This window comes from Trachurus trachurus, assembly GCF_905171665.1.
Source record: "Trachurus trachurus genome assembly, chromosome: 20".
Lineage (NCBI taxonomy): Eukaryota > Metazoa > Chordata > Actinopteri > Carangiformes > Carangidae > Trachurus > Trachurus trachurus.
Window position 1 is genome coordinate 347,648 of NC_139911.1, and position 71,943 is coordinate 419,590.

Sequence of the window (71,943 nt, forward strand, 5' to 3'; positions counted from 1 at the left end):
CCCCACAAATAAAATGATTTTTTTTTAAGCATTGTTAATATAGGAATGTTGGCCTTCTGAAATCTATATCTACTTGGTTGGGGTTGAACTACTGGAAATTGACTTTTCCCTTATAATGTAATTATTTGTTAATGGTGAGCCCCCCCCCCCTCCCCCCCGGGCCTCTTTTGAATATCTCCCTAATTCTGAGGTCTCAAGGTTGGCAAGTATGGTGTTAGTGGATGTTAGCAGGTTTCAGCAGGTGTTAGCGGGTGTTAGCGGATGTTAGTGGCTGTTAGCGGATGTTAGCAGGTGTTGGCAGCCGTGTTAGTGGCTGTTAGCGGATGTTAGCAGGTGTTAGCGGGTGTTAGCGGGTGTTAGTGGCTGTTAACATGTGTTAGAGGCTATTCGTAAGCAGCTGCAAGCAGGTGTTAGCAGCTGTCAGGTGTTAGCGGATGTTAGCAGGTGTTAGCAGCTGTGTATGTGTGTGTGAGCAGCAGTTTATCTCCAGTCAGTGTGTGTGTTGCTACAGCAGCAGTGACTGAGGCCAGAGGCCGTGGAGACACAGATCCACTCTGAGCTGCTGCTTCATCATCATCAGTTACAGCTGTTGGCTGTAGACTCAGGTGTGTATCAGTCAGGTGTGTATCAGTCAGGGGCCTCATTTATCATTGTGGATACACGCTTTTTTACACGCTCTTTCCCCCATTTTGTGCGTACGCACTTTTCTCCGCCTAATTTGGGATCTATCAAACCAAAACTTGTCGGGAGTAAGTGCAAAAATTTACGACCAGTCCGACCATGGCGTACCAGCATTTACACGCTTTTTGAAGAACAGGAGGAATTGGCGACACCGCTGCAGAGTCAGAGAACTGCAGTGTGAGAGGGAGAGAGGAGCGCGGACACTGTTTGAAGTAGCAAGTGGTGGTGATGATGACCCCCCACCCCCCCCCACCACCACCACCACCACCACCACCTCACACGTGTTGGCGTCGGCACTTTACATGAAAAGCACAGCGACTCAGATTTTCCCCTGTGCATTTACACTAGTTTGCTCCTAAATACTGGCTTTATAAAACGAATTTCGTTTTCTTTTGATATCATATTGATATTTTTCCCCTGCATGTAGGCTACACCTCTTCCACAACCAGTCTGTCCAGTCTGGAAAATAATTTCTGAGACGTGCCTGTGTTACGTAGCCAGACTGGACACACACAAGCAAGCAGCAAGCAGCAAGCCCAATAATGAGAGCAAATCAAAGCAAATGAGAAAACATGATCGATATTTTTTGTGTGAATAATATTTATTGTATTTAACAAAAATTGGTGCTGCCCAACATCATTTTAGGAAAAGTCACAGACTGGTAGACTTCAATGTTTTTTTTATTTTTATATATATATATATAGCTATGCACAAATGGAAATCAAAGTCGTCCAGTGAACGGCAGTTGGGGGTTAGTGGAAAGGGGTGCAAAGTAGTACTGACTGGCAGTGGAAACCCTGCTTTAAATTATTATGACATAATCTAAAATAAGGGGCAGAATAAATGTGATTCTTCTTCTTTCTGTTCTGTTTCATTTAGATTTGGGAGTTTTTTGTTTTTATTGTAGCCTTTCAATGCAAGATGATGTTTCTGACTGATATTGCCGTGTTACCGTGTATCTCGCTTTCAGAGAAATTCCGCTTCTTTCTCCGCTCTCCGTCCGTCTGTTGTCTTCACCGTCTTCCACTGACGTCATTCCACACGTTTCCAGAGCGCACATGGCTACTTAATATGCACGTACTGATTTGCATTGACCATATATGGCTGTGTGGGGCCGTTTAGGGGGCTGGGTATGAGGCGTGTTCTCATCCACGCTTTTCAAGGGAAATACCGTGCAGCCGTGTGTACGCTGAGTTTGATAGATCTGAAAAGAGTGTATATTTTTTGGTCGTACGCACATTTTGCCTTTCCGTCGTACTGAAAATTTAAGAGGACTTTTACACGCTCTTTGATAAATGAGGCCCCAGGTGTGTATCAGTCAGGTGTGTATCAGTCAGGTGTGTAACAGTCAGGTGTGTAACAGTCAGGTGTGTATCAGTCAGGTGTGTATCAGTCAGGTGTGTATCAGTCAGGTGTGTAACAGTCAGGTGTGTAACAGTCAGGTGTGTATCAGTCAGGTGTGTAACAGTCAGGTGTGTATCAGTCAGGTGTGTAACAGTCAGGTGTGTATCAGTCAGGTGTGTATCAGTCAGGTGTGTAACAGTCAGGTGTGTAACAGTCAGGTGTGTAACAGTCGAGGCTGGGTTCAGACCAGGAGAAGAAATGTTGGACTTTCTTTCTGTTAAATCACTGTTGGTCAGTTGTGTTTCGCTCCCCGTCCGTTCACCGTTCCTGACATTTATAATCCGGTCCGACGCTGGTCTGGTTGATGTGGTCTGGACCCTGGAGCTGGACTCAGTTCATACCCCCCCCCCCCCCACCCCCCACACACACACACACACTCTCTGAGCTCACAAAGACTCAGTTCACAGATTAACATAATGCTACTATTGCTCAGTCGCCACATTCCTCTGGAGAGGAGGAGGAATGACAACCCAGTGATGTTTGACCACCAGGGGGCAGCACACACACTCACACACACACACACACACACACACACACACACACACACACACACACACACACACACACACACACACACACACACGCACACACACACACACACACACACACACACACACACACACACACTGATCAGGTATCAGATCCTTCAGAGTAAAAGCCTCGTAGTTACTGAGCTGACGGACGGGTTTCACAGCTCAGTGTGTGTGTGTGTGTGTGTGTGTGTGTGACAGTGCAGGGGGAGTTGTGTTGTGTTGTCTTGAGGGAATCACATGTAGTTATTGCAGCTTCTTTCCCACACTGTGTTATTGGTATTCAGGCCCAGACCTCGGACCCCCCCACCCCCTTTGTACCACGTTTCCATGGTAACGTCCTCTGAAGGGGCGACCAGCCAGGCTGAGTGAAAGGCCTGTGAGAGTGTGAGAGTGTGTGTGTGTGTGTGTGTTCATTGTTGTGGGTCATTCTGCTCCTCCATGTTGCTCAGTGTGATTGTGTTTCTCATTTCTGCCACTTGGAGGCGCCACAGTCCAGTTCTCATTGTGTTATAAGAGATCTGGTTCTGGACCAGCAGAGGAAGTTGTAATGATGCTGTGTGAAAACATTTGAGACAAACTGTTGGTAGAAATGGGCTAAACAAATGAAATGGCCTTGACCAGTAGTAGATCACTGAACCAGCATTGGACCTACAGATGGAAATGAGCTCTTGAGCTACATCTGGCATTTTACAACAAACATTAATATGCAGAGTCCCATTAGAAATAAATGAATAAATGGAGTGAAATGAGCATTGGGCCACATTCTCTGTTGTAAACAGTTTTCTTGTGTGTAACAACATCTCTGTCCCGTCTGTCCGTCCTGGGTGATGATCCCTCCTCTGTTGCTCACCCTGAGCTTTCTCCTGGTTTTCCCTGTTAAAGGGTTTTCCATGGAGTTTTTCCTCAGTGGATGTGAGGGTCTAAGGACAGAGGATGTTGTTATGATGGGATGTAAAGCCCTTTGAGACAAACTGGTGGTAGAAATGGGTTATACAAATAAAATTGCCTTGCCAGCACTGGGCCAGTCTCAGGTCAGTCAGTACGTTTACATGCAGAGGGCCGGTGCATATTCTCATTTGTCCAGGTCATAGTATTTCAAAGGAGGTTAAATCGAAAGCAACTGGACTTACATGCAGAGCTTCATCCAGCTCGGCTCAAAATTAGATTTTGGTGTCAAGTCGGACTTCTGTCCTTGTCTCAGTTTACATGCAACTGAGAAAATGGAATAACTGACGAGGTCCATCGCCCCCTCATGGTGTCACCCGTTGTTTCAGCAGGACTTCTCTGTCACCTCCTAAAAACCGAATATAAACAACTTAGTAGTTTAGTAATAAATTCTCAACTGCAGTTCCCGACCAGACGCACCAGTCTGGGCTGGATTCACGCTGAGAATAGGATACGGGCTTCCTCTTTTCTTCTCTCGCTCTCTCTCTCTCTCTCTCTCTTTAAAAAAAATATATATATATATGTGAAATGCATTGAATCAGCGCTGACGTTGGTTTTTTTCTTTACTTTTCCAGGTTCGGGCGGCTTCTCTGCTCCACTTGGTGCCGTCTCTACGGTTGTGGAGCATGAACACGTGCATTGCGTTAGCCTAATAGCATAATTGCCTAAGTCATATTTGAACATTTTCGGGAAAAAAAAGAAAAAACACAATTTCTAGCAAGCAAAGTCAAAAAGATGACTTAGGCAGATAGTGATTCTGGACTCTAAAGAGTGTTTTGAGGTGGTTGAGGACATAGCCAATAAGGCAAGGTGATGCAGCAGTGGGAGGAGAGGAAAGTTACGCAGATATCTCAATTTGGCCAAAAAATGACGTAGGCAATTATGCTATGAGGCTAACGATTGTCCAGCTTCAGTCCGACTAAGGCGAATACATGACGGAGAAAATCTAATTCCAATCTCATTATCTGGGTGTCTTATGCCCTGTACACACTGTGCGATTTTGGCCGTCGCAGACGAAAGACGGCGGATCGTAGGAGAATCGTGGCGAAATCTTTGGTCGTAGCTCTAAATCGGCCGTCTTACGTCGCACAGTGAGACAGGCTCTACGACGGCCGTTGTCAGCGTCTTGCGACCAAAGACGACCTGCGATTAAATTCTGACAGTGTCAGAAAACTGCTACGACCTACGTCTACTAATCAGCTGATGGACGTCTATCAGTGGCGCAGGTGACAGGGACGAGCACTGATTTTAGAGTAAATAGTCATTAAATTAAAAAACGAATAGTTTAGCCTATCCTGTCATGTCTGGAGAGGTGTATTCCTTTTTACTGTCGCAGAAAGAGGAGGAACATGGACAGACTCATACAGCCATCAGAAAAGTTGTGTGTGAAACTCATGGTGAAACTCTGTCCAAAAAAAAAAAAAAAAAAAAACCCATGTGCGGACTATGATGAGAAGCGGTCGCCTACCGGAGAATATTGACGTGTTTACGCCGGGAGAGGTGACTTCGTCCTCGTTTAGATGTGCTCTCATTACGTGACGGTACTGCTGTGATGTTCTCTAGTAGCCTACCAATACAGGCCGTGATTTCATTTTTAAATAAAGGACAAGTGGCGGTACTGCTCCACTGGTGCCGGTGACTTGTGTCTGTGTGTGAAGAGGGAGAGAGAGAGGGAGAGAGAGAGGGAGAGAGAGAGGGAGGGAGGGTGGGGGGGAGGGGGAGCGGGCGACCTGCGATTCAGTAGAACGATCATCGTACAGTCTGCACACGTCAAACTTGACGTCGTAGCAAAGATTGTAAATTCCACGTCGCATAGTGTGTCATGCAACAGTCTTATAAGACTGCTAAAATCGCACAGTGTGTAGAGGGCATTAATGGGAGTTCTCCAACTCCGGTTTCAGTCGGACTAAGGTGTTTACCTGCACTTCAGTTGTCCAGTTCTAGTCGGATTAAGGCAATAATTAGTTTTTTTCCAAGTGTCATGTAAACGTAGTGAGTGTAACGTGTGAAGCTGCTGGTCTCAGGTCAGTGTAACGTGTGAATGGAGCTTTTGTTGGTGAACGACCTTTTCACTGATTCATGGGCTCGGCCCACAAGCAGCAGCAGCTCCGTCAGCGCTGCTCTGTAGTTCAACACTCAGATGAACTCTCTTCATCTCTGTTCAGCTGGTTTCCATGGCGTCTGTCTGTTAACCCTTTGTTCTCTGGAGCTGCAGTGTGTCGACCTGCTCATGTGAAGTCACTGTGGTTGTGACCAACAGCAGCAGCAGCAGCTTGTGATCGTTAACGCTCATTAATAATTGAGTGGTTGATGTAAACGGAGACATCTGGCTGCTTCCTGTCCTCCTGTCCTCCTCTCCGTCCCCTCTGCACTGCAAAACATCTGATATCTTACCAAGAATATTTGTCTCATTTCTAGTCAAAATGTTATTTCTAGTCAAAACTAATCTCATTCTACTTAAAATCAGACTCATCACATAAAAAGCAGCTTGTTTTTAGACACTTTTTACTTCTTTCAAGCAGATTTTCACTTGAAATAAGTAGAAAAATCTGATAGTGGAGCAAGTTTTTCTTTCTTATTACAAACACAAAAAACTTGCTTTCACTGGCAGATTTTTCTACTTATTTCAAGTGAAAATTAGTTTGAAACAAGTGAAAATGATCTAAAAACAAGTTCATTTTTAGGTGATGAGTCTTATTTTAAGTGGAAAGAGATTAGTTTTGACTAGAAATGAGACATTTTGACAAGAAAGATGTAGAGTTTTTGCAGTGTGCAGCTTCCTGTGTCCAACACAATTCTTTATCTTCTTGTTCTTCTAAACTGTCAGTTTGTTAGTTTGCAGTTTGACGGTGAAACCTGATGAGTTTCTATTAGATAGAATAAATAATATTATTAGTGGAGCAACCGGATCAATATGAATGAGTATTGATCCAGTTCCGGTCTGACTGAGACTCTCTGACTCCGTGACCTTTGACCTCCTCCCTCACGTGTGTGTGTGTGTGTGTGTGATGACGATGAGGACACACACGTCCAGTCCACACACACTCGGCTTCACCTCAACGTTTATTTATTATTTACCTTCTGATCGGAGGTGGAGGTGTCGTCGTTTCGTCGTCCTGTCGTCATGGAAACACATGACATCACATGACATCATGACAGAGTAGTGTGATGGGGTTTCACCCTGAGGGATTCCTCCTGCTTCAGATCAGATCATGTTCCTCCGCTCAGACGGAGGAGAGGAGGAGGAGAGGAGGAGGAGAGGAGGAGAGAGGAGGAGGAGGAGATGACCTCAGAGAGGAGGAGATGGAGGGAGGAGACAGAGAGAGAAGAAGGAGGAGAGCAGTTCAGTTTTCATTCTGACGGCTTCATGTCGACATCGTCTGTCTGAGCAGCTCAACGGTGAGTCAGTCCTCAGTGTGTGTGTGTGTGTGTGTGTGTGTGTGAGATGAACAGAGTTACAAGTAAAAGTAGCTCAGTCGACATGTTACTGGAGTAAGAGTAAAAAACGACTTGCTTTTAAAGGTAGTTAAAGCAGAAGTAAGGTGAATGTTTGTGTTAATCTAAGTCTTAAATAGTTGTATCTTCCGACAGCAATCACTTCTATAGAGTGTTTGGTCTGAAACACGGGTCTGTCAGTCACTCTGCTCTGCTCTGAGCCCAGGAGAAAACTTTCCTTGTATCCTACAACCTTTATCCAATGAGGAGAGAGAACGGCATAAAGGGGCAGTCCTCTCTGTGTGTGCAGCCAAGGGATGCGCCTGAATGTGGTGACGTAGGGACGAGGACCAATAGATCCATGACGAGGGCGGGGGCTGCTAACTCCATCTGCTGACAGGAAGTTAGAGACAAAACCACCAGATCGCTGACTGATAGCTTTAAGTCAGAGTCAGAGTCAGAGTAAATGTCTTATTCTCCACATCAATGAATGACTCTAATAGTTTGTAAATGAATGTAAGGAGCTTTGAACTCTTGTTAGTGAGAATGAACTCTTTGAAAGCAGCTGCACTGATGTGCTGCTTTTAGGGGTTAGGGTTTCCTTCTCTGACAAACACAGCTTGTGTCCAATAGGATTTTAGACAAAGAGCTGAAAGTAACCAGTACTTTTCAGCCGTACTACTAATTAACTCCAGTAAAAGTACTAATATTTGTCTTGGAAATGTACTTAAGGACAGTACTCAAGTAAATTTACTCTGTTACTGTCCACCACTGGCTGTGTGTGTGTGTGTGTGTGTGTGTGTGTGTGTTGTGCAGCAGCAGCATGAATCATTGATGCTCCGTTGTCGCCAGCTGCTGTCGTGTCGTTACAGAACGAGACACGAGATGTGGACAGGTGAGGACAGGTGTGTGTGTGTGTGTGTGTGTGTGTGTGTGTGTGTGTGTGTGTGTTGGTCCAGCTCTGGGTTCGGTGAGGTGACGGTTTGGACAGAGACAGATCAGCCTTGTTCCGGTGTGTGTGTGTGTGTGTGCAGCTCCCACGTCCACATTCCCTCCGTGTTGCAGTGGGAGGAGGAGAACAGAGAACAGGGGGTCTGTGGAGCAGCAGCAACACACAAACACACACCCAGCAGAGTGTGTGTGTGTGTGTTGCTGCTTGTCCTCATGTGTATTTGTATGTATTCATACTTTACATTAACATGTAAACATATGGTGGTTAATACCATGTAAACACAGAGCTGAGTCTGAGTCTGAGCCTCCTCACCAGCAGGGGGCAGCAGCAGCTCACCAGTCTCTACTGAGTTCTGGGACCAGTTCCTCTGAGTGTGTGTGAGTGTGTGTGAGTGTGTGTGAGTGTGTGTGAGTGTGTGTGAGTGTGTGTGAGTGTGTGTGAGTGTGGCACTGTCCCATGTCTCCACACTCGGCTCAGTGAGCTTCCAAAGCCTCAAAACGCCGGAAGTCAATTAATTTTCAATGATAGCCGGCGACACTGAGCAGGGCCGTTGTCTAGGGGAGAAAGGTGGTGATAACTCTAGGGGCCCAGCGCCCAGTGGGGCCCATAAAAACCCCAGTAGTCTAATCTTTGTATGACTGATTTATTCTGCATAAGACCCTGACTAATACTCATAGTAATGCTGCATTAGCATCAAAACAAAGTAGGCTAAATAAAAAATGATAATACATTTGCAAAAGCAGATAAAAAATTCTAGAATCTTCATTTTTTATTTACATAAGGTGATATCAGTCAAACCAAAGTTGAGTGACTTTGAGATGTAACAAAACAGACATATCTCAAAAACATAAAGTTTTATTGAAAACAACACTATGCAAAGAATAATTACAAAGCCTCAGCTCATTTTTTTCAAAGTGGCACTTATCTACTTTTGCAAATGAACTCTTCTTATGTAGTCTAAGAAAAAAAGTGGAAAAGTCAGGGGCCCCACTAGTATTCTTTCAGGGGGCCCAGAATTCGTAGCAACGGCCCTGCACTGAGCGACCAAAGTGTCAACTGGTGTCACCAGACGAGAAGTTGAACCCTGGTTAACTTTATGGTAATTAGCTATGACGCGATAGAGACGTCGGCTCCTTTTATTTCTTTGTTTTGTCCTTTCGGATCGAACTTTGACGTCAGTCACGTGACGAGTGACCAAAGCAGCTGAAAATATGTCTGGTCTGAAGCGCATCCTCAAGTGTTTTTGACGGTTTAGAAGTTTTTGGCGTGAACGCACAGTGAGAGTAGCTGTAGATATGTAGTAAACACTTAGTGATCAGCAGCTCTACCTGGTTCAACACATTTTAATGTGGAACGACTGAACCGTGATGCAACCGGCTCCTCGTCCAATCAGGAGGAGATACACCTGAACGGTTACCGTGACGACGCCACCTGATGGAGCTCATGAACATCAGCATCTTTATTTACCTGAGAGTCACAGTCAGTTCAGTTCAGAAAACTTTATTTATCCCTTACGGCAATTCAGTTTACAGCTCCCAGTCCCCGTGTGTGTGTGTGTGTGTGTGTGTGTGTGTGTGTGTGTGTGTGTGTGTGTGTGTGTGTGTGTGTGTGTGTGTGTGTTGTCGACCTCGACATGAACTCTGACCTGAGTCAAACTGGAACCAAACATCGAACAGGAAGTGACGACAGGTGAACTTCCTGTTGTAGCTGCTGTCATGATGCAGCAGATAGTGACTGTGTGTGTGTGTGTGTGTGTGTGTGTGTGTGTGTGTGTGTGTGTGTGTGTGTGTGTGTGTGTGTGTGTGTGTGTGTGTTGGGTTGACCAGGTGCATGCTGGGATCAGAGCTCCTCCTCTGATCCTTTAAGCTTCTTGAAACACTCAACTCCAATTAATTAGCAGAAAATACCAGCGGCCTCAGTGTGAATGGAGCCGAGGATCAACCAATCAGAGCGCAGCGTCTGTGTGATCAACCAATCAGAGCTCAGCAGCAGCGTCCATGTGCAGCAGCAGCAGCAGCAGCAGCGTTGTGCGACTGTAGCTGCTCTGGGGTCAGTCTGTGTCGACCTGTGTTCTGTAATGTGATTGGCTCGTCGTCAAGGTGACTCAACCTGGACCTTGGCGTTGCCGTGGCGCGTTGCCGTGGCGCGTTGCCGTGGTATTTATAGCAGCTCTTCTTAGTGTCTGTGCTGGTTATTGTGACTGAGATCAGCACCAGACCAGACCAGACCGGGACCGGGACCGAGCTCAGACACAACAACATGACGGGACCGGACGGTTCTGGTCCCACGGAGCCAATCACAGCGGGGCGTCGGGGAGGGGGCGGGGCTTAGGACCAGCAGCTGTCAACAGGTCTGACAGGTGACACAGACACAGACACAGAAACACACACAGAGAGAAGCTGCTGCCATGAGGAGGAGGAGGAGAGAGAGGGACTGATGGGGGCCGTGCTGAGCTGGGCCTCGGCCCGGTTCTGGTCTCTGCTGCTCCACCCGGGCGCCGCTCGCCGCCGCTGGACCGTGAGTACAGGCTGAGTGTGTGTGTGTGTGTGTGTGTGTGTGTGTGTGTGTGTTGGCGTGAAGAGCTGTAGTCCAGTCCCAGACCCAGACCCAGTCCTCATAATAACCATGTGTGTTGATATTTACATCATTCCTCCTCAGCTACAAAGAAAAGATGATTGGATGTAAAATCTAAACCATAGTTATTAAAACTCTGGACGTATTCAGAGACTTGGTTTGACTCACGAGGCTGAACCCACAGAACTCAGTCTCAATCGGTCCAGAGTTGTAAATAAATGCCATGATGCCTGAACCAACTGTTCTCTCATTGGTCGGACATCTCACCTGGAAGGAGGAGGAGGAGGAGGAGGAGGAAGAGGAGGAGCTTACTCAGGAAAAACTAACATCATGGAACAGAGGTCTCAATGAGCCTGAAAGTGAAAACCCAACCCGGTCCGAACCGCTGTTGGAGACTCAACCCGATCCGAGTCAGTTCTGTATATTTTCTTCCTGAACCAGCGTCCAGTCGTTGAGAAGCATGTGACATCAGCAGAGTTTCTGATTTGATGATGTTCTCGCTGTAAAGGAACCGCTCCGAGACCAGACCGCCCTCTTTTAAGCGGTCTCGGCCCGGTGTTGTTCTACGTTGCTGCGTTCACATGTGTCTGAACGAACCGATCTCTGGGGAGAAACGCTCCCTGTTTTAGGAAACAACTGCTCCAAACCAACCAGGTGTGAACACAGCACAGAACCTGCTGAAGTCTCCTCCCACTGTTGTCATGGTGACACCAAGTTGTTCAGATGGTTTAACACAAGCAGATACTTTAGTACAACTATTTGAACTAGAAAATTTCTTCTGGGAAATTTTGAGAGGGCCACGGGGCTACTGCCGGTTTTGCCATCTCTGTCAACATGGGAATCAAACCCACGATCTTAAGGTCAAGACAGAGCTGATCAGACAGACACATGATCATCTTTCTATAAGCACTGATATGGAGGAGCTGTAATCACATTAGGTTACCTGTGTGTGTTTGTGTGTGTGGGAGAGGAGTGCGCGCTTCCACGCGCATGTGTATGTTACCTGTGTGTTTTGATGTGTGTGTGTGTGTGTGTGTGTGTGTCTGTAACTGTAATCACATGAAGCTACCTGTGTGTGTTGGTCTGTGTGGTTGTGTTTGACAGAGACTTGAACTAAACGTGATGAAGGTGCCTGAAGCAATGGTATAAAAGTTATAAAAGCAGCCCATAATAAGCACAGAGCTTTGAGAGAGAAGTCAATGAAGTCCAACAGGGAGCAACAAGAGGAACTAGAAAAAGCATTTCCAAGAATGGAAATGGTGTGAATGCTGAAAGCAGCTGAACGCTGTTGCAGAATTAGCAAATAGTGCAAGCAGTGATCACCATACAAATGTTTGACCATGGTAGGGATCGAACCCACAATCTCATGGTCAATAGACTTTGACTTTGCCTCTAGGCCACAGTGTACACACAGTTACAGAGACTGTTGTCTGTTGATGAACTGCACTCTGTCTCACTCTGAAGTTAACGAGCCCAAAGCTGCACCTGTTGGAAACACATTGTGTCAACACCAAGAAAGCTTGAGAGTCAAGCTTGAATGACTTACAATGAAAATTTCTGTGAATTTCAGGCTGAGAGCAGCAGTTTCAACATGAAGCAAGTTATCAGAAGTCAACAGAGGACGACTGGGAAAATAATTCACTATAATTGTTGTTGAGGCAAGATTTGAACCAGCAACCTTCAGGTCTTCAGCCCAGCAAGCTAACCACTAGGCTAAAGACAGAGACAGTATGTGAGGGGCAAAGAAAACCTTTAATAAGAGGATCACTGGCTTCTGCTTAAAAAAAGTAAGGAAAGTGCAGAAATTAGCCACACCAAGTAAGAAGAGGACCTTTTTTGTGACCTGTGACTATTTTTTGGTGAATTAAAACAAATTAAAAAGCACTTAACAGCAAGTTACAAAGTTGAGCTCCTTCTCCTGCTGCTGTGAAAAAAATGCCTTGGGCTGAATGAGAGCAGAGAGCTCCCTGGCTGCATTTAAAAAATATTTTAAATTATTATCTAAGTCTCTTTGCATTTTTGACCAGAATTTTAGCCAGAAGACAAGTGTGGCTACAAAACTGGCAAAAATAATGTGTCTAGAGTTTAATTTGTGGCCATGCTGACAGTTTAGCCAGAAAAACTCTAGAATGTTTTTTTGCCTCTCTCCATTCTGGCTGACGATGTCACCACTCTAGCTCTGCTCGTTAGACGCAACACACACCCATTATAAAGCTGGATTTTGTCAAAAAACTTAATGATTTTAAAACTGCCAAATATCAGAAACTGTTGAAGATATCAATAAGCTGAGTCATAGAGGAACACTTAAAAAGTTTGTCTACAGCTTAGAATTTGAATGAAGTCTCTAGCAGAAAGTATGGTGAAGCTTTAGTGGCTGAAAGAAGTAAGAAGATTTGAAGAGTTTGAAGACTGTTCCAATGCATTCTCTATGGGGGAAAAAAAAATCAGAAAAAGTTAAATATTTGAAAAAGTATAAAAAGTATGAAAAATTTGAATACATCCGATAAAGTCCAGAAAAAGCTGCACGTTTTGATATATGAATTGTTGAAATAGCACAAAGTATGAAGGACTAGAAGAAGACCGTAAAAAGGCGGAAGAAAATGGCCGAACAGAAGAACAATAGTGCTTTCAGCATTCACACTAATAAAGTCTGACCTGAGAACTGTATTATGAAACCTGTTTGTGTAAATGTGGCTCAATCTGATCTGAGAACAGTTTCCAGAGCTGTTCTAGAGTCTGTGTGTGTGTGTGTGTGTGTGTGTGTGTGTGTGTGTGTGTGTGTGTGTGTGTGTGTGTGTGTGTGTGTGTGTGTGTGTGTGTGTGTGTGTGTGTGTGTGTGTGTGTGTGTGTGTGTGTGACTATGAGCTGCATCCTGTGTCAGTCTGATTTAGCTGTGTCTGTGTTTGTAAACATTTAAACGAGCGCCAGGTGGATTGTTTATGAAGTTAACGAGCTCTGGCCTGAGGATCAAAGAGGTTACCACGGCAACTCCAGGTGGTTACCACGGCAACTCGAGGTGGTTACCACGGCGATAGGGGCCCCCGCAGGCTGAGACAGACAGAAACGTGGAGAAAAAGAGTGATTTTCTGCCTCTGCACCGGTCTCACATTTAGGCTTAGCGTGACAAAACGGTAACTCCTATCAGAACAAAACACAGATCAACGTTGCTCTAAGGACTTACTGAAAAATGTGGTACGATTTGGTGTTTCTACAGAAAATATTTTGGAGACGCTGGCAGTTTTAAAACATCAGGCCGTTCTGCTTCTCTCAGAAAATATTTGTATTGGACTCAATGAGGAGCAGAGACAGACGTGGCCGCACTTAGAGGCTGATAATTCAAATTCTGTAAGTCTCTATGATATTTTGAGCACATGGTGAGAAACAGAACAAGTTTGTCTACAAATTTGGAAAAAATTATGTGTGTAGAGTGTAAATTGTGGCCGGGCCGAGTTTGGAAAGAGAAAAAATCTGGAGTTTTTCTGGCATCTCTCCCACTCTAACCGATGATGTCACGCACTCTGACACGAACATTCCGTGCAATACACACCCATTATAATCTCATAATTTCTCCAAAAATGATCATGGTCATTGATCAGGGATTGATCAAAAACTATATGACCTATCAAAACGTGGAGTAATACGCCAATACACAAGACTTGTGTCTACTGTTTAAAGTTTAAATGGAGTCTCTAGGTGAAAGTATGCCTGAGCAGTAGACGTTTGTTAAACTCCAATGATTGGTCTTTTTCGCTCTTTCGACCGTCCCATTGACTTCAATGCAAAATTTTGCGCAGTTTTTCGTGACTTTCGTCGCGAAAAATTCAGAAGCTGTTGAGAAAAGTAATAGCACACAGAGCCCGATCAAGACGCACGTTTTGATATATAACTTGTCCTGCAACGGACTGTGTTCGTGACTGATATTGCCATGTATTTCGCTTTCAGAGATATTCCGCTTCTTTCCCGCTCTCCGTATGTTGTCTTTCACCATCTTCCACTGACGTCACTCCACAGAGCCACATGGCTACTTAATATGCACGTGCTGATTTGCATTGACCATATATGGTTGTGTTTGGCCGTGTAGAGGGTGGGATATGTTCACATCCGCACTTTTCTTGGGTCCTGTGAGATTTATCAATGGAAATTGCGGAGATAGATCTGAAAAGGGTGTAAATATTTTGGGTGTACGCCATTTTTGGCTTTTCGCCGTACGTCAAAATTTAGCAGCACCTTTACACCTGTTACATGAGGCTCCAGGTGTGATGATCTGTCATGGTGGATGAATCTGAGTGATCAGTGAGCAGTTTTCTTCTGTGTCTCCTCAGCCTCATGAAGCCCTTGAGGACTCGCCCCGCCCCCCCGCCACCCTAGAGGCCTCAGACTCGTTGGAGTGGTGCGAGAGAAGCATCGGCAGCGGCGACACGTCCGACGAGTACTTTGACTCGTGCTCGTGGCTCAGCGAGACGCTGTCGGACCTGACGCCGGACGCCGACGACTGTGTGGACGACGGCAGCGGCGTTGGCAACGGCGTTGGCAGCAGCAGCTTCCTGTGTGGACAGAGTAAAGCCCGCAGGAGGGACGGACACAGAGACTCAGAGACTCATGGAGGACGGAGCTGCAGCCGGAGGCGGAGCCCAGAGGCTCTGGGCCAATCACAGCTCAGACACGCGGAGCTCCGCCCCCCGCAGAGCAAACAGGAAGTGAGCGCGGACGCAGAGCGAGGAGAGCGAGCGCAGGTAAACACACCCGAGGACGAGGCCCCGCCCACACCGAAGGAGCCACACACACGCTGCACACGCACACACACACACACCGCCGCACAACACACGCCCGCTGGTCGTCATGACGACCTGGAGGGGGAGGGGCGCGGCGGGGCCGACCACGGTAACCGTGACGACAGCTCAGGTACAGCAGAGTCGGTGAAACCACGGAGATCTGACGTCATCACACACACACACACACACACCCCCCCTCAGGTTTGTAGCGGCGCCACACGGCCCCTCCCCCCCCCGGCGGCGGCGGAGCCGGGCGGCGTTGTCGTGGTGACGCCTCCACCCGGGACAGTGAATGAACTCTGCTCCTCCATCACGTTCTGCACAGAGAGCAGCGCCTCAGGGAGGGGGGGACTAGACCTCACACACACTCAGGGTGGAGGGAAACGGCTGCAGCACGGACCAGGTTCGATCCCCGACTCAGACGGAGCCGCAGAGGCCCACAGGAAGCTCCACAGGTCTGGATCTATAGGACCAGAACCAGGACCAGGACCAGACTCCTCTGAGGAAAGTCGTCCTTCACTCTCACATAATCAGCTGTTTTCATCCGGCAGCTTCAGAGCGGAGGAGGAAACTTCCCCCGTGTCATCAGGGGGGGTCGGACCGTCCTGCTCCCTAAACCACATCAGGGAGGAGGAGGAGGAGGAGGAGGAGGAGGAGGAGGAGGAGGAGGAGGAGGAGGAGGAGGACGAAGGGGAGGAGCGGGGGGGTCGTGCTGTTTATCTGGACCAGAACACAGGAAGTGAAGAGTCGCAGCTGAGACTCCTTCATCCTGAGTCTGTCTGTCCTCAGGACTCAGCTGCAGGTCTGAGTCCCTGTGGACCGGCTGCTGCTCGTCTCTCTACGACATCTCCATCTCCATCTGCGTCTCTGCTCTCAGACTCCAACAACAACAACAAGGCCGGTGGCGAGGAGGCGGTGGAGCTCCGGTGGAGTCAGGAAGTCTCCGAGTCCGAACATCATCCCATCTCTCCGTCCGTACAGGTGAGTTTCCCTCCCGTCGGCCTCCACCTGCCGTCCGTCCGGTCGCTGGAGCCGATCTGGGAGGCGCGACACGAGACCATGAGGCCGGCGGAGGAGGAGGAGGAGGAGGAGGAGGAGGACGGCCATGTTGGATGTCCTGAGGCTCAGAGAGACGTCAGATCTCCTCCAGCTGCAGAGGAGCTGGACATGGACACACCGGTCCTACGGGGCGGAGGAGGAGAGAAGCCGTGCAGGCCGCTGACGGTCGCGTACGACGCCGTGTGTTACTCCTCCACCACCGCCACCACCACGACCAGCAGCAGCACCACCGGCGGCGGCAGCGGCGGCGGCGAGGAGCTGGACCCCCACTCCGCCCTCGACAAGATGATCAAGAGGAGTAAAACCAAAGGCTCCAAGTTCTCCGTCTTCGCCAAGATGCCGTCGTTCAGGAAGACGCGGGGGTCGAAGGGCAGCAGGAGCGAGGAGGCGTCACCTGACGGGGGAGGGGGTGAGTGCCCCCCCCCGTCAGAGCCGGCGCCGCTGAGGGACGACGTTGCCGACGACGCCAACGACGAGGTCTTCATCAGAGGAGACCTGGACCTCAACCGGACCGTCCACCAGGTCTTCAGCTCGGCGCCGTGCGACGGAGAGGACGAGCTCCAGACCCCCAACGGCCACAGCTACAAGAGGAGCAAGAGCAACGACAGTCTGAACATCCGCATGCGCTTCGCACAAGCCCACAAGTCTCTGTCCAGCCTGTTCGAGTCCCGGCCGGCGGACCGGGAGCAGGAGGACCCGGTCCCTCTGGGCTCGGACCTGGACCCCGCTAAGACCCGACAGAGCTGGAGGAGGCAGAAGGCCACGGGGACCGAGCAGCTGAAGAGGACTCGGTCGGTGTCGGACAGGGACCGGGGACACTTCCCGTCCTCTCCGGTGCTGGAGCGGCTCAGCGGTCCGGGGGCGCCGCCCTCGGTCCACACACTGCGCCACACAGATCCCATCTCCAAACGAGGGGTTCCTCAGGGGGGGGGGAGCGACAGCCCCCACGGGTGCAGGTCTGAAGGCCAGAGGAGGAAGTGTCCACCCAACGGCCTCGCTGCCGCGCTCTGTCCGCTCTCAGACGCCCCGGCCGCCCCCCCGCCCGGCCACGCCCCCCCAGCGTCACCTTGCAGCCCCCCCACCCACCAGCATCCGCCCTCCTGGACTCGGCCCCCCCCGGCGGCCGGCGAGGGCGGGGCCGACACCCCCCTCCGGCCCATGAGCCCCAAACCCAACAGCCCCAGACCTGCAGCTCAGCGTAAGGTCTTCCGCTACCCCCACTCCGCCCTGCTGGGCCAGTCCGTCAGCGTGGAGGGGCTGACCGACCCCCCCGAGAGACCCAGGACCCTGAAGCCGGCGAGCAGCCCCCTGGGGGGCGGAGCCAGCAGCCCCCTGGGGGGCGGAGCCAGCAGCCCCCTGGGGGGCGGCCTCAGCCTGCTGGACATGGCCGAGCACAGAGCAGACAGCCTGTCCAACTGCAGCCTGTTCAGCATCGACCTCAGCACCGACCTGGAGGTAAGAAGACAAAAAACCACCTGACAGGGATCTGGGATCAGTCAGGATCAGTCGAGATCAGTCAAAATCAGTCAAGATCAGTCAAAATCAATCGAGATCAGTCAAAATCAGTCGAGATCAGTCAAAATCAGTTGGGATCAGTCAAAATCAGTTGAGATCAGTCAAAATCAGTTGAGATCAGTCGAGATAAGTCAAGATCAGTCTAGATAAGTCAAAAATCAGTTGAGATGAGTCAAAATCAGTTGAGATCAGTCAAAATCAGTCAAGATCAGTCAGGATCAGTCGAGATCAGTCTAGATCAGTGAATCAGGATCAGTCAAAATCAGTTGAGATCAGTCAAGATCAGTCAAGATCAATCGAGATCAGACAAGATCAGTCAAAATCAGTTAGATCAGTCAAAATCAGTCTAGATCAGTGAATCAGCATCAGTCAAAATCAGTTGAGATCAGTCGGTCAGTATCAAACAGTCAGGAAGATGTGTTGATGTGTGTGTCTTTCTGTCAGTCTGGGTTGGGACATGGACCAGGTCTTTCTTGGTGTGTGTGTGTGTGTGTGTGTGTGTGTGTGTGTGTGTGTGTGTGTGTGTGTGTGTGTGTGTGTGTGTGTGTGTGTGTGTGTGTGTCCAGAGAGCTGGAGGACGACTCCCCCCTGGTGGCCGATGTCAGAATAACTCACAGTTTGTCTTTACATGACAACGTCACCTTGGTTGTCATGGTTACAACAGTCATATAAACAGGTATAGCCGATGGTTATGTTGACTCCCCCCCCCGCCACTAGAGGTTGCCTAGCAACAAAACAGGCATTATTAATCTGATATTAATCTGATATTAATCTGATCGCATCATCAAGGTAATAACACAACTAGGACCGCAGGTTGCTGCAGGTGTGTGTGTGTGTGTGTGTGAGTGTGTGTGTGTGTGTGTGTGTGTGTGTGTATGTGTATGTGTGTGTTGAGGGGGGTTTCTCACTGAGACTAACCGGTCGACTGTGACCCTGGAGGCAGCGCAGCTCGGCGGCCGGTCCAGAGCTCGCAGGCCGATGGAGGCGGAGTCAGAGCTGAGGGCCTCTGTGATTGGTGGAGAGCTGAGGACGGGCTCTGTGATTGGTGGAGAGCTGAGGACGGGCTGCTGGGCGGCGGCGCTGGGCGGAGTCAGAGGTGTGACCGGCCTCGACCGGCGGCGGCGGCGGCAGAGGACGAAGTGTTGGGACGACCTGTGGATCGAGGAACAGAAGAGAGAGAAACGTAGAGAGACGAGAGGAAGTCTGGGTCAGCTGGACGGTCTGGACCGGGACCGGGACCAAGTAAGACGGCGCCGCTCGACGACCTTCGTCTTCATCTTCTTCTTCTTCCTCCTCCTCCTCCTGCTGCTGCTGCTGCTGCTGCTCCTGCTGGACAGTCTGTGTCACTGCGCCGACGTCTCCCTGCATGCTGCTTCACTCACCTGTTCTTCTCTCTCCGCTCCGTCGTCAATACTAACTAACCAGTGGTGGACAGTAACGGAGTAACTAAGTACTTGAGTACTGTACTTAAGTACATATCCAGAGGATTTGTACTTTACTTGAGTATTAGATTTCTTTGGTACTTATTACTCTACTTGAATACATTTCCAAGACAAATATTAGTACTTTTACTGGAGTTAATTAGTAGTACGGCTGAAAAGTACTGGTTACTTTCAGGTCTTTGTCTAAAATCCTATTGGACACAAGCTGTGTTAGTGAAAGAAGGAAACCCTAACCCCTAAAAGCAGCACATCAGTGCAGCTGCTTTCAAAGAGTTCATTCTCACTAACAAGAGTTAAAAGCTCCTTACATTCATTTACAAACTATTAGAGTCATTCATTGATGTGGAGAATAAGAACTTTACTCTGACTCTGACTTTGACTTAAAGTACCTTTAGAAGCATGTACTTTTGGATACTTAAGTACCTTTAAAAGCAAGTACTTTTTTACTCTTACTGCAGTAACATGTCGACTGAGCTACTTTTACTGGTAACTGAGTACATTTTGACCAGTAGTATTTGTACTCTTACTCAAGTACTGGGGTCGAGTACTCTGTCCATCTCTGATACTAACCGATCGCCGCTGCTCTGATCGTGTCCTGTGATGTCACTGACCGAGGCTCCCCCCCCCCCCCCCCCCCGTGTCCCTACAGACCGGTGCTGGAGCCCCCGGCCCCGTCCGGTCCTTCAGGCCTCTGAAGTCCCACTGCTTCTCCCAGAGCACGCCCATCGGCCTGGACTGCCTGGGCTGGAGGAGACGCATCTCCTACACCTGTGAGTTCAAACTGATCGATGTTATTGATTAATCTGTCTTTACTTTGATCCCAGTTGGATTGGATCAGTCTGATCCAGTGTTGTTTTCTGTTTCTCAACGTCTTTTAAACAGTCTGATCGATCTGGATGTTTAAATACATAGAAAAGGCAAATATACAGTACATTAGTGAAATTGTGAATATTTCCCCATATGTTTCAAATTCCAACTTCAAATTTCATTAAATTCAGTTTGGGGAAAAGAAGTTGGGGAAAAGTTTTTCAGTTGTGGAATATTAAAAAAATCGGGCCAGAGGTTTTGGAGAAAATGACCAAGGCCATTTTCGAATATTTTTAAAAATTAGGGGCAAAATATAAATCTATAAAGGTTTATATAGCCTACTACATTAGAAATGTTGTTTATTTGACCATCTTAAATTGAATCTAAATCCCATGTTGTTCCTGAATCCACCAAACTGGATCAGAATAATCCTGATGTTCTGGATCAAAGTTTTCCCACTAAAAAGTTCTGATCAACACAAACTGAGGGTTTGATCCAGATTAAAACAGAGACTGGATCACGTGGTCTGGTCTGGTCTCAGGATCTGGTTTTAGTTTAGAAACGACTCATTTTTAAAGGTTTGATCCAGAATCCGATCAGATTAACCCTTTGAACACTGGAGCTGAGTGTTGGGTCGGTGCAGTTCCTCCGTTGTCCTGCAGGGGGCAGCAGAGTCTCACTGGAGCTCTGAGCAGCTTCACCACCACCGTGACATCATGGCATCATGACATCATGACCTCAGCTGTGACCAGGGTCCAATGACACTGTGATGTCATCAGTCAGACAGGTCCCGGGTTCAGATCCAGGACGAGCCCCCAATTTATGTTACGCACCCGTCTAGTGAGTCCACAGCAACAGGGTATGATAAACGCAGCTGTGTTTTATTCACCAAACCAACAGAAAATACAATACACAGGTGGAAGCTTCTCGTCGGGGTGAGCCGAACAAAAACCCAACTGCCTGTCCCCGGACTGACTTGCCCTATATGTGAAAATAAAAGGAACCAAAAATACAGGCACTGATCCTGACTAACTAACTAACTAACTAACTAACTAACTAACTAACTAACTAACTAACTAACTAACTCAAAAACAGGAGAAACACCCGCTGAAAAGTAACGGGCAGCTCACCGCTACCGCTTCACACACCGATCTGGACTGTTACGAACACAGGTCCGTGTGTCCGTCCCGGGACCTCTCACTCAGAGCCAGCTGATTGGTTTCGAAGGAGATCGGGATGAGAAGCATTGATTCAGATCAATCCACCGTTGTTATACAGTATGTTATTGGAAATCAGCTGATTGATCAGGAGTACACACACACACACACACACAGACACACACACACACACACACACACACACTAATCCCTTAACGACCGGTGGGATCCAGATGAGCAGCTCTAATCTCCTGTAAGAACGTCTCATTACCCACAATCCCCCAAACACTCACCTGTGGAGTCGCGACCTGTCGGCCTCAGGCGACATGGCGCCATGGCAACGCCTGATGATGTCAGAGGCTGATCAGCTGTTACCGATCGTTCCCGCCTTGTGTGAAACCGTGACGTTTGATGAGTCGAATGTTTGATTGATTAATTAGTTTATTAACTATAAACTCCAGGATTCACTGATGATGGATGATCGTTAGCGACGTATTGATCCTGTTGTTAACGCTGCTGCTGCTGCTGCAACGTGACCACGGCCTCGGTCGGTACAGCATCTAGGAACAACATAGTGCGTGTGTGTGTCTGTGTGTGTCTGTGTGTGTGTGTGTGTGTGTGTGTGTGTGTGTGTGTGTGTGTGTGTGTGTGTGTGTGTGTGTGTGTGTGTGCGTGGAGGGGAGGGAAGCTGATTCTTCCTTCTCTGCCTTAATGGATGCTGCTGCTGCTGCTGCTGCTGCTGCTGCTGCTGCACCATTAGTGAACTGTCCACTACTCCGTCGCTGGAAGGCAAACGACGTGGTCGCTGCACTGGAGCCCCCCTACAGCCCCCCCCCCCCCCCCCCCCCCCCACTGATGTCACCCAGAGAGAGAGAGAGAGAGAGAGTCACTGTGAGGAAATGAGGCGTTGAGCGAGTGGAGGAGGAGGAGGAGCAGCTCTTAGTTCCTGCACTGTAAAAACTCACAATCTTACCAAGAATATTTGTCTTATTTCTAGTCAAAACGAATCTCTTTCTACTTAAAGGGACATTGTGTAACTTCTCCTGTTGTCTCTTCATGAAAACCGATTATTTGGTTCTTCAGTTTGTTCTTCATGAATCAACAAAGTTCCTGTTCCTTTCAGCTCTGAATGAGCCGTTCATATCATTCATATCTCCATGGAGCGGGTAAGCTCGGTGCTGGCTGCCATGTGGTGTCTCCATGGTGACGGTAGGAAACCACGGAAACTCAGCGGAGACACCGGAGCTGTCGGCTCAGTCACCGCGGTAACGCAGTGAGGAGGAACGGAGCGTTACACTGATGCTGCATTCACCTGCAGTCGGGCAGACGGCCGTCGCTAACAAACCAGATGTCATTTTAGTCACAGAAGTCCAGAGAAAGACGGTAAAACAATACCACATCGCCATGACAACATGTTGTCACGTGTATTGTTTTGCCTCGTGCTGACGGACCGCTTGTTTACATAGAGGCTTGTTTACGCCGTTACGTGCAGCAGCTGTCGTCCGTCTGCCCAATTTCACCTGAATGCAGCATGAAAAATACGATTGAGTTGCTTGAGATATACAACCACAACGCTAGATGGAGGAATTCCTACACAATGTCCCTTTAAAATAAGACTCATCACATTAAAAAGCAGCTTGTTTTTAGACACTTTTTACTTCTTTCACTTGAAATAAGTAGAAAAATCTGATAGTGGAGCAAGTTTTTCTTTCTTATTACAAGCACAAATATTAGTGTGAATGCTGAATGCTCAGTGTAACTCAGGTCCTCTGTGGCCATATGGTTAGTGTGTCAGGTTTTTTGTCATGAAGTTGTGGGTTCAATTCCTGCCTTGGACATGTTTCTTGCATGTCATTCCGCATGTCTGTCAATTTCTTCAATGGCTTTCAGCATTCACACGCATTTCCTTCAGGAAATACAAATTCTAGTTGATTGCTAGTTTGCAGCACATCATCACATTACAATGAATGACAACAGCCTTGATAAGAGTGTGCTCTCTGTGGCATTGCAAGTTGGCAAGTTGTGTTTGTGGGTTGTTTCTTTCATGTCATTACGCATGTCTTTGTCAATTTCTTCTGCTAATTCAGCATGGTTCACCAATGGCTTTCAGCATTCACACGCATTTTCCGTTTTTCAGTTTCAAGTGAAAATTAGTTTGAAACAAATGGAAATTATCTCAAAACAAGTTGATTTTTAGGTGATGAGTCTTATTTTAAGTGGAAAGAGTTTAGTTTTGACTAGAAATGAGACATTTTGACAAGAAATACGGCAAATATTCTTGGAAAGACTTTGAGTTTTTGCAGTGTGCAGGAGGAGGAGGAAGCTGCTCATGTTGGACAGCTGGAGCTTCCTCAGCCAATCGAGCAGCAGAGCTCCTCCCCCCTCTCTCTCTCCTCTCTCCCTCTTTCTCTCTCCTCTCTCTCTCTCTCTCTCTCCCCCTCCTCTCCCCCCCCCTCCCCCCTCCCCTCTCCTCCTCTCTCCTCTCCTCCTGCTCTGCACTCACTTGCTCTCTGTCAGAGGAACCAACCACCTGCATCTCTTCTTCTCTCCGTTACTTCTGCACCGTCCGCCCCCCGCCTCCCCCCCTCCCCCCCTTGTTGCGGAGCGTGCGTGCGTGCGGATGCGGATGCGGACCCAGCAGGGCTCGGGGGGGGGCGAGGTGGCGCTGCCTGGGGGGGGGAGCAGCAGCAGCAGCAGCAGCAGCGGCAGCAGCTCGGCGTCGCCCGGCTCAGAGTCGGACGCCACGGTGGACGGAGGAGGAGGAGGACGACTGGGAGGGGGAGGGGGGGTGGTGGGGGGGCTGGGGGGGGGCAACAGCCTGGGAGGAACTCTGAGGGGGGTCCTGTCTCGCTACTGGAGCCTGGAGAGTCTGCACTCCACCACAGGTACGTGGTTCGAGTCCCCGGCGGCGCGGCACCTCGCTGCATCACACCGGCACCGGCACCGGCTGTCAGAGTGTTGAGCTGCTCAGTCAGGCAGAAACACACCGCTACGTCCGCTGTGTGTGTCTGTGTGTGTGTGTGGCTGTGTGTGTGTGCATGTACGTGTGTGTGTGTGTGTGTTCTTGTGGCTGTGTGTGTGGTCGTTGGCCAAGGTTGTTCTCATGGTGGCAGAGGAATCAGAGCGACCGCCTCACAAACAGGATTCAACTGTGTGTTACTCTATGTGTGAGTCTGTGTGTGTGTGTGTGTTACTTTATGTGTGTGTGTGTGTGTGTGTGTGTGTGTGTGTGTGTGTGTGTGTGTGTGTGTGTGTGTGTGTGTGTGTGTATGAGTGTGTGTGTTACATGGTCACGTCACTGTGACATATAAATAAAGGTGTGAGTGTGATAATGAGGAGTAACATTGTGATGTCACAACGTTGGTTGACACACACTGACACGTTGTTGTTGTGTTTGTTGTTGACTCATATTGACACAGAGCTGTTGATGTGTGATGTCATCGGCCTGTTGTCGTTGTTGTTGTTGTGTGTGTGTGTGTCTCAGTGGGAGGATGGAGCAGCGTATGTGCTGCTGGCATGTTGCTGTGTTTACACTCACACACACACCAGTGAAGTGTTTCTACTGTGTGTGTGTGTGTGTGTGTGTGTGTGTGTGTGTGTGTGTGTGTGTGTGTGTGTGTGTGTGTGTGTGTCTGTGTGTGTGTGGAGACCTGATGATGTCACAGTGTCAGTTTGACCTCCTGATGACCTCATCATCCATCACTACACAGGTTAAACACACAGTGTGAAGCTGCAGTTTCAGGACCGTTCGATTTCACTAGTCCCAGCCATAGACTGTAAAAAGAATGGACGTAGCGTCCGTGACGTCACCCATTGGTTTTGGGGAGTCTGTTTTGTGCCGCTACTACGGGGGTTAGAACCGCGCCATCTTGGATTCTACTTGCCATATTTGGAGCGGTGCGGCCGTTGGCCGGCCGAGGGCCCGCCCACTGGCCTCGTAGCAGCGGTCGCCGGACCTGTCACTCAACGGTTCTACGCCCTGATTGGCCAGAACTTTAACCCTAATAATAGTAAAACGGTAGAGTTAAAAAAAAATTCACCCCCCTCAGAGTGTGTGCGGGGGTAGAAACTATCGATTGAGACCAAAAAAATAAAATGTACCAGGCTGTAAATATGTTTTTTTAAGCTGTAAAATCGGCTATTTTAACATGGGGCTCGATTGGAGTTGCTCCCTTCTGGAGCCAGCCCCCAGCGACAGCCGGGGGGATTGCAGCTTTTTGAATGCGGAAGTGAGCTTCACTTCTCAGACCGACAACTGCCCCCTTGGTCCCAGCGCTCCCCAACGTTTGGAAGTTGCTGCGTTACTATGGAAACGGTCACCGCTCCGCCGAGGCGATTATTTGAAATTTATATTCCAAGTTCAAATTTTGAGTTTGAGTGGTTGGGTTTAGACAACGAAGAAAAGGAGCTGGTTAAGTTTAGTAAAAAGACCAGTAGAGTGTAGAACAGAGAGAGAAAGGAGTTGGAGCGTTTTAGTCTATAAATCTGACGACAGAAACTTCAGACCAGATTTAACGGCAGTCTGAGTCTCCACTCGGTAGGAAGCGCTGTGACGTAAATCCAACGGTCCTAGAACTGTGGTTACTCTGTTACTGCAGCTTCACCGTACTCGGTTAAACACACACACACACACACACACACACAGTGGTTCAGGATCAGTGTTGGTTGAAGCTTCAGTCGTTCAGAGAAGTTTAGGCCTCTTAGTTCTTTACACAGCGTCATGACAACATCCTGTGACCTCTGACCTCTGACCCTCTCATCCACGGAGGAACAACTCCCAGGAAACTGGAGAAGCTCAGAGAGACAGAGGAGAAAACTGTTTATAACAGAACATGAAAACATGGAGATGTTGAGGATGAAGGAGGAGGAGGAGACAAGGCAGTTTTATTAGTATAGCCCGTTTTTACCAACAGTTCATCTCAAAGGGCTTCACATCCCATCATAACAACATCCTCTGTCCTTAGACCCTCACATCCACTGAGGAAAAACTCCATGGAAAACCCTTTTAACAGGGAAAACCAGGAGAAAGCTCAGGGTGAGGGACAGAGGAGGAGAGGGAAGGGTTAGGGGCTGATGAAGGACGCAGCTTCACTGTTAAAACACTCTTTTATTTTAAATTCTCTTTCTATTATGATTCACATGTTCATTAAGGTAACATTGTAACGTTCACCGTCCTCATCCATCAACGCTCCATAAACAGAGAAGACGATTGGTCCCTCGACAACACAAGAGATGAAGCGTGTCTTTATTATAAAGATAAAACCAACATCTAAACTCTGTAGAACAGAAACGTTTGAGACACGAACCACCAACCTCATCACCTGGTCATCGCTCTCTGTCCTCCAGCTCCCAGCATGCACCACTGCTGTCTGCTGCACGCACACAGTAACACACAGTAACACACACACACACTCCTCCATGGGGGGGAGGAAGGGGGAGTGAGGGGGGGTGATGTCTGAAAGCATCCATCACAGCAGCAGCAGCAATGCTTTGTGGGAAATAGGTCGCTGAGCTGGAGGGGACGGAGAGACGAAGACGTCCTCGTGTCTCTGTCCTGCTGGGACATCAACTCTCTGTGTGTGTTAACGTGTGTGTGTGTGTGTGTGTGTGTGTGTGTGTGTGTGTGTTACTGTGTGTGTGTGTGTGTGTGTGTGTGTGTGTGTGTGTGTGTCCTGCAGGTGGTTACCATGGTTACCACTGTCAGGATCAATCACACATCTGATCATCTGTTGTTTTTATTTTCACCTAAAGATCGATAATCAATATGATAGATAAAGATATGAATACCTGCTTCAAGATATCTATTCATTAGATTCACATGACGTCACTGTGTTTCTGCGCCGCCATATTTGTGTCCGAATCAGGGCAATCTGGGCACAGATCACAGCGTCACGTTACCAGAACAAGTGGAGTAGTAGGAGGAAATCAGCAAGAGACCGAAAATTGACGTTATTTGAAAGATGCCAGGATTATATTGTGCTGTTGACTGTGATAGCAGTCGCCAAAAAAAAAAACCCGGACTGCAGTTTTATTCCATCCCAAAAGACGTAAAGTTATAGGCGGAATAAATAGTTGACTGCAGGCATCTATCAGTGGCAGCATGGGCTGTGACAAGTCTCACAAAAAGAGGGGATTCGCTTTTTTTTAATAACATGGATATATTGAATTCTGTATTTTGATTACTTTCTTATTAATTACTCACTGATTCTGCATAGGGTCTTTTATTTCTGTATTACAGACCGTTGCTAAGGAAAACGGGCCGTTGCTAGGGACGCCGCTCTGATCAGCGGAGCAGGGCAGAAGAACTATCAAGGATTTTTACCTTGTGTTTCATTTTTACCAGCTTCAGACTAATTGTGATGTTAGAAAAATGACTTGTAGCTTGTTAGAGGGAGAGTGGAGGCTCTCTGCCTCCCTCACCGCTGCTGGAATCAAACCTGCGATCAGAGCGGACAGAGCGGACGGGCCAGCGCAGTGTCACAGCTGTGACCAGCTGTGTCTGTGCCACCGCGAGTCCGTGACACAAACGTGTCCCGTATCGTAATCTCTTATGACAGACAGGACGACATAAATGCGCATATTGTAACATGTACATGATAATTCATCAATCTACTGATTGATTATCAAAAGCTCGTTGAAAACAACTACACACTAGTCGACCGAGAGGAGGGTGAGGAGCAAACAGCGGAGAAGTGACCGGACTAAGGACTTTGATCAACATTACGTCTCAAATTAATTCATTCATTCATAAACTGTGTAATAAGTGGGATAATATAGAGTTTGTCTGTTGTTATAGAGATATAAACCCAGACAAGATGTATGAAACCCTGTCATTTTGTCAAGAAACTGTCATTTCCATCCTGCGGTTTGCATGCTGTCATATGAGGAGACCTGTCAAATCCTACATCCATGGTCAAATCGGACACAAATATGGCGGCGGTCCCTTCGACGTGACGTCACTGCAACCTATGAATAATATGATAATGATATGATAAACCTGCTTTGAGGCTGTTGTCAAGGCAACAAGCTCACTAGATGATGATGATGATGATGATGATGATGATGATGATGTGTCAACAGCTGGAACGTGGGAACCAGTTGTTTGTTTGTTTGTTTGTTTCCAACTCTGACCTGAACCCCAGAGTTTCCATGGTAACGAGCTGAACCACAGAGCAGCTGGTGGTGGTGATGATGATGTCATCAGGTCGCCCTGCTGAGTCACATGACTTCCTGTCTGTGTAGTAAATCTCCTCCTATCACGGATGTAGTTCACTAACTCTATCGTGTGTTCAACATGTTGTAGTGTTGGTGACAAAACACCCACAATGCACCGCAAAGCTGAGTGAACAAGCGATGTACACTACTTTCTACTCCCGTATGTATCCCACAATGCAATGCGGTCGTGTTTTGCCAGAGAAGACTAGCAGCAAGCTAATTAGCATGTTAGCTAGGATTTCTTGAGGTTATTTAGCAGTAAACTCTTGGCTCCGTTTGCCTGAGCAGCAGGAGTTGGGCAGCAGCATCCCAACAATAACAGGCAGCAGTAAATCAATCTGATAAAGAAACTCTAGTAGAATATGGAGGAAATACCAGCTAACGAGCTAAGCTAATAGCCACAGCTAACGAGCTAAGCTAATAGCCACAGCTAACCAGCTAAGCTAATAGCCACAGCTAACCAGCTAAGCTAATAGCCACAGCTAACCAGCTAAGCTAATAGCCACAGCTAACCAGCTAAGCTAATAGCCACAGCTAACAAGCTAAGCTAATAGCCACAGCTCACGATCAGGACACACAACAGTAGTCGACCAAACCAAACTTCTGATATTTCAACAGTTTATTGTAGAGAAACGCAACCACACAGAATCACATCCTCTAATGTTCCACAAGTGTCGGTTTTTATTATTTTAGTTTTATGTGTCTGGTTTGTTTCATGAATGAGTGGAGGATTCAGTCTGAACCGGTTTGTGACCTTCAGCTCTTCGTCCTCCTCAGGAATCTGTGGTATGTGACATCACAGCAGCTGGTTCTGCTCCGTATCAGCCGCTGTGACATCACACACGTCGGCGCCTTCTGGCTCCGCCCACACAGTCCCAGCTGCTCCTAATATGGTCAGAGAGGAAGGGTGGATGGGTGGAGGTGAGATTTGACATCCTCCACCTTTATGGGGTGTTAATTGAGTGTGAACAGGTCGTCATGGAGACCAGGCTGTAGACATGTTGCTGTCATGTCGAGCCAGATGTTCAGACTGAGTGAAGCTGCTCAGTCAGAATAAACAGTTTCCTGTGAGCCGTCCAATCAGAAGCTGAGTCACCAACACCAACAACAGGCAGTCGCCACGGCAACAAGAGGCTGACCATAATCACTACTCAGTAATAATCTGGACCGTTGTAGTAACGGCTGCTTTGCACTGCATATTTATATTTAATAGGTATCTATTGATTATTTACTGTTATAATAAATAACGGCTCTTTGCACATTTATGACTCTAATACTTTCTAATATATTTTATATGTAATAGAGTTGATACAGTGTTGTTGCTATGAGCTGCAGTGACAATGAAGCTTCTTCTCCTTTAAATACACAGAGGAACTAACAGAGCTGCTGCCCCCCCCCCCCCCCCCCCCCCCCCTCCTCTCCTCCTCTCCACGACTCCTTTTCTCTGATGATAATGTAGCTAAGGTGCAGCCGGAGGGGGAGGGGTGTGTGTGTGTGTGTGTGTGTGTGTGTGTGTGTGTGTGTGTCCATGTATGGCTGTAAACACAGAGCAACATCTCAGCCTGGCACCTCCTAGCACGCTCTTCCTCCTCCTCCTCCTCCTCCTCCTCCTCCTCCTCCTCTCTCTCTCTCTGAGTCGTCACACTCGATCTCTCCCTCGGAGCTCAGATGTCCGTGGGTCAGTGAACGCAGCTCAACTTCCCTCCTCTAGTTTGGTCTCTGGAGAACTCACTCCCTGTGTGTCTGTGTGTGTGTGTGTGTGTGTTCACCTTTAGGTCACGAACAATTTGTATACTGTTGAGAAAAGTAATAGCAGACCGATCCCGATTAAAACCGCACATTTTGATATATAATTTAGTAGCGAATCGAAATTTGTCCGGAAGATGAAAAAATTTGAAAAAAAGTAGGAAAAAATCCAAAATGATGATGTTTTAAGGTCGACCTCACTGTGACATCACAGGAGGGGAGGGTTCTGATTGGACGGCTGTGTGATGTCACTGTGTGATGGAGGCGATGTGTCAGCGCTGAATTATTGACGACAGGTTTCTGATGATGACACATGACCAGACTCTAGACTCTAGACTCGTCCTGATTGGCTGCTGCTGCTCTTCATTTACTTCCTGAATCGGTCAGCTGAGCTCCCAGCTGATTGGTCGCAGTGTGATAGTGATGTCATTCACTGACGGTAATTACTACTCTCTGGCACACACACACACACACACACACACACACACTGGTTCACCTCTGTGTGTGTGTGTGTGGTATTGATCCTACAGGTGTGTGGACGGGCAGAGAGTCTGACATCACACCATCAGCTGTGTTGCTAGGTAACTGGTCTGACATCACACTGACAGAAATATCTGAGTCTTGTCTCCGGGCAACAAAGTGAATCGAAGGCGACTGGACGTGGATTAGTCTTCCTGAGACAAACACAAGTCCAGAGATAACGAGGACCTGCATGAAGGAGTTTAGTGACAGACTGGTGTCAATGTGTGAACCAGTGACCTCATTCAGCCAATCAGCATTCAGCTGGTCAGAGGCAGAAGGGCCACTTAGTCCTGTTTAAATACACTCACAACTCTGTGTGTGTGTCAGTGTGTTATTACTCTGTCCTAACGGTGCCTCAGCAGCCGTGGCCTTCAGCCTGTCAGAGGTCAGAGGTCAGAGGTCAGACACTGACCATGTTTCCATCCACACGTTTTTATTCACATTTAGCAATATCGAATGAAAAATGTCTCATGGAAACAGTCAAATTAGATTAAATATCATGAATATGGATAAAAAGTTGATACGGTCGATCTCATCAGATTTTCTCTTGATCGATGCCAAGTTAACACGACAGATTCTGATGGAACCAGTTGTTTGTGTGATACAAGTGAGTTGTGATCATGTTTCATGTGGATTCCTCTCCGTGTTGCAGCTGTTAAAGACACAGTGGAGTAAACTGGCTTCATGTGAACAATCTCTAACAGAAACTGTTTTCTAAATGCTGATGTTCACAAACCAACAGGTGACGTTCCTCTGCTGTCTGGAGGAGTTAACATGCTGCATCTGCATTAAAGCGCTGTTTACACGCCGCTGTTGTCTGATGACTGGCATCTAACCCTGTAAACACCAGCCTGCAGCCCAGTATAACTTATACCTGTTGGTTAGTATAATTTAACTAGTATTAAGATATTAAGATTAAGATATACTTTATTAGTCCTTGACAGGAAACTTGTCTTGGGCAATATAACAATAACAATATAGGCCTACAGTATATAACAATATTTATTTATATTGGCCGGCGTACGTGTGGCTCAGTGGTTTCCAGGCAACGACTCCAGCAGCCCGACCTCAGAGAGTCGGTTAAAGATGGAGGATGGACGTCCTTTTGTTTAATGATTTAGTACAAAATGAATGGAAACACCTTAAATAGCAAGAAAACTATTCGATATGATCTCAGAACAGCTCATGACGTCATTACACAGCTTTTAATGGAATTTAAAGGTCTGAGATGAAAACGCACTTGAACCAACGTTATTAGCATTAACATTTTTATTGATCTTGAGATAATTTGATCAACCAAGGATAACATGGTCAGTGACAGTGAGTTATTGACAGACTTGAACCTCTGTGGTTTTATTCTAGTGTTTTCAACCTGTTAGCATGTTAGCTCCAGTAGCGTGTTAGCTGCAGTAGCATGTTAGCTCCAGTAGCATGTTAGCTCCAGTAGCATGTTTCTTGTTTGTGAAGCTGAGTCTCTGTTGTGAACTGGGTCAGTGAACTGGGCCCTCGGGGGAAGGGGGGGGGGGGCAGAGGGTCGATCCAGGTCCATGTTTCCCACCAGTCGTCTGTCCCCAGCTGGGGGGGGGGCTGGAGGACAGGACAGTCCCACTGTTCTATTTATAAAGCAATAACAACACACAGCACCAGCACATCTGTGTTCTCACTATGTAGCTGTGTGTGTGTGTGTGTGTGTGTGTGTGTGTGGTGGTGGTGGTGGTGGGGGGGGGGGTGGGGGTGGGGGGGGGTCCGGGTGGTCCAACGGTCAAGGTCAAGTGGTGATGACATCACAGACAGAGACCAGACCTGATACCTGTCCTCAGGTCTCCTCTCACAGCTCTGTGTGTGTGTGTGTGTGTGTGTGTGTGTGTGTGTGTGTGTGTGTGTATGAGTCATTTTGGTGCAGATCGATACTTGGAGAGAAACTGGAGCCTGAGCAGCGTATTGATCCTCAGATCTTGTGACACAGACAGCAGGTCTCTTCCTGTGTCTTTTGTCCTGTCAGAGCAGCGGCCATCTTGTCTTCACCAACAAACAGTTCAGTTGCTCTTAAAGGGATACGCCAACATTTTTTTTTTCGTGTCTTGCCTCACTCCCGAGTCCATGACCAGCAGATAGACACCATCCTTTTGACTGTGCGTGCAGTAACAAGGGAGATAGAGCCGTATCGCCGTAATTAGCTTAGCTCAAACACTGGAAGTGTATGGGTAGTGTTAGCCTGCCTCCACCTAAAGTCGCTAATTAGCTTAGCTCAAACGCTGGAAGTGTATAGGTAGTGTTAGCCTGCCTCCACCTAAAGTCGCTAATTAGCTTAGCTCAAACGCTGGAAGTGTATAGGTAGTGTTAGCTTGCCTCAGAGCTGGCAAAACTCTCCGGAAAGGCATCTTGAGCGGTCAAATGCCGCTAACGGGACCAGATTGGTCAAAACGGAGGGTTCAAGCAAAGACGCTTTATTTTGGTTCAAGCTAGCTACATCGAGGGTAGGTTAGCTTCCTGTTTCAAAGTAAAAGCACAAATTCTATCGTCATGGTTTTCTGTATGGGCAACGGGTGTTTTATTTTGTGAAAGTAACCGGAAGTGCGTTGGTCACAACGGCTAGCTTGAGTAGCGCCGAATTCGTCCCAACAAAATAGTAAACAGCTGGTATTTAGACAAATTAACGACACACTGCTGATCTAAACGGCTACTTTCTCACCTAAACATGTTTGAAATGTGGATAAAGTGATATATTTACAGAGTTTAGAGCTAAAATGAAACCAGCTTCTGACTGCTGATTTCAGCTCGGGTAGGAGGCAGGCTAACACTACCTATACACTTCCAGTGTTTGAGCTAAGCTAATTAGTGACTTTAGGTGGAGGCAGGCTAACACTACCCATACACTTCCAGTGTTTGAGCTAAGCTAATTAGTGACTTTAGGTGGAGGCAGGCTAACACTACCCATACACTTCCAGTGTTTGAGCTAAGCTAATTAGTGACTTTAGGTGGAGGCAGGCTAACACTACCCATACACTTCCAGCGTTTGAGCTAAGCTAATTAGCGACTTTAGGTAGGAGGCAGGCTAACACTACCCATACACTTCCAGTGTTTGAGCTAAGCTAATTAGCGACTTTAGGTGGAGGCAGGCTAACACTACCCATACACTTCCAGTGTTTGAGCTAAGCTAATTAGCGACTTTAGGTGGAGGCAGGCTAACACTACCCATACACTTCCAGTGTTTGAGCTAAGCTAATTAGCGACTTTAGGTAGGAAGCAGGCTAACACTACCCATACACTTCCAGTGTTTGAGCTAAGCTAATTAGCGACTTTAGGTGGAGGCAGGCTAACACTACCCATACACTTCCAGTGTTTGAGCTAAGCTAATTAGCGACTTTAGGTGGAGGCAGGCTAACACTACCCATACACTTCCAGTGTTTGAGCTAAGCTAATTAGAGACTTTAGGTGGAGGCAGGCTAACACTACCCATACACTTCCAGTGTTTGAGCTAAGCTAATTAGAGACTTTAGGTGGAGGCAGGCTAACACTACCTATACACTTCCAGTGTTTGAGCTAAGCTAATTAGCGACTTTAGGTGGAGGCAGGCTAACACTACCTATACACTTCCAGTGTTTGAGCTAAGCTAATTAGTGACTTTAGGTGGAGGCAGGCTAACACTACCCATACACTTCCAGCGTTTGAGCTAAGCTAATTAGCGACTTTAGGTAGGAGGCAGGCTAACACTACCCATACACTTCCAGTGTTTGAGCTAAGCTAATTAGCGACTTTAGGTGGAGGCAGGCTAACACTACCCATACACTTCCAGTGTTTGAGCTAAGCTAATTAGCGACTTTAGGTGGAGGCAGGCTAACACTACCCATACACTTCCAGTGTTTGAGCTAAGCTAATTAGCGACTTTAGGTAGGAAGCAGGCTAACACTACCCATACACTTCCAGTGTTTGAGCTAAGCTAATTAGCGACTTTAGGTGGAGGCAGGCTAACACTACCCATACACTTCCAGTGTTTGAGCTAAGCTAATTAGCGACTTTAGGTGGAGGCAGGCTAACACTACCCATACACTTCCAGTGTTTGAGCTAAGCTAATTAGAGACTTTAGGTGGAGGCAGGCTAACACTACCCATACACTTCCAGTGTTTGAGCTAAGCTAATTAGAGACTTTAGGTGGAGGCAGGCTAACACTACCTATACACTTCCAGTGTTTGAGCTAAGCTAATTAGCGACTTTAGGTGGAGGCAGGCTAACACTACCTATACACTTCCAGTGTTTGAGCTAAGCTAATTAGTGACTTTAGGTGGAGGCAGGCTAACACTACCCATACACTTCCAGTGTTTGAGCTAAGCTAATTACAGGCGATACGGCTCTATCTCCCTTGTTACTGCACGCACAGTGGAAAGGATGGTGTCTATCTGCTGGTCATGGACTCGGGAGTGAGGCAAGACACGAAAAAACGAATATTGTTGTATCCCTTTAAAGGAGGAAATGATGAGTTTTTAGGTCAAAGTTCAAGGGCGTGATGATGTCATACAACACAGTCACCTTTATAGCTATGGAGCTTTAACTGATTCACACATACAGATTGTAATAGTTTATTATTTATACCCTGAAGCTGCAGGGTTAGGGACGAGGATGAGGATGATGATGGTGATGATGATGATGAGGATGATGAGGATGAGGATGAGGATGAGGATGATGATGATGATGAGGATGAAGAGGATGAAGAGGATGAAGAGTCAGCCAGAGCCTCAGTATTTGGGGCAGGAGGCCGGTTTATCTGGGACAGAGTAAATAAACTACTCTGTGTTCACGGAGATGTGTTTTAATACACACACACACACACACACACACACACACACACACACACACACACACACACACACACACACACACACACACACACACACACACACAGTTGGTTAATGGTGGTTGTTTGTGCTCAGGAGTTATGGGATGTTTCCAGGCTCTTCCTCTGAGGTACAGACCCCCCCCCCTGTTATCTAACCATCCACTGTTCTCTGAGGCTGTGTGTGTCTGTGTGTGTGTGTGTGTGTGTGTGTGTGTGTGTGTGTGTGTGTGTGTGTGTGTGTGTGTGTGTGTGTGTGTGTGAGTGTGTGTGTGTGTGTGTGTGTGTGTGTGTGTGTGTGTGAGGCTGCCCACTCACGTTGCTGCTGGTCGACACGTGCCACGGTGCACCACACACACAGACACACACAGACACACACATCTAATGAAAATGGAACCATTACGCTTGAATTCCTCGGCACACACACACACACACACACACACACACACACACACACACACACACACACACACACACACACACACACACACACACACACACACTCGGGCCAGTGAGTATTGAATGTTCTCTATGCAGACAAATCTGATCCACTAATGTGGCTCTAACCCACATCCAGAGGCTCAGGATGATTAAATGCTACAGTCCAAACTCACTTACACACACACACACACACACATGATGCAGACACACACACACACACACACACACACACACACACACACACACACACACACACGCTGCCTCAGCTGCAGTTTCCTGCGGTCCCATATACACACAAAAAAAACACACACAAAGCCCATTCACATCACTGCTCTGTTGTGTGATCTCATCAGTGTCTCAGTCACAACTCAAACACACACACACACACACACACACACACACACACACACACACACACACACACACACACACACACACACACACACACACACACACACACACACACACACTCTGTCTGACCGGCGCTGCAGTAAACAGTAAACAACAGAGTTTAGTTTCTCTCTTCTCTCAGTGAAGATGTGAACCTGGTTTAACCCTGATGCTAAATTGACAAATTAGACCATGGACCCTCATTGGACAACATTTTAAAGCAAACACCAGAAATACTTAAATATATTTGTTCTGAGACTGAAGAATGTTAGCTACTTTTTTAGTTGATCTATATTCAAATTAGGATATTGCATTTTTGGAAATATTGTAGAGAAATGTCTAGAAAAAAAGTGGTACAATTCTTCCAAAAACATTTACAGTAAACATGTCTAGGAAAATGTGGTCAAAATCCCCCCCCGCCCCCCCCCCCCCCCCCCCAAAAAAAAAAAAAAGATTCTAGAAAAACAGAGTTAAAAAGTTTCTAGAAAAAAGACTCTGATCTTACCAGGTTGGTTTTCAGCCAAGAGACGTTCCATTCTCCCTGGAACTAGTTACTAGGCATTGGTTTAACCAGAACTAGAGACAAGGGACACATGGAGCTGATGTTCTGTCCCTTTTCCACAGATTAAAATAGTTCCCAGGTGCTTAAAGACAAGTCTGGGGCCAAGAGCCTTCAGAAAGGGATATTTCCATAATATGTATATAAAAATCTTTATATACAGCTCTGGAAAAAATTAAGAGACCACTCCCAAAATGATCAGTTTCTCTGGTTTTACTATTTATAGGTATGTGTTTGAGTAAAATTCAAATTTTTTGTTTTATTCTATCAACTACCGACAACATTTCTCCCAAAATTGAAAAAAAAAATATTGTCATTTAGAGCTTTTATTGGCTAATGACTAAACTAGTCTAAACAACAAAAATATCGTCTTACTCAAAGTCTTTTCAGACCTTGAATAATAATAATAATAATGCAAATAAAACATGTTGATATTTATTCCTAAACAACACAGCAAGAATATTTTAACTCAGGAAAAGAAAAGAACGGCTGTCGTACATGTAGAGATGCTTTTAAGAAACATTTGTGAAAGTGGTCTCCTTCTTATCTATCTAGATCTAAATGGAGCAGAGTTAAGGTGGAAATCCTACAGAGTTCCTCTTTAACGATGGCCGACAGCCCCTCCCACTCTGTGAGGTCATGCAGTGCTGCCCCCCCCCGAGGTCGACCCCGGTCACTTCACCGCTGTTACGTGACGTTTCCCCTCAGGCTGCTTCTTCCTTTAAGTGCATCTCTGTCTCGTCACCGGTGTGTGTGTGTGTGTGTGTGTGTGTGTGTGTGTGTGTGTGTGTGTGTGTGTGTGTGTGTGTGTGTCCATCTCTCTCTGTCTTCTGTCTCCACGGTGATTTGTCGCCGTGGAGACAACATCCTCCGTGGCGACAGCTGTCGGCGCCTGTGATCAGGTGTGTGTGTATTTTTAGCGGCGGCGGCGCTGCAGGTAAAAGGAACAAACGCTCCGTCACTTCACAGCTGAGTTATTTTTACTCCTGTCTGATGTCGACGGAACAATAAAGTTTATTAATAAGAAGAAAATAATAAAGTTTATTGAAGAGCTGAGCCAGCGAGGGAGGGAGGGAGCGGCCATGTTGATGTCACAGGTCACAAACAGCTGACGGAGGCAGCTGATGGATCGCCATGGTTACCAGGTTTCTGTGTTAACTCCTCCTGCTCGGAGACGGTCGTCATGGTTACACCTGAGCTGAAGACATGAAATGATCATCATGTATGTTCATGTATGAAGCCGTGGTATGACATCACTCTGTTGCTCAGAGTTCATCCTTGATTGGTTGATTATTGGTTATTGATTCCTGCCTGAACAGCTGCGTCCAGATGTTCAGCTTCAGTCTCGGTCATGAACTTGTCCGTGTCAGATGATGTCACTGTGTGGTGTGTTGTTGACACGGTAACACACAGCCACGGGCAGAGCTCAGCTGCTCCGTCGCCATAGTAACAGCACTGACACACTTTCCTGCTGAGTTCATGGTCTTTGTTCCTACAGCTGCAGCTGCCAATCACCGATCTGATCAATCTATTGATTAGGACGGTGGTTCTCAAACTGTTTTACATCAAGGACCTAAACTGACACAAATGAGACCTCGGACCCACTGGACAAACACCAGAAATACACAAACATTTGTTCCGAGACTGAAAACGTCACTTTTTTAGTCAATATACGTTCATATTAGGGCCAATGGCGTGAATTTGTGGAAATATTGTAGAGAATTTCTGGTAACAAAACTGGTACAATTTCTCCAGAAACATTTACGTAAACATTTCTACTTTTTCAAAAATTCTAGAAAAAGTTGGTTTTCTAAACATTTCCAAAATAAATATATAAATAAATAAAGTAAAAAAGAAAAAAAAAGTGGTAAAAAACTTCCATTAAAAAAAACTGTGGTCAAATTTCTCCCAAAACGTTTTTCAGAATTCCTAGAAAAAGTGGTCAAATTTCAAGAAAAGTTGGAGACCACTGGATCAGGATGCAGTTGGTTTACAGCTGATTGTGTGTGTGTGTGTAATATTAACCTCTGCCCCCCCCCCTCACAGCGGTAGTGATTCCTGACGGCGCCTCAGAGAAGGCGGGGTTTGGAGACGAGCTCGGCAGCGAGGAGGATCTGCTCTACGAGGACTTCCGTGGCTCCGGTCACCGCTTCGGTCACCCGGGGGGAGGAGGGGGGGAGCAGCTCGCCATCAACGAGGTAGGTGGAGAATTTCATGGTCGAAGGTCAAAGGTCAAGATCACTGTGACATCACAAACTAATTATGACAGTTTTACCAAAGATCCTCTATATTCTAACAAGATGTCTCACTACAAGTTGCTCCAATGATATGAAACGTTACAGCTCCACTTCCTGTCTCCTAAAGTGGGCGTGGTCACCGTCCCTCCACCTCCTGTTGTGAATGTGTGTGTGGATTTATTTAAGTTGTAAAGGAAAGTTAGATGTTTATACTGTATTTACCCATGAGAGCATAAATATTTGTGGGCCTTTGTAGAGATTCGTGTCAGATCTGAAGAGTGTGTTGTTTTCATGTCTAAATGTTCAGTAGAGATGTGTGTTGTGATAAAATGAGTCCAATATTTACTTCAGCTAAAGAATCGACCACAATCTGAGGTCATGTCCACTTCTCCCATTGGAGTCAAAAGACTCAAGACCTGCTGCTGCTGGTCTCCTAAAGGGGGCGGAGTCATTGTCTGGTCTCCTAAAGGGGGCGGAGTCACGGTCTGCTGGTCTCCTAAAGGGGGCGGAGTCACGGTCTGGTCTCCTAAAGGGGGCGGAGTCACGGTCTGCTGGTCTCCTAAAGGGGGCGGAGTCACGGTCTGGTCTCCTAAAGGGGGCGGAGTCACGGTCTGCTGCTGGTCTCCTAAAGGGGGCGGAGTCACGGTCTGGTCTCCTAAAGGGAGCGGAGTCACGGTCTGTTAGTCTCCTAAAGGGAGCGGAGTCACGGTCTGTTGGTCTCCTAAAGGAGGCGGAGTCACGGTGTTGGTCTCCTAAAGGGGGCGGAGTCACGGTCTGGTCTCCTAAAGGGAGCGGAGTCACGGTCTGTTGGTCTCCTAAAGGAGGCGGAGTCACGGTCTGCTGGTCTCCTAAAGGAGGCGGAGTCACGGTCTGTTGGTCTCCTAAAGGGGGCGGAGTCACGGTCTGCTGGTCTCCTAAAGGAGGCGGAGTCACGGTCTGCTGGTCTCCTAAAGGGGGCGGAGTCACGGTCTGCTGGTCTCCTAAAGGAGGCGGAGTCACGGTCTCATTGTCTCCTAAAGGGGGCGGAGTCACGGTCTGTTGGTCTCCTAAAGGAGGCGGAGTCACGGTCTCATTGTCTCCTAAAGGAGGCGGAGTCACGGTCTCATTGTCTCCTAAAGGGGGCGGAGTCACGGTCCGCTGGTCTCCTAAAGGGGGCGGAGTCACGGTCCGCTGGTCTCCTAAAGGGGGCGGAGTCACGGTCTGCTGGTCTCCTAAAGGAGGCGGAGTCACGGTCTCATTGTCTCCTAAAGGGGGCGGAGTCACGGTCTGTTGGTCTCCTAAAGGGGGCGGAGTCACAGTCTGTTGGTCTCCTAAAGGGGGCGGAGTCACGGTCTGTTGGTCTCCTAAAGGGGGCGGAGTCACGGTCCGCTGGTCTCCTAAAGGGGGCGGAGTCACGGTCTGCTGGTCTCCTAAAGGAGGCGGAGTCACGGTCTCATTGTCTCCTAAAGGGGGCGGAGTCACGGTCTGCTGGTCTCCTAAAGGGGGCGGAGTCACGGTCTGCTGGTCTCCTAAAGGGGGCGGAGTCACGGTCTCATTGTCTCCTAAAGGGGGCGGAGTCACGGTCCGCTGGTCTCCTAAAGGGGGCGGAGTCACGGTGTTGGTCTCCTAAAGGGGGCGGAGTCACAGTCTGTTGGTCTCCTAAAGGGGGCGGAGTCACGGTCTGGTCTCCTAAACCATCTTTGGTTAAACTCAAAGTTAAAGTGTCAAACTTCAAACTTCACTGTGACATCATCATAATGTTTGTCACCGTAGTAACCATGTTTCCTGTAACATGTAACCTTAACAACCAGAAGCTCAGCTCATATTTTTGATATTTCTGATGTTTCATAACTCTAATGTAAACAAAGAGGGAGAGACTGTGTAAACCTGTGTAAACCTGTGTGTGTGTGTGTCTCTCTGTGTGTGTGTGTGTGTGTGTGTGTGTGTGTGTGTGTGTGTGTGTGTGTGTGTGTGTGTGTGTGTGTGTGTGTGTGTGTGTGTGTGCGTGTGTGCGTGTTTGTTTGTGTGTGTGTGTGTCTCTCTGTGTGTGTGTGTGTGTGTGTGTGTGTGTGTGTGTGTGTGTGCGTGTGTGCGTGTGTGTCTGGTGTGTGTGTGTGTGTGTGTGTGTGTGTGACGCAGCAGAGGAAAATGTCTCTCTACCTTCTGGTGAAAACAAGCTCTGAGGCTGCTGCATTATTTGGTTGTCATGGAAACCTGCTGTGGATGGTGCTGATGCACCAGCTCAGTGGAGGGGAGAGTGTGTGTGTGTGTGTGTGTGTGTGTGTGTGTGTGTGTGTGTGCAGCCTGTCAGACACGACTCGGGGCTCAGACAGTTATATTAAAACAGGTAATAACCTGTCACTGAGCTTCAGTCTGTGTTGGCTCCGCCCCCCTCACCCTCAGCGCCCTCTGATTGGTCGATAGTGGAGATTGACAGCCAATCAGAGCAGATATATCCAGGCAACAGTGTGTGTGTGTGTGTGTGTGTGTGTGTGTGTGTGTGTGTGTGTGTGTGTGTGTGTGTGTGTGTGTGTGTGTGTGTGTGTGTGTGTGTGTGTGTGTGTGTGTGTGTGTGTGTGTGTGTGAGAGAGAGAGGAGTCGACTCTCTGCTGCCTCCGTGTGACTCAGACTGGAACAACACACAGCTACACAAACACAACACAACACCTTACTGATCACTAATCAATGAAGAAGAGCAGAGAAACAACAATAACACAACTCAACACACAACATTAACACACATTAAAACACATTTGATTTTAATAATCATATATATACAGAAATGCACCGTCACATTCTTCATTCTTCTTTTTGGTGATGAGGTTTGTATTATATTTTGAAACCTACTACCACCTCTTCTATTGTTTTAAAATATTTTTCTTTTTATATTCTTGTATCTTTATTTAATCTATGCAAATGACCAGAAGGTAAAGTAAGAATTTCACTGTATTTACTATATAAATACTATAATTATATGTGACAAATAACGTGAACTTGAACTTGAAACATTAAAATAATCAGATCATTACATCATTTTATAATATAACTAATTCTAGTAACTAATTCATTCATTTGATTTAGAATCAAATCAGTGAGTTGAAGAATGAACGTATGTGACTGCAGCACACACACAGATACACACACACACACACACACACACACACACACACACACACACACACACACACACACACACACACAGTTTCCCTAGAGATCCATCCATTATTCTGCATGGCCTCTCCATCGTACCGCTCCCTCTCCTCCCTCTCCTCCCCCCTCCCAGAGGTTGGTTGCTATGGCGCTGCCTCAGCTACTCCGGTATCCAGGATACGCTGACACATCCCCGGCCCTGATTGGCTGCCGTGTGAGTGAGGGGGAGGGGCCACGGAGAGAGAGGAAGGAGAGGAAGGGAAGGGAAGGAGGAGAGAAAAAAAAAAGAGAAGTGGGTGATGGTGATGGAGGCAGCGCAGCTTCAGGCTCGACACCATCAGCTCCATCTTTACTGAGCCACGAGGAGGAGGAGGAGGAGGAGAGGAGGAGGAGCAGCTGTTTACAGAAGGAGAAGAGGAGAAGAGGAAGAGAAGAGGAGGAGGAGGAGGAGGAGGAGGAGAGATGACGATGAAGAGGAGAGATGCAGCGTCGTTCATCCTGACGTCCTGACCGACAGAGAAGAGAAACAGGGAGGGGAAAAGGAGCGAGGAGAAAGGAGCCGAGGAGGAGGAGGAGGAGAGGAGGAGGAGGAGGAGCAGCTGTTTACAGAAGGAGAAGAGGAGGAGGAGAAGAGAAGGAGAAGAGGAGAAGAGGAGGAGGAGAAGAGGAGAAGAGGAGGAGGAGGAGGAGTAGAGATGCAGCGTCGTTCATCCTGACGTCCTGACCGACAGAGAGAAGAGAAACAAGGAGGGGAAAAGGAGCCAAGGAGGAGAGGAGGAGCAGCTGTTTTCAGAAGGAGAGAAGGAGCAGAGGAGGAGAGGAGGAGGAGGAGCTGCACTTCTTCACGCTGACTCTCCGGCCCCCCCTGACGCCGCCGGCGGCCGGCGACGGCACCGTGGCAGGAGAAGCAGCGGCGGCGGCGGCAGCGAGCGGCCGAGAACAGAGGAGAGGAGCGGCGGTAAAGGAGGAGAGGGAGGAGGAGGAGCAGAGGGACGCTGCTGACGGAGGAGGAGGAGGAGGAGGAGGGGGGAGGAGAGGGAGGCGGGGGGGAGGAGGAGGAGGAGGAGGAGAAGCGGTGTGGTGCGGCGGCGGCTCGGCGCTGAGGGAGCGGCGGCAGCGGGGGAGGGGCGGAGGTGAGGAGGAGGAGGAGGGGGAGGAGGAAGACGAGGCCCGGGGGCTGCTGCTGATGGCCCGGGGGGGCGGTGGGGGGCTCGGGGGGGTCGGGGGGCTCGGGGGGGGGCCGGTGGAGCAGCCGCCAGCAGCAGCAGCAGCAGCAGAGGGTCGGCCTGGTCAACACCGTGCTGCGCTGCAACATGCCCCCCGACACACAGAAGGTGGTCGTCTTCATCATCATGATGCTGCTCATCGTCATCAACGTGGTGCTCATGTTCCTGCTCGCCTTCCAGTAGACACACACACACAGAGACACAAAGAGACAGAGAGACAGAGATACAAAGACTCACAAAGACACAGACACACAGAGACAGAGATACAAAGATACAGACACAAACACACAAAGACACACGGATGCTTGTACGAGGCTGAGCAGCTGAGAACAGGACAAAAGGAAGAGGAGGAGGAGGAAGGTGGATGGGAGTCCAACATGGCAGCAGCAGATCACAGGTACAAGGAGGAGGAGGAGGAGGAGGGGCCAGGTGTGTGTGTGTGTGTCTGTGATAGTGTGTGTACAACTGTGTCACTTTCATCCTTGACATCTCTGTATGTGTGTGTGTGTGTGTGTGCAGGGCCGGCCCTAAGCAAAGCTTTATTCTGGGGCCTCAATAGACCATCATCATCATAATAATCCTGTAATAATAACATCTCTACACTGCAAAAACTCAAATATCTTACCAAGAATCAGGGTTCCCACTTGGAAAATGGTTGACCAATTTTCCAGTTATGGAAAACACATGGAAAATGAGAAAAAAACAAGTTAAATGTCCTGGGAAATGATCTATCACATCCGCTACCAGAGCTCTGTTTGTTTGCTGTTTTCAGGCCTCACTAAGGATTTATTTACTGGAAAAAAAGTGCCTAGTGAGAAAACTAGAGACTTGGAGTTGATGAGTGTTTCCATGTTTGTGTTGTTCTATGATAAATTCATAGGAATTTCTAAGCATGTATCTGTAAGAGGTTATTGCATAACTTAGAGCCACAGACTGCACATCTTTAAACCAGACGGAAAGAGTTTAGTTTTGACTAGAAATGAGACAAATATTCTTGGAAAGATTTTGAGTTTTTGCAGTGTATGATAATATCCACATGTTTCTTCAGCTGTAACATCTGCATTACGATGACATCATGAATGAAACTGTGAACTCATCATCACACAACAGCTTCAACACAACACGTTTCCTGAGTGGCTGTGATTGGCTGCTGAGTCCAGTCACATGACCAGTTTGAAACGCAGCTTCAGTTTAAACGTTAGAGCTTCACAAAGTGAATGTGGTTTCTGCATTGTGTTCTGGATGAAGTCAGAGAATCAGCTCTGTGACTAAAACACCAGTTTCTACTAATACTAGTAGTACTACTACAGGTTTCTGATCCTTCAGAGTTTAGTTCAGTGAGATAATCTCCACATATGAACTCCTTTTCTACCGTATCTGAAGCTTAATGCGACGTCCAGAAGTAACAAGCTAACGTTAGGCTTTAACGGACGACTACACATCACCACCACTAAACTTTCCACTGGTTTCAGCTGCACGATGTTAAAAACATTGTCTAATGGGGAAATGGGACGTTTCTACTTGTTGAAGAGCCATAAATAACATCAGATAACCTCCATAAGACACTTTGGTCTGTTGGTGATAGTAGAATGAATCTCCTTGTTGTTTACAACTACTTCCTGGTAGAAAACCAGCATGAGAACAGTTCGGATGAGAGTTTCTCTATATTTATCTCATTTTTCATGTTACTATATCACCGTTTAGACTAATCTGATGTTTGTAAAGTTTATAAAACCAATGATTGGACAAACATTACTATTTCTGTGTGCACATTTTTGTAATTAGTCACGGTTATCATAGATTAGCCGGGCTAACGGTTAGCTACCTGTTTAACTTTAATAACTCAGTGACTCAATAAACGCTCCATGAAAAAATATTTTCTCCAGCGGATATCTGAGTTCCAACATGACTGAGCTAACTGGAGTAGTTTCATGTCGTGTCCCACAACGGGAGGGTTTTAACAGCTGACGTCCTGCTGTTAGCTTAGCTACCGCCGTTAGCTTAGCTACTGCTGTTAGCTTAGCTATGGTCGTTAGCTTAGCTACCGTTAGCTTAGCTACCGTTAGCTGTCCCTGTCAGCTGAGCCACTGATGCTTTCTAGACACTGTGATTCCCCCAAACTGAATAAATACAACACATAGCAACACAAAACACACACAGAAATAGTAATGTTTCTTCAATCATTTCAGATTTGTCTAAACGGTGATAGGGCGTGAAAAATATGAGATATAGCTAAACTCTCGTTCTACTACTGTTCTCATTTACATTACAGCTGGTTTTCTACCAGAAGTAGAATGTAAACAACAAGGAGATTCGGTCTATACTGATATTGATCATTTACACACTACAAACTTATTTCATTCTTCTAATCTGTCGTTACAACTCATCCTCCCAGACTGACGTGTTTTTACTCATTGATGGTTTTTATTGAACCAGATTCAGCTCAAAGTTGATTTACACTGAAACAGCTGAGTGACAAACTGAATGTCAGAATAAACCAATAGACGATGTCATCTGTTCTTTGTGTTGTTTTTTTGTTTTTAAGTAAACTGCAGCAACAATGTGACCAATTACAAAGAATAACTGTAACTAATGTAACTAGACAGAAGCTACACTAACAGTAGTTGGCTTATTGGGCCGTGCTCTGTGTGTGTGTGTGTGTATGTGTATGTGTGTGTGTGTGTGTGTTACGTCCTCTCGGCTCATTGGCTCCCATCGGTCACGTGACCCTTCAGACTGTTTTCATATTAAAACCATTCACAGTATTTTAGATCTTTATTGATTGTTTAATTATCAATGCATTGATCTGTGTCCAGCTCATTGATCTGTATGTTAATTAATGCATGAATATATTATTGATGATGTCATCGACACATGTGCACATCTGTCTGTTCATGTTCAGGTCTGAGTCTTTAACATTAATGACACCAACTTATATACATATTAACCATTTAAATGTATGTTGCTTTAATAAACGTATATCAAACACATGAAATTAACACAAATGGTCCAAAACATTTTATTTTATATAAAAATATTCATCACAGATTTTGATTATAGAAATTCTGCTGTGGGTTTTTCACCAGTGTTATAAACTAAACTCGTATCCTCATGTTTGTATGTGATGATGATGATGATGATGATGATGATGATGATGCACATCACACACATCAGGTCAGACGTCATGTGTCTTTGTGTGTGTGTGTGTGTGTGATATCAACTACTATAACAGAGTGTAATGAACCTTTAAGATGATGTAACTCTCTACAGCTACAGCTGATCAAATCAGATCAGATTAATCTAAATAAGTTTATTGATACGAGTGGAAATAGAATTAAAATCTAAACATACAGAATCTAAAACACGACTGGATGAGAATAAAAAACGTTAAAGGGACAACGAGGAGTTTTGGAAAAGCGAAGCGTTTTCACACTACATTTATGAGCCTCCGCGCGCACCGTACATTTCTTTGACCCGGCGCAAGACGGACTCATGTTTTCATTCATCAAAAATTAAAGTCAGAGGTTCAAAGAGGTTCACATACCATCGTAGTTCCGACCATAAACGGCGATTCTGCGGCGTTATTCTCATAACTCGCCATGAAGGAAACGCTGGTCGGCTCGACCAGCATTTCCGCCACCACTAATAATAACAAAATAACGATAGAGACAGATCGATATATTTAGCGAAAATGGAGCCATTAACAAGTGTGAGTAGCGGAGATTCATCCACATTAACGTGAGACTTTTTTATAACCGAATAGAAACTCCTCGTTGTCCCTTTAAAAGAAAAATTTTAATTAAAGAAACTGAAACAACGTGGTGAGACGTTCGAGTCCCTCTGTGACTGTAGGAAACTGTAGTGACACGTCTCAAACTGTCCCTCATGTTATCACATATAACAGCTTTTTCCCAGTGTCACCTGAACGCACCACGTAAACAAACAGAGACACGAGGACGAAGAGGAAGATGAGGACGATGAGGACGCTGCATGTCCGTCCTCGTCTTTACTCATCATGAGTGTAAATGTTAAACATTAGGCAAGACATCTTTATTTATATAACACATTCATACCAAGGCAACTCAGTGTGCTTTACATAAAGACTAAACATCACCAGGTGTGTGTGTGTGTGTGTGTGTGTGTGTGTGTGTGTGTGTGTGTGTGTGTGTGTGTGTGTGTGTGTGTGTGTGTGTGTGTGTGTGTGTGTGTGACCAGCGTTCAGCAGAGAGGACGAGGAGAGAAGGTGATGTGGGCGTGTTGCCTAGCAACAGCCTCATCGTCTGCTTCCCTCGTCGTCATGAGGACGAGTGGAGCTGAGAGGGAGGTGGGATCGTGATCACACTGTAAAAACTCTAAATCTCACCAAGAATATTTGTCTTATTTCTAGTCAAAACAAATCTCATTCTACTTAAAATAAGACTCATCACATTAAAAAGCAGCTTGTTTTTAGACACTTTTTACTTCTTTCAAGCAGATTTTCACTTGAAATAAGTAGAAAAATCTGATAGTGGAGCAAGTTTTTCTTTATTATTACAAGCGCAAAAAACTTACTTTCACTGGCAGATTTTTCTACTAATTTCAAGTGAAAATTAGTTTGAAACAAGTGAAAATGATCTAAAAACAAGTTCATTTTTAGGTGATGAGTCTTATTTTATGTGGAAAGAGATTAGTTTTGACTAGAAATGAGACAAATATTCTTGTAAAGATGTTGAGTTTTTGCAGTGCAGGAGGTGAATCAAACAGATTTGTGTGTGTGAGAGAGTTCATCCTCAGTGATGTCACAGCCTTTGACCTTTGACCTTTGACCTTGGCTGTGTGTGTGAGTGGCGGTGCGTTCGCTGCGGTCGGGACATCTGAACCTCGTGTCGTCCTGTGCAGCTCATCAGCGATGGCAGCGTGGTGTTCGCCGAGGCGCTGTGGGACCACGTCACCATGGACGACCAGGAGCTGGGCTTCAAGGCCGGTGATGTCATCGAGGTAGTGGACGCCACCAACAAGGAGTGGTGGTGGGGGCGCATCATGGACAGCGAGGGCTGGTTCCCCGCCAGCTTCGTACGGGTGAGACCAGCTAGCACCACAAAAACTCTACATCTGTCCAAGAATATTTGTCTTATTTCTTGTCAAAATGTCTCATTTCTAGTCAAAACTAATTGAGATTAGCTGCTTTTTAATGTGATGAGTCTTATTTTAGGTAGAATGAGATTTGTTTTGACTAGAAATGACATTTTGACTAGAAATAAGACAAATATTCTTGGTAAGATGTTTGAGTTTTTGCAGTGCATCGATTGATTAGATGTGATTGGCTCCACTTCCTGTCATGTGGTGGATGACTCACCCCCCCCCCCCCCTCTGGTCCTCAGCTGCGTGTGAACCAGGACGAGCCGATGGAGGAGTTCCTGTCGGGGCGGGAGGAGGCGGCGGCCGGCGAGGTCGACCAGGCCGGACTGGGACTCGGACTGGGACCCGGTCTGCCCTGCAAGGAGCAGATGAGGACCAACGTCATCAACGAGATCATGAGCACAGAGAGAGACTACATCAAACACCTGAAGGACATCTGTGAGGTCAGGGCACATGACACACACCCCCCCCCCCTCTGAAAGATCATTAGGAACATCATCACACGAAGGGAGAGAAGGAAGGAAGGGAAAAACGAAAGAAAGATAGAAGGAGGGAGGGAACAGTTTGGATCAATTGGGCCAAAAAGGAAGGAAGAAGTAAGGACGAAGGGAAGGAAGGAAGGAAAAGATGGGAGGAAAGAAGGACAGGGAAAAGGAAGGAAAGATAGATGGAAGGAGGGAATAGATTGGGTTAATTGGGTCAAAAAGGAAGGAAGGAAGGAAGGAAGGAAGGAAGGAAGGAAGGAAGGAAGGAAGGAAGGAAGGAAAGAAGGAAGGATGGAGGAAGGGAAGAGATCCACAGAATCTGGAATTAGATTCACACCAGGTTTGTTTAGTTCACTAGAAACAGACTTTGTTCTGGCTTCACTGGTTTGGTCCAGAGTCTGAAACGAACCCTGGTACGATTCGTTTGTGGTGTGAATCCAATCCAAACCTTTTCCAAACAAAAATGCAACATCCAAGCGCCTCTTTTGGATTCAACAGGCTTCAGTTGTTGTCTGAAAATGCAGAAGTCATCACTCAAAAACATTTATATGCTGGAGAGGAGGCACAAAGATGCATTAGTCTACTGTGAAGTCTAGTGTGAAGGTTTTAAGAGGACTCCGACACAGTGTCGACTCAGAGTAAAAAAACTTTGCCAGATTTACGTCAAAGTGCGAGATGCTAAAGTTCTTTTCCTTTTTAAAGTATAAGAGTCTTTGTCCTTGACCATGTTCAATCAGGAGGTCGAACAAGTGACGTAAACTGGAAATACCAAATTAAAAGAGCAGCCAGAAACTCATGCATGAATCTCCATTGTTACTTTTTATGCAAAATCCAGCCAATATTTTTTATCCAATGACTGAGCGACTTTGGGAAACACGTGCTTTTGTGTACAAAGTTGGTCTGCTTATAAAAATGTTTTAGAAAGCAATGTGAATACGAACTGCACCGAGTAAAAAAGAAAATTTGGTTGGCACCAAAGCAAGTTAACTATCAGACTTTCCTGGTGTGAACTCACTGTTAGCTTGATGAAATCTCTGTTCTGACTCCGCCTCCTTTCTGACTCCGCCCCCTTTAGGGCTACATCAAACAGTGCCGTAAGAGGACGGACATGTTCACGGAGGAGCAGCTCCGCACCATCTTCGGGAACATCGAGGACATCTACCGATTCCAGAGGAAGTTCCTGAAGGGTCTGGAGAAGAAGTTCAACAAGGAGCAGCCGCACCTGAGCGAGATCGGCTGCTGCTTCCTGGAGCACGTGAGTCACTGAGCTCAGCTGTAGAGCAGCAGCTGTTCCTGATAGACTGAGGCCCCGTTTATACGTACCCGCTTATTTAAAAAAAACTGAGACATTAACCATCGTTTTCACCCTCCGTTTAGACGCAAACGGAGAAATCGCCCCTGAAAACGATGCTTTTTAAAAACTCTGGCCAGAGTGGAGATTTTGGAAAACTCCGTTTGCACATTTGCATGTAAACAGAGAAAAACGGAGATTTGGGTAGCCGACGTCAGACCGAGTCTAACCGTAACCATATTACATAAATAAATAAAATAAACAAATAATAATAATGATAAAATTTAATGCAGACTGATGTGTTCATTGTAAAACATTTATTTATTGATGTAACGTTAAATGGGGTGATTTCTGTACAGAGCCCCGAGGCTGCATGAAGCTTCACTTTTCATTCAAACAAACTAATGTTACTGCCACAATTGTTAGATTTCATCAATGAGACCAACATTTATCTCCTAGAAATACTTTAACCAGCCGGTGGTAAACCTCTAAAAACCTGTGGGTAAGTTAATTAGCGATGGTTTTCTCCCCCGGGATGAGGACGGAGGTTGGCCGGCCGAGCAGCTCTGCAGACCAGCTGCTGTCTCTGTGATGTCCCGGTCGCTGCAGAGCTTCACTTCTCTGAAAAACATCGGAGCAAACTTCTACACAGCCGTCGTTTGGATAAACTGGCTGTATATTTGGGATCTAAACAGTTACTTTCTCACATGAAAAAATATTAAAACTTTACACGCAAGGAGGGCAAATGACGTTGTTGTTGTTGCTGTTGCTATCAGGTTGCTATGCGGGTTCATGTGCGGGGTTCTGATTGGCTAACGTGGGCTTGAGCTTCTCGCTACACTGCCACCTACAGGTTTGCTCTTGACGGCATAAATACACGGGTCAGTGTAAACGAAAACCTTTCTGAAAACGGACTGGTGTGCGGAGAGGGTGAAATGTCCCTTTATGAAAAGTAGTCTGACTCAGACCTGAGCTCTAACCCCCCCTCCCTCTGTGTCCTCTGTGTCCCGGCAGCAAACGGACTTCCAGATCTACTCGGAGTACTGCAACAACCACCCCAACGCCTGCCTGCAGCTGTCCAGACTGATGAAGGTCAACAAGTACGTCTTCTTCTTCGAGGCGTGTCGGCTGCTGCAGAAGATGATCGACATCTCTCTGGACGGATTCCTGCTCACGCCCGTCCAGAAGATCTGCAAGTACCCGCTGCAGCTGGCCGAGCTGCTCAAGTACACCAACCCCCAGCACCGGTGAGTCGCCTCGGACCAGGACCAGGACCAAGGTCCACGGTCCCAGACTGAGTCTCAATGGCTCCTCTGGTTCAAACACGGTGCAGAGTTTCATGCACTGCAAAAACTCAACATCTCACCAAGAATATTTGTGTTATTTCTAGTCAAAACAAATCTCATTGTACGTAAAATCACATAAAAAGTAGTTTGTTTTTAGACACTTTTTACTTCTTTCAAGCATTTTTTTTACTTGAAATAAATAGAAAAATCTGACAGTGGGGCAAGTTTTTCTTCCTTATTACAAGCAGAAAAAACTTGCTTTCACTGGTAGATTTTTCTACTTATTTCAAGTGAAAATTAGTTTGAAACAAGTGAAAATGATCTAAAAACAAGTTCATTTTTAGGTGAAGAGTCTTATTTTAAGTGGAAAGAGATTAGTTTTGACTAGAAATTAGACATTTTGACAAGAAATAAGACAAATATTCTTGGAAAGAATTAATGTTCATGTAGCATCTGACTAGTCCCAGCCTGGTCAGATGCTACATGAACTGATGAAGCCTCTTGGATGAAGGTGAAACGTCTTCTAGACAAATAACTAAGTCCAGTTGCTTTCGTCGAGATACTATGACCTGGACAAATGAGAATATGCACCGGCTGATTCTTGGAAAGATGTAGAGTTTTTGCAGTGTGAACCTGAGTCCATGCAGCTTGGTGTCTGCTCCTCTGATTGGCTGATGAACGTGTCCGTCCTGCAGAGACTACACAGACGTGGAGGCGGCGCTGAACGCCATGAAGAACGTGGCGCGGCTCATCAACGAGAGGAAGCGACGCCTCGAGAACATCGACAAGATCGCCCAATGGCAGAGCTCCATCGAGGACTGGGAGGTGAGGACGGGAGGCGGCCATGTTGGATCTCTGCTGTCAGAGGGAGAGACGCTCAGTAACACAGTGTGTGTGTGTGTGTGTGTGTGTGTGTGTGTGTGTGTGTGTGTGTGTGTGTGTGTGTGTGTGTGTGTGTGTGTGTGTGCAGGGCGAGGACGTGCTCAGCAGGAGCTCGGAGCTCATCTTCTCCGGAGAGTTGACCAAACTGTCTCAGCCTCAGGCCAAGAGTCAGCAGAGGATGTTCTTCCTGTTCGACCACCAGATGGTTTACTGCAAGAAGGTCAGTTACCACTGCACAGGCTGGAAACAGCTTCAGCAAGAGAAACAAACATTAACATTAAAGGTATAGTACGTAGGAATTCCCCCCATCTAGCGGTGCGGTTGCATATCTGAACGTATTCTTGATGTTGCATTCAGGTGAAATGGGGCAGACGTCAGACAGACAACAGACGCTGCATGTAACAGGATAAACAAGTGGCCTGACAACATGTTGTCATGGTGATGTGGTATTGTTTTAGTAAAATGACATCCGGTTGGTTTGCCGACGGCCGTCTGCCTGACTGCACCTGAATGCAACACCAGTGCCTCCGTTCTTCCTCACACTACACAGTGGTGACAGTTTTAACAGGCTGAGCCGACAGCTCCCATAGATATCTATACTGACTAGATGCTGGTTCCCAGGCAGCTCTATTGAGTGGAATACGTCAACACGGCGGCCATCTTGGTCAGGGGGAAGCCGTGTCTACTTCCTGCATTAGAGGTCTATCTACCATTAACATCACCACAACTCACCGGATATTCAACCCATTTTCAAGATGTTTGGTTTATTATAAATGTCAGACAGATATTTATGATACAACAACCTAACCCTTTTTTATGTATTAAACATACACTTCCATACTCAGACACCCACAGCATAAATACACTGAAATGTGTTCTCCAGGGTCTGACTGGTCTGACTGCTGGTCAGACGTTTATATGTCTATGGTCAGAAACCCCTCACCAAGATGGCCGCCGTGTTGACGTACGCTGAGAAGCAGAAGCAGCATCTAGTCAGTATATAGTATATCTATGGACAGCTCCTGTGGTTACCTACGGTCACGCTGCCACGCAACGTAAACAATGGCGATGCAACATGGCCGCCTCGGTTCGGTGTGTCACGCAGTGTTGTTTTTGGCAGGCATTTTAGATTTAGTCTTAGTCTTTTTGACGAAAATACTTATTAGTTTTAGTCAATTTTAGTCATTCCTATATGTGATAGTTTTAGTCTAGTTTTAGTCGACGAAAACTCAACAAGGTTTTCGTCAAGTTTTAGTCAGTTTCAGTAAAAAAAAAAAAAAAAGTCTTTCAACAAATTAATTCAATAACGGAATGGTTTTACACATAATGTTTCCACCCAATGCCAAATACTTTATGGTCTAAGGATTATCCATTAGCCTACACACAGATAAAGTGGTAACAGTAGTGCATTCAGTTTTTTTTCTGATGGAGTGACGGCAGGTGTGTTGAGCAGAATGTGCGCTGCATGCCAGGTGGTGGACGTGACCACACAAGGATGCAGCAGTGTTGCAGACACTTGTTGATTTTAATGGACAGATTACACGCACAATAAGCAGAAATGTCATGCATTTGAACGTCTGACCACCCGTCAGCGCCGCGGAGCGCCTGCACCGCACTGACCGAGGTCACCAGAGCAGCGGATCACTGCCTGCTGCTCTCTGCCGCTCTGATCAGAAGCACCGGGCGGCGGCGCACCGCGGCTCGTCTCAGCAGCGTTGTTCTGTTGTTGACGGAGCCGTTGCTAAATCGTGTGCAGCTAGTAATGACAATCCATAATATGGAATGTAGAGGCGATCGCAGCCCGACCACTAACATTTACGTCCGTTCTCGTCTCGTCAACGAAAACTCACACACGTCTCGTCATGTTTTCGTCATCAGAGAGCCATGTTCGTCTCGTCACCGTCTCGTTATCGTCATGAAAAAAAGGGGCGTCAACGAAAATATTTCGTCATCGTCATCGTTAACGAAAACAACACTGGTGTCACGGCTGTGATTCCACTTCAGTGAAATACGTATTTATGAAAGACATATTTGGTTTTTGATAATAAAAAGCCAAATAAGTTACACACTGGGACTTTAAAGGGATAGTTCCAGTTCCAGTAACAGAGTCTCCGTGTCCTGCAGGACCTGCTGAGGAGGGACATGCTGTACTATAAAGGGCGTGTGGACATGGACCAGATGGAGGTGGTGGACGTGGAGGATGGGAAGGAGAAGGACTTCAACCTGAGCGTGAAGAACGGCGTGAAGCTGAAGCTGAGCTCGCCGGCCGGAGACCAGCTGCACCTGCTCTGCGCCAAGAAGCCGGAGCAGAAGCAGCGCTGGCTGAGGGCCTTCGCCGACGAGAGGAGGCAGGTGCAGCACGACAGGGACACAGGTGAGGCTGAGGCTCCGCCCACAACACAGCAGCAGATACACCGCCCCCTAGTGGCTGCTGTCACACCTGCAGCTACATGTTTTATCTCTTTTTGTGGTGTAAAAATGTGGAATAGATTAGATGAGAATATAAAAATGTGCAATAACTTAAAACAATTTAAAAGTAAGTACAAACACACACTCTTGGACAGCTATAAATAACTTTTTTTTAACTCTAAACTCTGTGTGTGTGTGTGTGTGTGTGTGTGTGTGTGTGTGTGTGTGTGTGTGCGCAGGCTTCTCTCTGACCGAGGTGCAGAAGAAACAGGCCATGGTGAACGCCTGCAAGAGTCATCCAGCTGGGAAACCTAAAGGTAACAACTACACTGCAAAAACTCTACATCTCACCAAGAATATTTGTCTTATTTCTAGTCAAAACTAAACTCTTTCCACTTAAAATAAGACTCACCACCTATGACCAGAAAAATCTGATAGTGGAGCAAGTTTTTCTTTCTTATTACAAACACAAAAAACCTGCTTTCACTGGCAGATTTTTCTACTTATTTCAAGTGAAAATTTGTTTGAAACAAGTGAAAATGATCTAAAAACAAGTTCATTTTTAGGTGTTGAGTCTTACTTTATATGGAAAGAGATTAGTTTTGACTAGAAATGAGACATTTTGACAAGAAATAAGACATATATGCTGCAGCGTGCTCACACCTGCACCCGACAGTCTGATAGTAATTTGATCTGATGGATGATGTAATCTGATTACAGCGGTGACGCGGCCGTACTACGACTTCCTGCTGAGACAGAAACACCCGTCGTTGCCCACGGCGCTGCCCCAGCAGCAGGTCTTCATGCTGGCCGAGCCCAAACGGAAAGCCTCCACCTTCTGGCACAACATCGGCAGACTGACGCCCTTCAAGAAGTAGAGGAGGAGGAGGAGGAGGAGGAGGAGGAGGAGAGGAGGAAGAGGAGGAAGAACCCTCTGCTCGTGCCTGAACAGACCCTTTTTTATCTTCCTCTCATTTCTTTCCCACATGTGACTTCTCCCTGATGAACTGATGAAGATGAACTGATACAGAGGAGGAGGAGGAGAAGGAGTAAGGAGGAGGAAGAGGAGGTGGAGGAAGAGGAGAAGGAGGAGGAAGAGGAGGAGGAGGAAGAGGAAGAGAAGGAGGAAGAGGAAGAGGAAGAGGAGGAGAAAGGAGGAGGAGTTTGTTTCTGAAAGCACTTTATCGGTTGGTCCACAATCAGACTTGAGAACGGTCTCCTAGCGACACGGGGGGGTTGGAGGGGGGGTCTCCATGGCGACACCTCTGATGTTCACTTCCTGTTTGGACTCGGTCGTTGCCGCCGCCGCCGCCGCCTGTTCCTATTGGAGGAGGAGGAGGGGGAGGGGGAGGGGCTTCTCGCTGCAGATTTATGATTTAAAGGGATAGTCGTACTATTTAGTTAAATTCCCCCATCACCATAACCCCTATAGTCATAGCAGTAGGTTTGTTACCTTTAATTGTCGGTGCAAGCTGTTTTTAGAACGGCGGAGCAGAGCCGTGAGCTGCTCAGAGCTACGCTACGGAGGCTCATTATGGGATTTCTTGGTTTCCCTCATCAAACTCATCAAATACACAATCCAACAACTCCACAACGCTCTGGTGGACAAGTTGTGAGCTGCACATTCACCACGCTATGAGATAATAACACAACGTTACCACACAGAGTTGTTTTAGAGGGAAATACAGAGACTGTTGATGAAAAACTGTCCCTGAAGGCAACGTGCATCAGTGGTTTTGCATGTATTTCCCTCTACAACAACTCTGTGTGGTAACGTTGTGTTATTATCTCATAGCGTGGTGAATGTGCAGCTCACAACTTGTCCACCAGAGCGTTGTGGAGTTGTTGGATTGTGTATTTGATGAGTTTGATGAGGGAAACCAAGAAATCCCATAATGAGCCTCCGTAGCGTAGCTCTGAGCAGCTCACGGCTCTGCTCCGCCGTTCTAAAAACAGCTTGCACCGACAATTAAAGGTAACGAACCTACTGCTATGACTATAGGGATTATGGTGATGGGGGAATTTGACTAAATGTTCAACTATTTCTTGAAGGTCAATTCAGCTGGTTGGTGTGTAACGTCATGGCAACACACACAAACACACACACACACAGGCACACACCTCCTCTTCCTCCTCCTCCTCCTCCTCCTCTCTGTGTTTCTTGTTAAGTGCCATCTGCAGTGCCATGTTCGACCTCAGTGACATCATGCAGCATGGATGTGATGACAATACTGTGAACAATATGTTTTATATCTGAGGAGCCCAGTTATATCTACACACACACACACACACACACACACACACACACACACACACACACACACACACACACACTCACACACACACACACACACACACACACACACACACACACTCTCTCTCTCTGGTATCTACCTGTTTCCTCCTGCAGCTCGCCGCCTTGACGATGACGATGATGAACATGAACTCTGTTTCTCCCGACCTGAGGACGTTCATTAAACCTTCCTGAGAAACCGCCGCCGCCGCCGCTGTCACACGGGCTGATTATTGATTATTGATTATCGATCACTCGTGTCTTTGATTGAATAATGTTTATAACGACCGTCGTCTCACCTGAGGGAGGTGGCGGCAGCGAGACGACGTGACTCCTCCCACTGCTGCTGCTGCAGGAAGGAAGCTGCAGCTCGTCCTGTTTCCTGTATTTCTCTGACTCATGATGCTACATGCTACGTGCTAACCAGTCGCTGCTCGCAGTTCGTCGTCCCGGCTAAGCCCCGCCCCCCCGCCAGCTGCCTGTAGCTCCGCCCCCTGGTGCCTGTAGCTCCGCCCCCTTGGTGCAGGTGAACGGCTCAGAGCTCAGAGAGAAGGATCCTCCAGAATCTGTTTCCATGTTTCCATTGTTTCTCTGTTTCACCTGCATCATAAACACCACACACATCCATAGTAACCCCCCCCCCCCCCCCCGCATAGACCGAATCTCCTTGTTGTTTACATTCTACTTCCGGGTAGAAAACCAGCTGTAATTTGAATGAGATCAATAGTAACGAATGAGAGTTTAGCTATAGCCTTTATATCATATTTGGTAGCTAAGCTAACGGTAGCTAAGCTAAGCTAACGGCGGTAGCTAAGCTAATGGTAGCTAAGCTAACAGTAGCTAAGCTAACGGCGGTAGCTAAGCTAACAGCAGGACGTCAGCTGTTAAAACCCTCCCGTTGTGGGACACAACATGAAACTACTCCAGTTAGCTCAGTCATGTTGGAACTCAGATATCCGCTGGAGAAAATATTTTTTCATGGAGCGTTTATTGAGTCACTGAGTTATTAAAGTTAAACAGGTAGCTAACCGTTAGCCCGGCTAATCTATGATAACCATGACTAATTACAAACATGTGCACACAGAAATAGTAATGTTTGTCCAATCATTGGTTTTATAACCTTTACAAACATCAGATTAGTCTAAACGGTGATATAGTGACGTGAAAAAGTAGATAAATATAGTGAAACTCTCGTCCGTCACTATTGTTCTCATGCTGGTTTTCTACCAGGAAGTAGTTGTAAACAACAAGGAGATTGTTCTATATCTCTGATCCTACAGGTCGTTGGTTTGACTCCGCCCCTCTCACCTGTTACTTCCTGTTGGTTGTAAACCAGGAAGCTCAGACTTGTTGTCCACGTGCACATAGCTGCTCTGACTGAGGGGGGGTCTGGGGGCTGTATGGGGGGGGGAGGGGCTGGACACTCGGCTTCAGCTGCATGTTCTTCACTGTTTGTTTGATCGAGATGATTTTTTTTGTTGCCATTTTCCACTTGATTTTTCTTTGACTAAAGTTCTTGCACGGCCGCTTTGTCAAGAATTAAACACTGATGAACTCACCACAGCGTCGTCTCCGTGTGTTTCACACTGTCTCACCTGTCTGAGGGGGGGGTCATGTGACCTGTCAGGTAAGAACTACTAGAGCGCTGTAAAAGAGAGTAAGGACAGCATTGGTCCAATGGAAGCGCCTCCTGGTGGAGGAATATGGAACTGACATCTCTGCATTGTTGGTGAATGAGCAGTGTGGTGTTTTCAATAATTTAAGGACATTTATAGATCACCCACGTTAACAGCATCGTTGAGGATCCTTTACAGATAAACATTAACACATAGGAGAGTAAAAAAAAACAGTTTTCTACATGAATGTTTCAATCTACATTTTGTAATAAACTAATTATAAGTATAATCTGATATGACCAAGACACCTAAAAACAAAAACACGGCCGTTTTCATCACCAGCAAGTGGGCAACACACATACATTGGAGTGAATGGGTTTTCTGGGTTCCGCTTTTGCAATACCCATATCCTGCCACTAGGGGGCAAAACCCTTAAACCCTTAAAGCCTTAAACCCTTAACCTTTACCACGGGAGTCAATGGTGGTGTCCTTACTCTCTTTTCCAGCGTTCTAGTAAAAAACCACCTGAGTCTGAGCTGGAGAATAAAAGAAGAGCTCTGATGAAATAAAATCTTTTTTATTGGAACTTTTGCACGTTTTTTTTTTTTTTTCATGGTCAAAGTCAGCAGTGACATCATCACAGAGCAGGAAGCCTATTGGCTGATTCTGCAGCTCAGTTTCTGTAATATAAATATTATATCTTAGCTAATAATGTTGTTAAATCACATCACGAGTCTCAAACAATATATATATTTAATGTTTTTAATAATTTTCTTCTAATTTTCTTTTTCTAAAACCTGGAAATCATTGTGAACCAATCAGAGCTGTAGTTATGTGTTGGTGCTGCTGTCGCTAGGCAGACTACAGGTCAGCGGCTTCTCTCATTGGTTAGAACTCTTACACATAGTGTTTTTGTTTGAGAGGTAACAAATCACCTGCCATCTATCGATCAGTGAGCGATCCTCCGATGATGTCACGTCTCTTAGCAACACGGACTGTGAAGGGGGCGTGGCCAGGTGACAGGTGTGTGTGTGTGTGTGTGTGTGTGTGTGTGTGTGTGTGTGTGTGTGTGTGTGTGTTATTTCTGCCATCGGTGCCTCTGAGTGAACTGAGCAGCGTACGACTGTCTGGTGACGTGTTGCTCTTCCTCTTCTTCCTCTTCCTCCTCCTCTTCTTCATCTTCTTCATATTCCTCCTCCTCCTCTTCCTCGACGCCTCTCTGTCGCTCGAACTGTGAATGAAGTCACATGACAGCTGTCAGCACTGAGTGTTTCTGCCTTAAAGGGACAGTTCAACATTTAGTCAGAGTCTCCTCTCACCATAATCCTATAGTGTAGTGAGATATGGTGATTTAAATATAATATGGACATTTATGAGCCCAGCTGTAGGATGAATTGATGCCGGTCATTAAAGCAGCATGAAGATTACAGGAGCCAGTAGTTGAAACTATCTTCAGTGTCTGAATGAACATCTGTCATCAGGGAAGTAAAGGTTCTGGATGATCCCACACACGGTTAGAGGTTGCCCTCAGGCCGACGGCTCACAACAGCGAGATGCAAATTAAATCAAAACCTCATTTATTCCCATCTCCATTAAGTTATTGAATGGAATCAAAAGCAGCATCACTTCATGATTCCCTCTCAATGGGTTCTTCTACTCACTCACTGTGATGGATTTTAACTGTATTCTAACTGTGATGAATGCGTGAATGTGTATTACAATGAATTTTAACTGTATTTCTTACTGTGATGAACGTGGTCAATGTAGCGGCCTGGCGCCCAAGACCAGTTTCCCTTCATGGGGCAATAAAGTATACTTTAACTTTAACTTTAACTTTAACTTTAACTTTAACTTTAACTTTAGCTTTAACATAGTCATAGCGGTAGGTTCACCACCTTTAGCTGACCGGCTCTCCCTGCCCCCCCCCTCCCCTCACCAGAGACTGCCCTCATCAACTCCTGCTAACATTTCCATATTCCGCACATTCTGTGACAAACTGTAAACTGTTTTCTTGTCTGTAACAACATCTATTGCACGTCTGTCTGTCCTGGGTGAGGGATCCCTCCTCTGTTGCTCACCCTGAGCTTTCTCCTGGTTTTCCCTGTTAAAAGGGTTTCCATGGAGTTTTTCCTCAGTCGATGTGAGGGTCTAAGGACAGAGGATGTTGTTACGATGCCATGTAAAGCCCTTTGAGACAAACTGTTTGTAAAAACGGGCTATACAAATAAAATTGCCTTGCCTTGCCTTGCCTTTAATTATTTTTAATAATAACATATAATCATGTAACATTACGACACATGAAGCAAATACTGTGAACTACTTTCTCTTCTGAAATCCCTCCGCCCAGCAGCCGTGTCTGGAATGTAGTTCCGGCTGCATTTCCCTCTAAAACAACTCTGTGTGGTAACGTTGTGTTATTATCTCATAGCGTGGTGAATGTGCAGGTCACAACTTGTCCACCAGAGCGTTGTGGAGTTGTTGGATTGTGTATTTGATGAGTTTGATGAGGGAAACCAAGAAATCCCATAATGAGCCTCCGTAGCGTAGCTCTGAGCAGCTCACGGCTCTGCTCCGCCGTTCTAAAAACAGCTTGCACTGACAATTAAAGGTGATGAACCTGCTGCTATGACTATAGGGATTATGGTGATGGGAGGAGGATCTGACTAAATGTTGAACTGTCCCTTTAAACCCTCTCTGTTGCTATGGTAACGTCAGACTCACCCTGTGACTGTGTGTGTGGCCGGGGGGCGGAGCCAGAGTCGACCTGACGCTCTGAGCCGGACTCAGGTAGCGACCGCTGTCGAGGGGCGAGGACAGGTGGTCGCCTGGCAACCGGAGACGTCCGCTGAACAGCTGGAGGAGAGGTTGTCATGACAACAGCTTCAAATCATGAAGTGGCCCCAGTCTGGAGGATAACACTGATGTTACACACACACACACACACACACACACACACACACACACACCTCCAGGTCCTTGTGGACGTCCATGCTCTGCAGGTTGTGGTGTGTGTGTGAGTAGATCTCCAGAGCTTTGGCGTGGAACAGCATCTCCACGGTGACGAAGTCCGAGAAGATCCTCTGTAGGAGAGACAGAGCTGTCGATCAGACCCCACGGTGTGTGTGTGTGTGTGTGTGTGTGTGTGTGTGTGTGTGTGTGTGTGTGTGTGTGTGTGTGTGTGTGTGTGTGTGTGTGCAGGGGCGTAGCACCACATTCTGGGCCCTGTACCCTCATAAAGTCAGTGGGCCCCTGTCTCTATCCATGCCCGTGCACGAAGCGCAGAGTTGTTTTTGAGGTAAATTTATACAAAGCTGCCAAAGCGTGTTTCCATCGGGGGCAGTTTTTCGGCAGCAATCTCTTTTCGGCACTACACTGGCTTTGCTTTTAGCTCGAAAACAACTCGTAACGTTCCGTTATTATCTCATATCATATCTCCGTCGATCTAAAAATAGCTTGCACTGACAATAAAGGGTAACAAATCTACTCCTAGGGATTATGGCATTGGCACATATGGCACATTTGCCAAAATGTTGAACTATCCCTTTAACAGTTGCTTCCCCTAATTCTGCCTTCTTTCTTTTTCTGATACCGCGATTTATGTTTTTTGGGTGGCATGCTGAAAGCTAGCCTCATTCAATCTGGGCTCACTGACGTTACACTTGTTGCTGGCCGCTGTCTATGGGCGGACTAAACCATTGTACGCCTCCAAGAGGGGGGGGGCCCAGAATGTCTTGTGATGTTATCAATATATTTGAAATAAATTATGACACCAATTAATTGGGGGGCCCAATTCATTCGAAATAAAAACATCACACAAAAAAATAATAATTTCAGGATTTTCACAGGCCCTCTCCCTACTCGGGCCCTGGGTAGTCAGGTCCCCTTTTCCCCCCACTACCACGCCCGTGTGTGTGTGTGTGTGTGTGTGTGTGTGTGTGTGTGTGTCTGTGTGTGTGTGTGTGTGTGTGTCTGTGTGTGTGTGTGTGTGTGTGTGTGTGTGTGTGTGTGTGTGTGTGTGTGTGTGTGTATCTCTGTGTGTGTGTGTGTGTGTGTGTGTGTGACCTTGACGTCCTCCAGCTTCTGCCTCTGGAACTCCGTCACCGTCTCTTCCATCTGTCTGACGCAGCGCTGAGCGTTGGTCGAAGCCTTCTGGGCGTCGACCTCGGCCTGCCAATCAACACACACTCACTACTGAAGCTCCGCCCCCTCGGCTCAGAGCCAATGACATCACCGTGACAGCATCATGACAGCATCATGACATCATCTACGTTACCTGGGACTGAAAACGACGCGTCAAGGAAGTGTAACGAGAAGGTTTCAGCAGATTATATGAATGTGTGTGTGTGTGTGTGTGTTCTTGTTCTTACTACGTTGTGAGGACCGACGAGAGTTTTTAACCAGCAGAGTGAGGACATTTTGACAAGTGAGGACATTTTGGCCTGAGGGCTGTTTGGGGGTTCAGACTTTAGGTTATAATTAGGTTTATACAGTGTTGGGCAAGTTACATCCAAAATATAACACATTACATATTATTAGTCACTGTCATTTTAAAGAAATTAGTTACATTACAATATTACTGTCTCAGAATTGTAATGCGTTGCACTACTTTTGCACTACTTTTGTATGTTAATTTCACCAAAATAACCGCAGAAATATGACTATAAAGTCTGTTTTATTGCAGCTGATAATACCATTCAGCGGAGGGTGATGTAGCACAATGTCTGTTTCGGCCTCTGAAGCTACTAAAGCTACGTTTTGCGGGTAATCTACTAAGAGTAAATGCCTTCGGTAAATAACAGCACGTACAAACCACAGGGTTGAAATGACAGTTTTTCATGTTGTAATCGTGTCCTCTGATAAGTTTTCACATGTTTTTATGAAAATGCGTTGTAACGCGCATTACTTAGATTGTAACGGGTAAAATATTACCGAATTCTTTTTGTAATGCTTTATATTACCATGTTACTGCAAATATTATTACGCGTTACTCCCAACACTGGGTTTATATGAGGTTAAGAGTAGTGGTTAAGGTTAGGCATTTGTTTTGGATGGTTAAGGTTAAGGTTAGGGTAGGGGGCTAGGGAATATGGTACGTTATGTTAAAGAGTGTCCTCACAAAGATATGTGTGTGTGTGTGTGTGTGTGTGTGTGTGTGTGTGTGTGTGTGTGTGTGTGTGTGTGTGTGTGTGTGTGTGTGTGTGTGTGTGTGTGTGTGTGTGGAGGATACGATGGTCTGGCGGTCCGCTGGGTTCTTCAGTCTGATCTTCTCCGTCTTCTGCAGCTCCTTCAGCTCTCGGCTCAGGTCGCTGCTCAGCTTCTTCACCTCCGCCTGATGGAGGACGACCAGAGGACAACAGAGGACAGAGGCTCAGGCTGAAAACACCTCTCTGTGTTATTAAAGGAATAGTTCACCAAAAAAATGAAATTCAAATTGACTGAAATTTACTGGAAACAACGTCATTTAGGACATTTTTACAGCCTCAACAGTCCTGGATTGAATTTTGCCTGGTGACTTGCCTAAATGAGGTAGTTTCCAGTAAACTCTGGACTATCTCCCTTCAGGACACTTGGATTGCAGTGGACGAGCAGTGTGGAGGAATATTAAAGGGTTGTTGTGTAGTTTTATGGACGTTTTTGTGTCTGGCCCTATTACTCTCATATAAAGTTGTGGTTGGACTAGGAACCGGCCTCCCGGGTCTCCAGATGCACTTTGAGGAATAAAAAACTACTCTGGAGTATTCATCAGCATGAGGGGGAGTCACAAATGAATACTACTGAATTTCAGTTTTTGTTGAACTATTCCTTTAAAGGTCCATTCTGCTCATTTCAAGGGCTGTTAATGTGACATTGCAGCCCAATGGGGCGCTACTGAAAGTTCCCATCAATAAAAAACTATTTATCTCATACAAGCTGCCTGTGTGACTCCTGCCTCTGTCTCTTTCCTGAACAGGTGGACAAACAGAACAGGTCCAGTTTAATGACAGAATGAGTCCATCGCTGTGTGTGTGTGTGTGTGTGTGTGTGTGTGTGTGTGTGTGTGTGACAGCTTCACCCTCTTGGTCTTGATGATGTCGCCGTAGGCTCTCAGAGGAGACACCACTCTGCTCTCCAGACGCTCCACCTGCAGACGGACAGACGGACAGATGGACAGAGATCTAGACAGAGGCCCAATCCCATTTCTCTTTTTTACCCCTTACACCCTTCCCCTACCCCTCGCCCCTTGAAACGGAGCTACAAGGGGTAGAGGTAGAAAGTCAACCCCTCCGAATTGGGACACCACTTCAACAGTCCACTGGCGTTTACGTAAGCTGATGCGGCGAGCTTTACCCAGAAATCCAATCGCCTTGTACCATATATAAATAAAATAAAACTTAATGCAGACTTATCGGTTCATTGTAAAACATTTATTTATTTTTGTAAATGTGGTGATTAATGTACGTAGGCTCCAGAGCCCAGAGGCAGCGCTGCTCTTCTATCTTCTAAGAATACACATGAGGCTTCACTTTTCATTCAAACAAACAATGCTACTGCCACAATTGTTAGATTTCATCAATGAGACCAACATTTATCCCCTAAAAAGAATTTAACCAGCCGGTGGTAAACCTCTAAAGTTAATTAGCAATCGCCTTCTCCCCCGGGATGACGACGTAGTTTGGCCGGCGGAGCAGCGCTGCAGACCGGCTGCTGCCTCTGTGAGGAGCCGCTCCTCCTGGAGCTTCACTTCTCCCAAAAAACATCGGAGCAAACTTCTAACCAGCCGTCATTTAGATAAACTAACCGCACATTTGGGACCTAAACAGTCACTTTCTCACATGAAAAAATATTAAAACTTAATAAAGTGACCTAACAGCGCTACAGTGAGAAATAAAACAAGTTTTTCGTTTTACAGCTACGCGCTGCCGGATGCATTCTGGGAAACTTTTCATACCCCTCCGTTTGGAGTGTGCCTCTGAAAAATCTCCGTTTGAAGGGGTCTGTAGCCCTACCACTTCCCCCTACCCCTCTGTCCTAACGGGAACTGGGACACTCCTACCCCGACACGTGAACGTGAACGTGCAAAACGGAGGGGTAGGGGTAAGTGGCAGGGCCAAGGGAGAGTCCTACCTGAGCCTGCCTGTAGTCCTGCACCATGGACATGTCCTCGGCCAGACACCGTAGCCCCTGCTGGACCTCCTGGTCCTCGGAGGAGGACAGGCTGTAGATGTGGGACACCAGCAGGTCGGCCTTGTCCCGCAGCCGCGCCGTCTTCCTGGTGTAGGAGCTCAGCAGCTGACACACCTGTCCCAGGTGCTGCTCGGCCTGCTGCACCGTCTGCTGCAGGTGGAGCACCTGGACGTCTCTGCAGGACAGGAGGACGGGACAGCGTTAATAACATGTTTCATGATTATATAAGGGTTAGGTTTATCTGGCAGGAATCTGATCCTGTTACTTGTAGCGTATATGAATGAATTTATATTTATTTACATTATCATCATATTCAGACACCAAACAAAATCATCAGAGAACAGACAAAACCAAACAAAAACAGAAACCACATGGCATTCACATAAATAATTCACTTTATCTTTTTGACCAGGCACTTTTTATAAAAGTAGCTCTAAGACTTCTTTTCTGAAGAACCATTGTGGCAAAGTCACATCGGGTTCTGAACAATATACATTTTTCAACTGGCAACAGGTTCTGAGCTTTGGTTTAAACCAGATATCATTAGCCCATTTTTCTTTATACTCAAGAAATAACTTATGTTTCACAAAATTAACATTACAACGCAAACCATTAGTGAAGATATGTTGTTGATCAGCCTCGCTAAAAATAGCTTTCATGTCACGATACCAAGGATATCTTATATTTTATCTATCTTCTTTTCTACCCACCTCCATTTCTCTTCTTAACAAATTGCGCCCGCCTACTTAGTAGGGTTGTTACTTTCTACTTTGTTTTACTTATTTATTAACAGCGGTGCCTTATCTTTTATTATAGTACTGTTCTAATTATTTGCTCTTACTCTTGTATGCAGTGTTGTTCTTGTATATTTTAGCAAGTATCGGGTTGTGCAATAGTTGATTATTGTCTATTGGTGCTGTCTGTCCTTCTTGCTCTCGCTGCTACTGTGTGTCATCGTACGTTTGGTGCTCTGTCGTTGGCATGTGCTTGTACTGTGATGTTGTTGTCATGTGGCTGTTGTGTGCTACCATGTGTTTCCTGTGTTGTGTCTGTTTGTAAGGTGATACAGTCTACAGTCTGCACTTCTGCCAACAATGAATTTCCCTCTGGGACAATAAAGTATATCTTATCTTATCTTATCTTATCTTATCTTATCTTATCTTACTTTGACCGATCAGACAAAGCAAAGACCTGTTTTACCTCAAGTCAAAGAAACATAAACAGAATTCTGATGTTCGTTTAGTGTACAAAATAATTCATAATGTTTTGAAAACCTGTTTGAAAACCTTCGTTAAACTGCTCTGAGCACTCCACCAGAGCTTTAAGATCTGTCTCAAGTGGAGATTGTAACATCCCTAAACATAGCTCTGCCTTTGCTCAATCTGCCTTTTCTTTTAAATCTGTCAAATCATGGAACAATCTTCCAACTAATCTGAAACTTTGTACAGACTTCAATGTTTTCTCCCTGGAAGTCAAACAATGGATCCTAAGAAATCAGTCATGTCAGCATTAATCATTAATCATGAGCCTAAACTATTTTTAACCTTGGGAAAATGTGAAGTATTTTAATAACTGTATGTTTCTTTCTGATATGAAATATGTCTGGAGTGTTTGTGACGTGTGAGAGGGTGTATTATGCACATGTGTATGGATGTTTAACGCTATGCAAATTAATAAATAATTCTTACCTTTCTATTGTTCTTATTCACCTGCCCAGTCTACGGATGGAAAGTAGCTAGTGAGATAAATCCGCTACAAGGCATCTCTTCTCATCTCCAGACTAATGTTATTTTGTACATTCTCCCTGATACAAATAAACTTATTAAACTAAACAAAATGTATCCTCATTAACAGATCTGGTTTAGAGGTGGATCAGTTTTCTTTTTGTACTGATGAAGATGAAACTCTGGAACATCTGTTGTTGTTGTTTTAATGCTCTATTACACAATGTTTTTGGTGTGATATAGCCTAATAAAAATGTATTTCTCTAAAAATAAATGATGTGCTGCCATTTGAATTATATCATATTATCTGGATCATCAAGCGTCGTCTGTTTCAGACACTATTAACATCATCATACTGTTGGATAAATATCATTTCCATTGTGTTAAATCGAGGAACTCTGCTTCCTTCCTGGGTTTATTCATGATTTAAAGTTTTTTTTATCGCTTAAAAAGATTTAAAAAAGCAAATATGCCAAGAAATGAAGCCTGGACTCTGCCCGTCTGCTGCTATTGCTATTCTAAGTTATGCCCATATACAGTAGCTATACAGTATTTCTTTATGTTGCTGCTCTGTTTGATGTTACATTTAAATGCCTGATTAAATCTTTCACACCTTAAATAAAGAATAAAGAAGCTCATCATTAAAGTCCAGGTGTGTCTTACCTGGAGAAGAGGCTGTTCATCTCCGTCTCTGTCTGTTGTTTGTCTGTTTCTTGCTGCTGCTCACCTGCACCCAGGTAACGCAGGCCGGTTGCCATGGAAACACCACAACAGATGAGACAGGAAGTCCCTCCAGCTGCTGCAGGAGTCGCTGCTGTGAGCCACATGATGGCGGCAGAGCGTCACCAGTCAGAGAAGAGGGAACTTGTCTTATTGGTGTCAGGTGCAAACATAAAAGTACCAAAAACAGAATAGAATAAGAATTTAGAAGATTAAGAATTTAAATAAAATAAAATAAAATAGAATGAATTAAAATATTCTAGTGCAAAAGATACGCATAAGAATGGATTGACATTGTCTATGAGATCTATGTTATGGAGAGGATATCTTTTTCCCTCAAAGCTGAAAAAGAAAATTCCAGAAGGGCAAAAACACATGGACTTAATGTAACCATCTTTATCTATGTTTTATAATTAATGTATGTGATGGAAATTTGCAAAAAGGAAATATGCATATTATAAATACATATATACTATATAAAAGAATAGAATAAAGATACATACAAAATATCCTACTACTAAATAAGTTATTGTGCAAAATGTTGTAGTGGAGAGTGACTGTCCACAGGTTCAGTAGGCCTAGATGATCCTCCATCAGCGTCTCATCATCCACACAGCTGCAGCTCCACCTGCTGCTGCCTCACCGGTACTGCACCATGTCACACACAGACACACACCAAGTGTCAGAAAAGTGTGTTTCACAGGGGAGAACTCAAATGTATGATTTTCTTCATGGACAGTGAAGGCATCAGAAGCTCCGTCCCCTGAGGACCAGAGACACTGGACAGAGAGGAGGTAAGACAAGTTTTAATTTAGTTTTTACTGAGTCTAAGTTTAGTTTTTATTGAGTTTAGTTGTAGTTTTTATTTTGTCTACTAAGACTCAATAAAAACTACAACTAAGACTCTTAGTTGTAGTTTTTATTTAGTCTAGTTGTAGTTGTTGAGGTTTTAGGAGAAAGCCTCTGTCAGACCTCTGCAGATGAACTCTTTAAACCCTTTTAGTTGCATCCATCCCATAATGTTCCCATCAGGTCCTCATCATGTTAACATTCCCTCTTCTCTAACTGTGGGTCGAACTCCAAGTCCTTTTCTTCCTGCAGCTTTAGACATCGAAGATGAAGAAAACTACAACTAAGCTGCTGTTGATGATGAAACTTTACTTTACTGCAGTTTAGCATCAAACCTGGAGCTGGAGATAGGAGAGTTTTAGAGAGAAAAAAACAAAATACTTTTCTTCTTATTATATTTTTATTTCAGTTTACTAGATTATTTTTCCACTGTTTTAGTTTGAGTGAGCTACTGTATAATAACTCTGACACACACACACACACACACACGCCGTGAGGTCAGTTATCAGTGAGTCAGTTGATTTGTCAGTGACTGATACAGTTCAGACTCAGACGCTTCCTCCTTTCTATAAGAGAACACAAACACTGAGTCACTGTGTGTGTGTGTGTGTGTCAGGTTGCTTTTTATTGTTTATTTCCACCAACTGTAATGAATGAGACTCACAGCTTCAAACTGGTGAATCTACGGTGGCCCTGAAGGCTCAATAAAGTGACGGACTAAAGGTTATTTAAAGGCTAAAGCTAGCATAGTCCAGGCAAAATAGTGTTTTCCGACAGACTAACTGTAACAGAATGTTTTTCACCATCCATCATTTCTATGAGGTGTCCAGAACAACATACTAAAAGTCCTAAGAAATCCTAGTTGGGGAAATATGTTTAATTCTCATCAATACAACATTGATTTACTGTATAAAGTCTATGGTGCCAATAAGGCCAGACAACAATACACCACAATGGGGATATTTTTTTTCCTTTATTTCTATCACAATGAAACTTTACACGATGAAAGTATCTATGAATTGTAACATTTTTTGTATTACAAGTTTCTTTGAAAATGAATTTGAATATGCAAATGAGCAGTACACTAATGGCATATGCCCAGAATACACCCGAATAGGCTTTTTTACTTCCTTTACTCCGACCACAATTACATATTTTGGGTCCAAAATGAGCTGGATTGCCTGGACTATGAGCTAATATGATCAATAACATTTGAATGATGTGATATTTGATCTAATAAACCAGAAACGTTGACGTGGTGAGAAGAAGATACCGCGGCGTCATGTGGAGCTCCGCCCTCTGGTCTGTGGTTGCCGTGGTGACCGGCTGTGTCGTCGCCCCGGCGACAGCGTTCAGCAGCGGGAAGGTGGGCGTGGCCTGTGGAGACATGGCGCCTCAGCACGGCTACGAGCCCAGTCCTGACCCCGCCCCCTTCTCCGTCACCGTGGACACAGAGGCCATCGGGCCGGGGGGCAACGTCACAGGTGAGGAGGGGGGGCACCATCAAACCATGACCTCATCATTATTGTTTTCCGATTTGGTCTAGTGCTTCGATGAAAGATTTAAACAAATTGCAAGTTGCCCAAAATAAAGCAGCACGGTGTGTCCTGCAGTGCTCGTATAGAACTAATGTGACACATATGCACGAGCGACTTGGTTGGCTAAGTGTCACTCGAAGAAGTTCTTATGTTTTGTTGAACTTGATCAGGAATATTATTGTAAATTAATAAGTCTCCTAACTTTTTATACTGCCTTTTCTCACATCAGTTGAGTCAGCATAATTATTTGACCAGACATGCTGCAGAGGGAGGTTTATTCTGCCTCAGGCAAATACCAATGTGATGAAGAAATCTGTCCTGTTCAGAGCCATTCTGCAGTGGAACTCCTTGCCGCTTTATATTGTACTAACAAACTCCAAAGAAAGGTAGCCTATACATTTTTGCTGAAACAGTTTCTTTTAATGGTGCAGCAACAGTAGTGTGGGTGTTGGCAAAAACAATTATCCTACGCTATGAGACTGCTCTTTCTTTCTTTTCCTCTATCCTGTATTTATTTTTATTTTTTATTTTTTTGGTATGGTGTTTGTATGGTGTGTATGGTCTTAATTGTACTATACAAGTGTTGGGTGATGTCCTGTGATATATGTTGGTCAGAGTTTATGACTGTATATGTGTTGTGACTGTATTGACTGTTGGTTTTGTTTTGTCTTGTGAACTCGGAGAAGGATTAGTCACTTTGACTGGTACTTGGACTCCAGGAAGAAACGCCAGGCTAATGTGCTAATGGAGCTAATGGAGATCCAATAAATGAATAAATAAATAAATAAATCATGACCTCTGACCTGCTCGCCATCCACAGTCACTCTGACCGCGGCCCCCCCCTCCTCCTTCAGAGGCTTCCTGATCGAAGCAAGGCATGCTGGGAAACTGGACCCCCCCGCTGTGGGAACCTTCACTGTGACCGACCCCCAGTCACAGCTGCTGCGGTGTGGACACACACAGGTACACACACACACACACACACACACACACACA

At 46.2% G+C, this 71,943-nt stretch overlaps 3 protein-coding genes across 4 annotated transcripts in view; 2 read left to right on the plus strand and 1 right to left on the minus strand.

The window, feature by feature from the left end:
• Positions 1 to 18,995: 18,995 nt before the first annotated feature.
• arhgef4 (Rho guanine nucleotide exchange factor (GEF) 4) lies at positions 18,996 to 56,114 on the plus strand (the record flags this gene model as incomplete). Of its 2 annotated transcripts, XM_083995842.1 has the most annotated exons (12): positions 18,996 to 19,112; positions 19,962 to 20,082; positions 39,027 to 39,178; positions 48,451 to 48,630; positions 48,933 to 49,133; positions 50,251 to 50,430; positions 51,481 to 51,713; positions 52,448 to 52,577; positions 52,723 to 52,854; positions 54,759 to 55,008; positions 55,283 to 55,360; positions 55,764 to 56,114. In XM_083995842.1, the coding sequence occupies 9 exons, from the start codon at positions 48,505 to 48,507 to the stop codon at positions 55,919 to 55,921; spliced, it is 1,488 nt and encodes a 495-aa protein (XP_083851968.1). In that variant the 3' UTR covers positions 55,922 to 56,114. The 2 variants fall into 2 exon arrangements, with proteins under 2 accessions (XP_083851968.1, XP_083851967.1); XM_083995841.1 differs by lacking the exons at positions 18,996 to 19,112; positions 19,962 to 20,082 and adding an exon at positions 23,903 to 24,161.
• A 3,916-nt stretch (positions 56,115 to 60,030) lies between these two features.
• Positions 60,031 to 68,625, minus strand: LOC311003463 (CBY1-interacting BAR domain-containing protein 2-like; the record flags this gene model as incomplete). The annotated part of the gene is made up of 8 exons (XM_083995230.1): positions 68,504 to 68,625; positions 66,057 to 66,291; positions 65,005 to 65,073; positions 64,180 to 64,281; positions 63,015 to 63,119; positions 61,919 to 62,032; positions 61,674 to 61,805; positions 60,031 to 60,183 (listed from the first exon to the last, which is right to left on the minus strand). The coding sequence occupies exons 1-8, from the start codon at positions 68,596 to 68,598 to the stop codon at positions 60,031 to 60,033; spliced, it is 1,005 nt and encodes a 334-aa protein (XP_083851356.1). The 5' UTR covers positions 68,599 to 68,625.
• A 2,066-nt stretch (positions 68,626 to 70,691) lies between these two features.
• Positions 70,692 to 71,943, plus strand: part of LOC311003464 (ferric-chelate reductase 1-like) — a gene marked incomplete at both ends in the record, with an annotated part of 8,075 nt that continues 6,823 nt past the window's right edge. The window contains 2 exons of the mRNA XM_083995231.1: positions 70,692 to 70,893; positions 71,768 to 71,910. Coding sequence (XP_083851357.1) covers positions 70,692 to 70,893; positions 71,768 to 71,910 — 345 coding nt within the window. The remainder of the gene's footprint in view (positions 70,894 to 71,767; positions 71,911 to 71,943) is intronic.